The following is a 68196-nucleotide window of genomic DNA, read 5'->3' as shown; positions in this document are numbered from 1 at the left end:
TAGGTTGTCCCCATGGGGTGTACACGGGTGGCCCATCAGGAGGCTGGTTCCTCTTCAAGGATATTAGACACTGAATCATGTCTCCCTAAATGCACCCAGTGAAGTCCTAACCACCAGCACCTGGAGGTGGGTCTTTCCAGGGAATCAAGTTAGCATGAGGTCCTTAGGGTGGGCTCTAATCCTTTATGACTGGTGACCTCTGAAAATGGGGAATTAGGCGACAGATACTTGTTTAGGGCGGGCGCCATGTAGACCTGGAGACAGCCGTGTACACGCCTAGGAGAGAAGCCTGGAACACAGGCCTTCCTCAGGGCTCTCAGAGCAACCGCTCCCTGCTGACACCTTGATCTCAATTTCAAGGCTTCCCTGTGAGAGTAAATGTGTTTTGCTGAGACCGGGTCTGTGGCTCTTTGTTATGGCAGCCCTGGGTCTCTAAGACAGATGCCTGCCCATGGCTGTGAGGGGCTGTGGTCTCAGGGGAGGTGGGCAAGGCTGTGAGAGTCAAGCGCTGTGGGGCTGGCCAGGGCATGGAGACCCCTGGCACGGTGACTGAGGACCGGGGGCCCGAGCAGGGCTCAGGAGACCCTGGTCAGCGGGGCCCAGACGGTCAGCAAGGCTCCCTTCAGCTCCTTCTGAGGGACACATCCTGTGGGTACGGCACACAGGCCCGGCCCCTGCCCTGGATGCCTGGGCCTGTGGGAGAGTTTCAACCTCAGGGCCCCTGCAGGTCCTGTGACTTCCTGAGGGCAGGGCGGCTACAGAAGCCTCTCTGGATGTGGAGTGGGGTGCAGTCTGTTTCTGGGCCCTGGTTGGCTCCTCCCAAAGCTTCCTCAAACTATCATCCCAAGTCTGGACTTTCCCCAGTCCCTCCCTTCGCTCCAGCTGATGGTGGGGGGGTATGCCCCAAGCTGGGCTCAGAGATCCTGACCCAGATCACGGAGGAGGGGTCCTACCCCTGGACCCTGAGTGTAAGGGACATGTCCTCCCTGCCCCGACCCCTCAGACCTCTGGCTCCCTGTCTTCCCCTCCTTCTGACTGCCCCTTCCACACTGTTTCTGCTTCTATTTCTGTCTCAGTTCCTGTCTCAAACACCCCCAGCCGACCCTGTCCCCTCCCCCAGCAGGGCTCCACCCTCTCCACCCCTCCCTGGCTGGCTCTTAAGTGGCTGGGGCTCAGCAGGCAGCCAGGCATTGCTCAGCTGGAGCTCTGGCTGCAGGATCTCAGGTGAGGGGCTCTGGGGAGCCTGGTGTGGGGGTGGGGAGACCTGCAGGCAGAGGACCCTCCAGGGTGGTGGGTGAGCCCACGTCACTGAAGCACTTTTCCTCCCACTTTTCCTGCACCAGGTCCTAGCGGGAGCACCCTAATCCACCATGGGCTTCCATAAGGTGAGTGAGGACCAGAGATGAGGGGAGAGTGGGCCTGTGGTCTCAGTTGCCGCCTGTCCCGGCTCCCACCGGCTCAGCCCCAGCCCTGCTGACTGCTCTGCGCACAGCAGCCTCTGTCCCACCCTCCCTGGGCGCTGGGGTGGCCGCAGGGGAAAGTGAAAGTGTGAGTCGCTCAGTGGGGTCCGATTCTTTGCAAACCTGGGAACTGTAGCCCACCAGGCTCCCCTGTCCATGGGCTTCTCCAGGCAGAGACACTGGAGCGGGTTGCCATTTCCTTCCCAATGGGGAAGCAGAGGGTCAAAACATGGGACCAGTGCCATCAAAGTGCCCAGTCTCACAATGACCCTGGTCGAACACTCTGCTGTCACCATCCTGAAATTCTACATAATTGTTGACAAACACGCTCCAGTTTCTTGGTGCTCTGAGCCCTTTCCTTAGGTAGCAGGTCCTGGCTGTGGGGCTGGGGCTCCTGCTGGGAGGTCGGTTGTGGGGGGCAGCTCAGTGTGGCGGCCTGTGTTGGGACCGAGGAAGGAGCAATGGACCTTGGAGTGAGTGTAGGAATGAGAGTCGTCATGCTCGTGGGGGAGCCGATGTGGAGCGTCTGCAGAATCCCAGGAATCAGCCACCCTCGGGCTCCTTCTAATGCTTATTCCTATTTATTGAATTTCTTCTGTCTCTGAGGGATCTTGGTTGCAGCCTGTGGGGTCTAGTTGGCTGGCCAGGATTTTCAGAGAAAAGCTGAAAGCATTTCTCTCAGGGCCTGGATCAACAGCTGAAGCCACGCTGAGCTCAGAATCTATTCTTATTTTTTGGGGTGCCCTCCACCCTCTGTCCCACTCAACTACCTAGTTCTGAGGGTGACCAGATGCTCAGGGGCTCTGGGCCATGGCACACCGGTGTCTGGGCGTAGTTATCGCAGGGTGAGCCAGGCTGAGCAGCCTGGCCCAGTGAGAGGAGGATGCGGGCAGCAGAGTGTCCCCACGGCCCCGCGAGGTGTTTCCTTGCACAGTTGTCTGTGATGCTGGGCTGACAGGATGGGTCCCCCGGACACAGGGTGTGCAAACGGAAGCCCTGCACGTGCTGTGAGCCCCACTGACCTTGCAGGGCCAGGAGGGCAGCAGGGACAGCGCCAGATTCCCGCCCTTAGGTGGAGTCTCCCGAGGGGTTGGTGGGGTGCCTCCCACCTTCGAGATGGAGTCAAGTGCCTGGAGGGAAAGGGGCTGGGGTCAGGGGCTCTGCAGGGTCAGAGGTCGGGAAGACTGGCCACTGTCACCGTCATTGCCTCAGACAGGAGAAGACAGCGCCAGTTCCTTCCTGGTCAGCTTTCAGCAGGACTACGGAGGGCTAGGCGTATGGGAACCAGGTGGACTGCCTATTCCAGGGCAAGGGTCCTCCTTCGGGGAGCGGGGGGGTGGGGGGGTGGGGGGGAGCTGTAAAACAGGTCTCGGTGGTTACAAGACCAGAACCTTTGCTTCACGATTATCTCCACAGGAAGTCCCACATGACCAGGCTTCTCTGAGGAGCATGCTGGTAAGAAGTTCATCCCCATGAATAGCTGGGGCTCGGGAGGCCTGGGTTCTGCTGGGTGACGCCGAGAACCATCTGGCCCACTTGGGACCCAGCAGGGAGAAGAACCGAGCTTCTTTTACTCAAGTCCATCTCTGTTCACAGCACAGATGCGTGGATCATTTCTGTGATAAGATCGGAAATGAACCAGAAGAAGCACAGGTGGGTCAGTGTGCCCCACCCCCGACCCTCCCCAGTGTGAGGGAGGTGGTGTGGGTTCACAGTCACGGTGATGATGAGGGTCACAGCTCAGCGCCCAGTCCACACCTGTGTGGCAGGTGAGTGTACAGGGAGGAGATACAGAGGCCCAGGGAAGCTAGAGCGGCGTCAAGACCACAGGGCAACGAGGGCAGGGCAGGGATGCCAGAGCATGGTCCCCAGCCTGAGGGTTAGTTATTGGAGTGACTGAGCAGAGATGAGAACTAGCTGGGGCTTGGGATTCAGGGTGAAAGTGAGAGAGGGTGGGGGTGTTTGAAACAGAGTGTTTTTTTCCCACCAGATGGAGGCAGCCCTAGCAGAGACGGAGGTGAGTTTGGACCTTGCCCCCTGCTAAGGGTAGTCCTCAGAGTTGGATCAGCCAGGGTATGGGGTCTGGGGCCAAGGCTCCGTTCAGACTCACCTGGATGCACGGGAGGCCACAGTGGGGACCACTGACCTCAGCAGCGAGACAGGAATACAGAGTGCACACTTCCTCACCCCAGGAGGAACTCAGCAAGGATGTCTGTGAACTCATAGAAGATCACATTCAAGAGAACCTTCCCGTGAGTTGGAGCCACTCTCTCAGCACCTTCCCTCCCCTCCCCACTGGTTTCTCTTGTCCGGGGCTGCTACGTGTGCATAGAGCTCCCTGGGGTGGGGGATGAAGGGGGTCCCTGAAATCTCAGGTGGTGCAGCATTGCGAGCATCAGCCTCCCCACTCAGCGCACAGTGGCCAGAGCCCTGGACTCAGCTTCCTGCCTGATGAGCCCCGTTGGCCTTATGCTGGGTTCAGAGGCCGACCACCTGCAGGCAGTTACAACCAAGCACCAGGGTTCGCTCTTCGAGGGGAACCGAGGGACCAGGCCCAGTCTCTGGGAGACGTCTTGTGTCTATGAAGCTGTTGGGCTGAAGACAGGCAGTTTGGGTTGGACTGAGCTGGGCTTCTGAGTCCCAGCGTCTCCCAAGGTCTGGGAGGCCTCGGTCAGGTCACGACCTGGGTCTGCCTCACCCGGGGCAGGTCCCTGAAAGGCCCCTATCCCTGCAGGAATCCCTGCAGGAGTCCAGTCCCTTGCTTCATGAAGCGCAGCAAGAAGTACGCCGCAGAATCCAGACACCCTCAGTCTCTGCCTGTCTGGAGGACCAGAAACCGGAAGAGAGCATCTGGGCCAGAGCCCTGCGGCGGTTCCGAGGTTTTCTGCGGAGTCTCTGGCAGCGGTGTTGCGATGTACTGACCTGGCTGCAGGAGAAGGCGGCAGCCTGCCTAGAGGCTGTCTGCAGTGCGGTGAAGGCTGTCTGGGGAGTGCTGACGGATTTCTGCTCCTCTGTGGGGCAGCTCTTCAGAAACCTCATCCAGGTCTAGGAGCCCCAGGTCGTTCTTGAGGAACTGCTCCTCATCTAGAAGGCCCTGCACAACCCCCTTCCCAGAAACCATCTTCTGAAGCGACCTTTACCCTCCTGCTCAGCCTTGACCCATCCTTTAACTGCCTTCACCTCCTGTCCTGCAGGGAAGACACCACAGCATCAGGCCAGGTTTCCCTTCTCCAGGTCTGACCTGTCAGTCAGGGACGAGATGCTCTGTTGACCCAGGGATGTGGGAGAGGCTTGAAAGCCCAGAGGCCCCAAGGACCAAGGTGCCTTCCGTGGCTCAGCATGCCTCGGTGTCTCTGCCTGTCTCTCGGGACCCTGTCAGATGGGGCGCTGAGCTGATTCTCAGCGAGGGGGACCCCTGAGGGCCGGCTGTGCGTCTCGCAGGAGGAGGCAGTGGTGGACCTTGACCCTGACGTCAGCATCTTAGTGCCCTGATCATCCTAGGGCACCCAGCTTGCTATCAGCTCAGGCCCCAGCAGGGCAGGAGACCTGGAGGAAGGCTCTCCCTGTCTCCTGGGCCTGAGCCTTCCTGTGTGAGGAGGACAGCAGCCTGTCTGGGAGTTCCTTGTGGCAGAGTCCCATTCCGGCCACACCCTTCCTCCTTCCCTTCCAGGGGGTCCCTCTGACAGGCCTGACACTGGAAGGCCTACCTCTGGCCTGAGTTCCCTGCTGCCAGGAGCCGCCCACTGCCAGGCCCTGAGCAGCCTTGGCTTCCTGGCCCTGTCCCTGCCTCACCTCCCCATCGGTATTCAAGTCTCTCACACTTGCCCCTGTGTTCTCCAGTGACCCTGTGCTAAACGTCCACTTGACTATTTCCCTTTTTTCTTTTTACATAATGATCTTACATCTGATATATTACTTTTCATGATGGTGAGCTTACTCCATTGATATAAGTAGTAAGGTATTTTTTGTTTAACATTAAATCTCTTCCCCATTTCAACATCCATCTGAGTTTGGTTTTTATTGTTGTTGTTGTTGGTTTTAGATTAAATCTTTTCTCCATTTCAATGTAAGTTACATGAAATACATTTTCTGAACATTTCCCTCCCAAAGAAATGTTTCCGTTTTTGACCAATGATATTTGACATGTGCATGTACAGTATAAACTCGGGAGGTAACAGAACAAAATCCCATAAAAATAGGGAGGGAAGAGTCCTCCATGGTGCAGGAGAGAGTAATGTGAATGGAACAGGTCTAATTTCCAGGGATTCTAGGCACAGGTTTCTTTCTTCCCATGGAGAGTTCTGAAACAAGGAAATATTACTTATGTAAATATCAGTCATCTCACTTCTTTGACCTTTTAACTAGCATATGCAAATTATAGACAGCAGTTTTCAGCGGGTTATTTGCTGTAAAGAAGATGTTTTGTACTCCATTTAGCATAGGATATCCATTTGAAACCGTTAGGTGGTATTTCATGGGATCCGAGGAACTCTGGTCCTTTATGTCTCAGGTCAGAAGGAATTCAGTGAGAGACGAAAGGAGCCTGGCAGCCTACAGTCCACGGGGTGGCACAGAGTGGGACACACCTGAGTACCTAAGGCCCTCACTGACCTATAGCCCCGGGCTCACCCGCAGGACGCTGCTCAGCATCTCCTCGCCTGCGCAATAGTCCCAATCTGCTGGCCAAGCACCTCTCTCTCCTGCCGAGGTTTCTGCACATGCTGCTCCTTCTGCCTGGGATGCCCTCCTTTTTCTTCGGGGCAGCCCTGGCCCTCTATTTCACACCACGTGCCCTCAAGGCCCCACCACGTTCCCTGGCACATGGGTGGGGCTCAGGAAATGATCGCGCCTTGCTGTGCTGTGCTCTGTCGCTCTGTCGTGTTCGCCTCTGCAGCCCTGTGGACTGTGGCCCACCAGGCCCCTCTGTCCATGGGATTTCCCAGGCAAGGATACCTGAGTGGGGTGGCATTTCCTCCTCCAAGGGATCTTCCAAGCCCAGGCACTGAACCCAGGTCGCTCGCATCTCCCTCATTAGCAGTCAGATCCCTTACCATTAGCGCCCCCTACACTGTGGGTTCACCTAGTTCCTCAGTGTCTAAACTGCCCTGTCCTCTCTCCTGGAAACGTCCTTCCCAGGAGTCTTGCAGGAGTCTTAAACCTAGACCTGTGACGTGTGGGGGCTCCCGTAGCCCTGACTTACTCCCAACACCTTAATGACTGAACCTCCCAGCCCCAGGCGCAGAGCTTTCCCTTCCAGCTGTGCCCAAGAAACACCTCTACTTTCCAAATACAGTTGCCCTTAAGGATCTCAGAAGTCCCACTGTGTCCCCAAATTCCTATGCTGAAGTCCTCTGAATGCCACGTCATCTGGAGGTGGTCTTTACAAGGAATCAAGGTAAATGAGGTCCTTGGGTGGGCCCTAATCCATTATGAGTGGTGACCTTATGAAAATGGGGATTAGGAGACACATACACGTCTGGAGAGGATGCTGTGTGGATGTGGAGATGGCTGCCTACAAGCCTAGGAGAGACCTGGAACACAGGCTTCCCTCGGGGCTCTCAGAGGAACCATAGCTCCTGACACCTTGACCTCAACTTCTGGGCTCCACTGTGAGAGAATAAGTGTGTGTTGTTGATACACGGGCCTGCGGTTCTTTGTTTTGGTGGCCCTGGGCCTGGGAGACATACGAGAAGGCCATGGAGGTGCTGGGCTGAGAGAGGCTGTTGCCTCAGCAAGGAGGCTGGGCACAAGTCGCTCTGATTATGTGAACCACAAGCCCCGTGGGGCAGGCCAGGGCAGGGAGACAGCTGCCAGTTCGCTTTGGATCGAGGGGCTCCCAGAGGGCTCAGTGCCCAGACAGCCTTCATTCCCTCCTGAAGGCCCCTGTCTGTGTGTCAGGCAGCCCAGGCCCCTCCTGTCAGCAACTGTGCCAAGCTGTTTGCGTATTTAGGGACGGGCCCCACCGTCCACCCCAGGGACGCTGAACCCCAGCTGGCCGCTCCATGCCCTCTGGGATGTTTGTCACCCTGTCCTGCTTCTGTGAAATCCAAGCAACCCACATTGCTGCAGACCCCAAATCAACCCTGAAACCACCCCTGATCACCGTGCCCCAAGTCCTGGGTGACATCCCTGGTCACACATAGATGATGCTCCACAGGCCCCCGTGCACCTTCTCTCCGGTCAGCACACTGGAGCCAGAACTGCCCACTTTCAGGGGGACATTCTCCTGCACTCCAAACACCTCTCCGCTCCTCCACACCTGAGCCTCTGCTGGCCTCTCAGGAACTGCTTGGCTCCCATCAGCTCATGCTGGCGGGAGGACAGTGGACTGGTCCCCTCTCAGTCTGGGCTCACTGCTTCCTCAACGTGCCTGGGTGATGAGTGGGAGGAACCTGAGCCACCTCACTGACCGCCCCCCACCCCAGACTCATCACAGAATTCAGGATCTGAAAAACAGTGCCTCTGCAAGTCTGCTTCTGGAATATTCCACACACAATGACCCAGGAAGGGAGTTCCCTGCTGGTCCAGTGGGTAGAATCTGGTGCTCTCACTGTCATGGCCTGAAATAAATTTCGAGTCCCAGAACTAAGATCCCTCAAGTGGCTTGATCTTGCCAAAAAATAAAACAGAGAGATAGCATGACCGTGGAATCTGAAAATGCAGATTCCATGGCCTCCGCTGCATCTACACTCGCGGTCTGGGGACAGGAATCTGCATTGGAACAAGCTGGGTGGGGTGGGGGTGGGGCGTGGGCCTCCTGGGCCAGGGAGCTGGGCCAGCAGCTGCATCTCTTTGTCTTGTGGCTTCTCTGTGTCTCTGGCAAGTTCTCCAACCTCTTCCTGTGTTTCCAGAGCCCAGCTGCTGCCCAGGGTGAGAGAGGTTCACCCCCATGGCTGGAGTCACATACCCACCCTTTCTTAACGTGTCACCAGCCTCAGCGGGCCCACAGTGCTGCAAGAGCTGGCCCAGGGGCATGGAGCCCAGCGTGGTCACGACCAGAAGGAGGATGACAGCCAGGTGTCTTCAACCAGCCAGGGACCTGGAAATTCAAAGGCACCAGAAGCCATCTTGGCCTCTGTCAGGACCATTTCTAAGTATGAGGAGGAGGAAACTTGTCTTCGAAAAGCTTGTCAGCCCCAAAGCAGGACAATAAAATAACAGGAGAGAAAAGCCTTCATTTCCTTGGAGCAGTGATGGAGCCAGGCTGAAGTTTGGTGGCAGGAACTTGACAGACCAGAATCACTGTTTTACAGAAGTGGCTGGAATCCTGCATTGAAGGGGGACAGGGTGGCTGAGAATGAGCTGGGCGAGCAACCAGAAGTTGGTTGGAGGGACCCAGAGAGGGATGTCCCATGCGACATTTGAGGCTCCTTTCACTGCGACACTTCATGAAGTCTGCTTCACAAAAATGCCACATCACATTGAATTATATTATTTAAAGAACAGTACAGCTCCAGGAGTTGGTGATGGACAGGAAACCCTGGCATGCTGCAGCCCATGGGGTCGCAAAGAGTCGAAAATGACTGAGTGACTGAAATGAACCAAACAGTCCCAAGAAACAATGTAAAAGCTTCTGTGTTTCAAAGTAAACCATCAGAAAAATGAAAAGACAACCACAGAATGGGAACAAAAATTTTATCCAGAACGTAAAACTCTTCTGACAACTTATAATAAAAAGACAAATAACCCAGTTTTAAAAAGTGCTGAGGATCAGTGTATACATTTCTCCAAGAAATGTGTAAACGTGGTCCACAAACACATGAAGGGATGCTCAACATCATTCGTCTCTGGGGAACTTCAAATAAAAATCAGAGTGAGATACCCCTTCATGCCCACTAGGATGCCCAGAATCAAAAAGTTGTGATAATAAGTGCTGATGAGGATCAGAGAAATTAGAACTGTGGTATACTGGTGCTGGCAATGTGAAGTGGTTTAATGACCTTAGAAAATAGTCCAGTGGTACCTCAAAATGTTAAAAGCAGACTTAGGGGTGGTCTGGTAGTGGGCCCTGGAGGATGATGGCTTAGGGGTGGAGACTGGCTGCTTGAGGTTGTTGGGTAGTTAGAATAGGAAAGAGAAGCCCAGAATGGCGGTGGCTAAAAGACAAGGAAGGGAGAAGCCAGGGAAAACAGAGCAAAGGAAGGTCGGAGGAGCGGAGTGAGGACCTCAGGTGGAGCAAACAGCACTCCTGGCTGCGCCGCTTACACAGGGTGTTTAGAGGTCCTCATCGGTGAACCCAACTTACCTGCAGGCACGTTTAGTATTTCAGTTTGAATTAATCAGCTGCTAGCATTTTCAATGTGAATTAGTTACCAGCGTTCCACAAGAACAGGTTTCCTGTTTTTGGTTTTTTTTTTTTTTACTTTATTTTACTTTACAATACTGTATTGGTTTTGCCATACATTGGCATGAATCCACCACGGGTGTACATGCGTTCCCAAACATGAACCCCCCTCCCACCTCCCTAGGTTTCCCTGGATGCCGGGGCCCCGGTGAGAGTCTCCACCCCAGGGCCCTTGCAGGTCCTGTGACTTCCTGAGGGCAGGGCGGCTGCAGAAGCTTCTCTGGATGTGGAGTGGGGTGCAGTCTGTTCCAGGGCCCTGGTCGCCTTCCCCTGTATCTTAACCCCCAGCCGGTTGACATCCTTTTCTGGAGCTCCTCAAGCTTCCTCAAGGTCCTGTCCCAAGTCTGGACTTTCCCCCATCCTTCCCTGCCCCCAAGTTGATGGGAGGGGGTGGGGGGTGAGGCCCTAGCTGGGCTCAGAGACCCCATCCCAGCTCAGGGAGGAGGGGCCTGACCAGGGACCCTGAGTGTCAGGGACACGGCCTCCCCACCCGGGCCACTCAGATCTCTGTCACCCCGTCTTGCCTTCCTTCTGTCTTGGCCCTGCTCTAGCTCTGTTTCGGTCACACACACACACACACACACACAAGCCCCCGCCCCAGCCCGCTTCCTCTGCTCTGCGGTGGCTCCACCCCCCCCCCCACCCCTGCCTCCTCTGCCCTTAAGTCACTGACTCTCAGGGGACGGTGAGTCTGGACTGCTCAGCAGTGGCCTGCTAGCTGGGGCTCTGCCGCACGGTCTCAGGTGAGGGGTTCCGGGGCACCTGGGGAGAGGGAAGAGGGGAGGCCTGCAGGCAGAAGGCGCTCCAGGGTGGTGGGCGAGCCTGCTTCTCCAGAACACTTTTCCTCACACCCTTCCTCCCACCGCGTTACAGAGGCAGAACCAGAGCCGTGGAGCAGCATGGCTTCCGCTAGGGTGAGTGACAGCAAGAGATGGGGGAAGGCTGGGCCCTGGAGATTCCTATCTCCCCTGTCCCGTCTCCCATCAGCCCATCCTCCACCCCTGCTGACTGGCCACTTGCACGTGCCTCTGTCCCACCCTCCCTGGGCTGAAGTGGGGGACCCTCCGGGGAGATTGGCCTTGAAGGCCTGTGACCCCTGCAGTCGACAGGGTCCCCTCTCACCTGGATCCGGGGCGGCGGCAGGGAGTGCTCTGCTCTCTCTACCCGGACATTCGGAACAGTTCCTGACACAGACCCTATACCTGCCCTTTGCTCTGAGCCCTCTCCTTTATTTCTTTTGGAAAGTTCTCATCGGATTTCAACTATTTATTTTCGCTCCATTTCTAAAAGGGTTTGTGCACAAAGATTTCTCTCTCTCTTTCTGTCTCGTTCTCTCTCGCTCTCTTTATTTTAAGTTTTAATTTTGTGTGGGAATAGAGACGAGTAACAACGTTGTGATAGTTTCAGGTGAGGAGCGAAGGGACTCAGCCATGCATATACCCATATCCATTCTCCCCCAGAGTCCCCTGCCCTAGAGCCCGGTCCTTACACAGCAGGTCCTGGCTCTGGGGCGGCATTCCTGCTGGAGGACAGGTATGGCAGCAGCTCTGTGGAGGTCCTAGTGGGCCGGTCTGGGCTGCAGAGGACTCAGGAGCCAGAGTCATGGGACATGGAGTCATTTTAGGAACTAGAGTCCACATTCTGGTGAGAGAGCTGCAAATGGAGGGTCTCCAGGGTCAGAGGAATCAGTCATCTCTCGGGACCCTTTCTACAGCCTGGAAACCCGGGGGTAGAGGCCTGTGGTGTTTTTCTGGAAACCAAAAGCATCTCTCTCAGCGCCTGGATCAGCAGCTGAAGCACCGCTGAGCTCAGAGCCTATTCTTTCCTGTGGGAAGCCCTCTGCCCTCTGTACCACTCCCCAGTCTCAATTCTGAGCTTGATCAGATGCTCAGGGGCTCTGGGCCATGGACACTGATGTCTGCGAGTGGTCATCGCGGGGTGAGTCAGGCTGGGCACTCAGGCCCAGCGAGAGGATGATGTGGGCAGCAGAGTGTTCCCACGGCCCCGTGAGGTGTTTCCTTGCCCAGTCGTGTGTGATGCTGGGCTGACAGGATGAGTCCCCCAGGACACAGGGTGTGCAGACGGGAGCCCTGCACCGGCTGTGAGCTGCACTGACCACCCAGAGCCAGGAGGGCCGCGGGGACAGCGCTAGATTCCCGCCATTATGTGGAGTCTCCCGAGGGGTGGGGCGCCTCCCACCTCCTAGATGGAGTCAAGTGTCTGGAGGGAAATGGGCTGGGGGCTGGGGATCTGCAGGGTCGGAGGTCGGGAAGACTGGCCGCAGAGCCACTGTCACCGTCAGCTCTTCAGAGAGGAGAGAACAGCGTCAGTTCCTCCCTGGTCAGCTCTCAAAGGGACCACGGAGGGCTAGGCATCTGGGAACCAGGTGGACCCACCTAGTACAGGGCAAGGGTCCCCCTGGGTGAGTGTGTGAGCGTGTAAGAGGTCGGCAGTGGCTGATGAGGTCTCATCAGCCTAGGTATTACTGTCATCTCCACAGGACTTCGATGATTCCATGAATTTCCTCAAAACCAAAATGGTAAGAAGTTCATCCCCATGTACGGGGGAGGGAATGGGGAAGCTGGGTGAAACGGAGGATGTTCTGGCCCAGCTGGGACCCAGGAGTGAAAGGACCAGGCCTCTTTGTCCCAACTCTGTCTCTCTTTACAGTTTCAACTTGTGGAATTGTTTTGTGAAAACCTTCCAAAGAAATCTAAAGAAGAGGTGGGTCAGTGCACTCCCCTGTGTCCAGTTTAAGTGGAGTAGGGTGGCTTTGTTGCAGGAAGGAAGCCCTTTTGCAGTGCCTGAGAGTGGGCTCTTATCTAACACGCGGAAATAATCCTCCGAGGAGACATACATGCTGACAAAGCGAGAGAGTGTATTGAGAAAGGGCGCCCGGGCGGAGAGCAGGAGGGTAAGGGCAGCCAGGAGAACTGCTCTGCCTGCTGGCTCACAGTCTTGGGCTTCATGGTGGTGCGATTCGTTTCTGGGTCGTCTTTGGCCAGTCGTTCTGAATCGGGGTCCTTCCTGGTGGTGCACACCTTGCTCAGCCAAGGTGGATGCCAGCGAGAAGGATGCTGGGAGGTGGTCAGACACGTCCCGTCTCCTTTTGACCTTTCCCCAACTTTTCCAGTCACTAGTGGCTTGTTAGTTCCCTGTTCCTCACTAGGACCTCCTGTCCTAAGATTATTCGTGCAGATGGTTATGGTGGTGCCTGGCCAGGGTGGGCAGTCTCAGTCAGTGTGCTTCCCCTAACAATTTCATGATGACGGTGATGATGAAGGTGACAGCCCAGGGCCCAGTCCTTACACTGCACAAAATTCACCTGCATATCCATTGACTGCACAGGTGGGGATACGGAGGCCCAGGGCTGCTGGGGGAGGTGTGCAAAGTCACAGGGCAGTATGGCAGCACAGCAGTGTCAGATGCCTGGTCCGCAGCCACCAGGGGAAGAGGGGACTCAAAGTGAGAGAGGGTAGGGGAATTTTAAACTGAGTGATATTTTCCCAATAGGTCTGCTCTGATCTTATCGAAATGGAGGTGAGTTTGGGTCTTGCCCTTCCCCTGAAGTTGAGTCCCCAGGGTTGGGATCAGCCAGGGTACTGGGTCTGGACGTCTGTCTTCCTTCTGATTCTCCTGGACCCATGGGAGGCCCAGCGGGGCCCACAGAGCTCAGCTGCGAGCCACGTGGGCAGTCTCCACATTTTCTTTCCTCAGAGCATATGCAGTGCAGATATGGCTGATGCGGTGGATGCTCAAGTTAACAACTCCGTGAGTCTGAGCTGACATCTCAGCCCCTCTTGATTCCCTTCCCCACTGGTCTGTCTTGTCACTGGTCCTGCCACAAGTGCACAGACTTCCCCGGAGCGCGGGTGGGGGGCCCTGAGAGCTCCGGAGGGGCAGACTTGGGACATCAGCCTCCTCACTCAGTGCATGGTGAGCAGAGCCCTGCCTTCAGCCCCCTGCCTGCAAGCCCCGCGGGCCTCGTGCTGGGTTCAGAGGTCAGTCCATCTTCAGGTACAATAAAGCACCAGGGCTTATTTCTCAAGGGGAACCAAGGGGCCAGGCTCAGGTTTTGGGAAAAGTCCTCTTGTCTGTGGAGCTGCTGGCAGGAAGGCAGGCAGTTTTCATTCATGGGCTTCTGGGTCCCAGAGTCTCCTAATGCTAGGAGGGAGGCCTCTGCTCAGTCAGGACATTGCCCCAGACATGTACCTGAACAGCCTCCCATCCCTGCAGGAATCCTGTCCCTTGCTTCGTGAAACACAGCAAGAGTTGCGTCGCAGAGTCTGTGAGCCCTCTGGCTCCTACAGTCTCCCAGGCCCAAACCAGCCCTTTTACCCCTCCACTTCAAGGAATTGGTACGACTGGATACTTGAGCTATTTGAAGAGTTCCTGCAGCGACTGCTGCAGAAGTTTCGGAAAGCCCTGGACTGGCTTAAGCAGATAGCGGCTGCCTGCCTACAGGGCTTGCGCAGAGCGGCTGAGGCCATCTGGAGAGTGTTGAAGGGTTTTTGCTCCTCTCTGGAGCAGCTCTTCAAGAGCCTCATCCAGGTCTAGAAGCCCCAAAGGGTCCCCAGGGAGCTTGGCCTCATCTAGAAGCCTCGATTTTCCCTTCTCACAGGGCATCTTCTGATTCATCCTGTACAATTCTGCTAACCTTTGACCCATCCTCACAGCCTGCCTCACCCCCTCCCCTTCAGGGAGGGCACCACCCAGCCCATCTAAGTCTCTCTGCCTGGATTTTCCTGCACCATGTCTGACCTGCCTGTCACTGTAGTGCTGATGTCCTAATAAAAGTCAGTTGACCCAAATGGAGTGTCTGTGTGGTTGGGAGGGTGGGGGTCCGATGGCTACAGGCAGAGGTAGTGGGTCAGATGGACCCAGGTGGGGGTCCTGGTGCTGGGTGAACAAGCACAAGCCACTGGACTCTCTAATCTGTAACTGGGAATGAAGGAGGAATCAGACAGAACAGGCTCCATCTTGCAAGCAGGACTCCATCTTGGGCCAGATGTGGACTTTGAGCTATGTGCCCAGTATCTATGGAAACGACATACCAACTGGAAAACCAGACCCCCCAGATGCAAGAGCCCCAGGGCTCGTACCTAGACTCTCCATTGCCTAAAAGAATACCCTAATTATCTGTGTAACCAAATAGAATCATAAGTTCTATTATGCTTGTTGGGATATGACCACAGGCCTGTTGATAACTGTCCACTGTTAACTACTTAGGCTTAAGGCATATGATCACGGGTTAACTTTGATTGTATCTTTCTTTTCCTTTGTTCAGACTAGTTTCAGAGAATTTGGGGAGGTTGGTTTGAGCACGTACATTTAGGGTATATAAGGTATTCACAAAATCTGGTCGGAGTCCTCGGCTAAGAGGAGACTCTATCTTGGGCCCGCTGGTGTAACAAACTGCACTTCACTATCTGCATTGTCCTCCTGAGTGAGTTTGTTTCCTGGAACCCATGGCTGCAACAGGAACTCTGGTCGTGGACTGACTGACGGAGAGGACTGGACCATCACACTCCCAGGGCACAGGGAGCTCGGGGGAGGGGCTTTGACCCCTCTCGTCTTCTCCTGACCCCTCTCTCCTGGCCTTCAGTACCCAGTCTTTCTTCCAAGACCAGAGCCCCAGGAGCCAGGGGAGGGGGAGGGAGGGCGCCCAAACCTGGGCCAGGAGGGAAAGCAGGGTAGGAGGGCGGGAGTGGGCCTCTGGGCCTGTGGCGTCCCTCACCTGGGCCTCAAGGCAGAGACTGGGGGGCCCAGGAGCAAGGCCTGAGGGCCAGCCTGGCTCACCACCTCTGAGGACGCATCCCCCTCCCCTAGGTCCCTACCCCACTTCCCCAGCCCTGACATCCTGCCTCAGGGAGGTACACACAGAGCAGTTTTCAGGGGTTCTCTGTAGCCCAGTCTTCCTCCCAACCCTGAAGGGCTGCACCCCCAGGCTCAGAGCCCTCCCTCCCAGCTGTGCCCAGGAATCACCTCTACTTTCCCCAGATTCAGGGCTGGTTCTCCTTCAGCTGCTTGAGCTCTGGTTGATGAGTTCACTTCCTTTCCACAAGCATTTGCTAAGGAGCAGTTATGTGTCCGGTTGATGGAGGGGCAGTAATTAAAATATGGTATTTTTGTGGTTGAAAAGCCACAGGCTAATGGTATTGTGCTCTGGAGCTGGAGTGGGCTGCTTATCTCTCCTGTATTGTTACCAGAAGTCATGTGATTTAAAATCTGTACACCAGAGGAAGAGGCCAACCAAGTGGGCCTGATGGGCAGGAAGAAGGTGGAGCAAACCTAGAAAGCAGCTTTTAAGAGGATTATGGGTGGTTGTGCTGTGTTTAGTCACTCAGTCATGTCTGACTCTTTGAGACCCCATGGACTGGAGCCCACCAGGCCCCTCTGTCCATGGGGATTCTCCAGGCAAGAATAAGGCAAGGATAATGGAGTGGGTTGCCACGTTCTCCTCCAGGGGGTCAGACCCAGGTCTCCTGCATTGCAGGTGGCTTCTTTACCGACTGCACCACCAGGGAAGCCCAGGGACGCCCAGGTGGAGTGGGCAGCCTATCCCTTCTCCAGGGGGTCTTCCCAACCCAGGAATCCAACCCGGGTCTCCTGCACTGCAGGCAGGTTCTTTACCAGCTGAGCTACCAGGGAAGCCCCTATGCGTGGTTAGGTCAACCCAACTTACCTGCAGGCAGGTTTAGTTTTTCAGTTTGAATCAATCACCCACTAACTGCTAGCATTTTGTTTGAATTAGTTACCAACCTTCCACAAGAACAGGTTTCCCATATTAATCTAACACCTGGGATTTTAAGTTTTATTCAGTTTTAATTAAACAGCCAAATACGCTGGAGTTCAGTACAAAGTGTACTGAACACGGGGGTTAGTGGTGGACTCCAGAGGAGAAATCACTCCAGGGTGAGACTGGTTGGCCTTGCCCACAGTTGGCTCTAACAGCTGTCTTCTCCCCCGACAATGCACACACACACACACACACACCCTGACAGACATACACACACTCACAGTGAGCCTTTTCCGGGGGGAGGAACTCTCCCTGGATCTGCTCCCACCCAGCCTGCTCCTGAAGCGGTGGGGGAAGCAGAGGGCATCACCACAGACCCAGTGGAGAGGGTAACAGGTGGCACTGAAAAAAAACCATAAAGAGGGGCCATGTTCAGAAGGCTGTTTTACTTTGGGTATTTTAAAATACATTCCTGAGGTCTGGACGAGATGCTCCTGTGCAAGGGAAGAATTACCACGCGGGGTCAGTGGATCCAGAGGGAGGTGACTGGGGGTGGGTGGGAGCAGGGCGCATGCACGGCATCCTGGGAGAAGCCCAGGGAGATGCGCCACGATCCGCCCCGCCGAAGCGGGAGCAGCTAGTATAGAGTCTCTCGGGCGTGGGTTCTCAGGTGGCGCAGCAGGTGGGAGTTGCGGCTGAAGCTGCGGCCACACTGTGCGCACGAGTACGGCCGGGCCCCGGTGTGCACCAGCATGTGCCGCAGCAGGTTGCAGCTGCGGCTGAAGACCTTGCCACACTCCGGACACTCCTGCGGGGGCTCAGCCGGCCCAGATGCGGCCTCGTCCCCCGCCCCGGCGTGGGTGGCCAGATGCCGCTGCAGGTGGGCGTTGCGCCGGAAGCTCCGGCCACATTGCTTGCAGCTGTAGGGCCGCTCGCCCGTGTGGCTGCGGCGGTGGCGGGCCAGGTTGGAGCTGTTCCGGAAGCGGTGACCGCAGGTGTCACAGACGTGGGGTTTCTCCCCGGTGTGGATGCGCTGGTGGCGCGCCAGGTGGGCGCTCTGGCTGAAACCCTCGCCGCACTCGCTGCAGCGGCAGGGCTTCTCGCCTGTGTGGCTGCGCTGGTGGCGGGCGAGGTCCTGGGTCTGGCTGAAGCTCTTGCCACACTGGGTACAGTGGTGGGGCCTCGGGCCACCGTGGGTCAGGAGGTGGCGGGCGAGCCCGGCCCGCCGCATGAAGCGCTTTCCGCAGTGCGGGCATCCGTAGGGCTTCTCGCCCGTGTGCACCCGCTGGTGACAGACCAGCTGGGAGCTCTGACTGAAGCTGCGGCCGCACACCTGGCAGGAGAAGGGCCGCTCGCCCGTGTGCACGCGCCAGTGGGCCCCCAGGTGCTCGCTGCGCCGGAACGCCTTGCCACACTCGCCGCACACATAGGGCCGGCGCTCGGGCCCGGGGTGCAGGCTGCTCGAGCACTCGGAGCACTGGTGGCCCTTGTCCTTGGCGTGGATCCGCAGGTGGCGCTTGAGGCTGGAGCGGCGCTGGAAGGTCTGGCCGCAGTGGGAGCACAGGACTACGGTCAGCTCAGGGGGTGCCGGGGGCTTGGTCTCCGGGGCGCCGCCAGGGGGCTTCTGGTCCTGGGCGTGCGCCAGCAGGTGCTGCGTGAGGCGCGCCCGGCGCTGGAAGCCCTGGCCACATTCGGCGCACAGGAAGGCGGGCTCGGAGGAGTGCGTCTGCAGGTGTTTGTTCAGGTGCGAGCTCTGGCGGAACCGGTGGCCGCACAGGTGGCAGGTGTGCGGCCGCTCGTCTGTGTGCGTGCGCATGTGCAGCTTGAGGATAGAGCTGCGGCCGAAGCCCTTCCCGCAGCACAGGCACAAGAAGGACCGCGCGCCTGGGTGCGAGCGCAGCTGGTGCGCCTCCAGGCGGGCCAACTGCGGGAAGCTGACGCCGCAGTCTGTGCAGATGAACTTGAGTTCCGAGTCCGACTTGGGGGCGCCCTCGGCTGCTTTGACCTTGAGAACTTCACTCCTGCCGGGAGGGGACATTTCTCCTCCGGGGCTGGTCTCAGGGCCTGATCCTAGCGACTGGGCGTGGGGCTCTTCTGCCACCCTGGGGCTCTCTGCCTGAGAGTTTGCTGAGGCAGCCAAGGGCCAGGACACCCCTTTCGGCTCTTCTGCCTTAAAAGCCTCTTCTAGGGTTCTGCCTCCAGTTCCTAAAAAAGAAGCAGAAAACAGGACAGGTCGGGTTTTTTTCAGAGGGCCTTCTGGGAATCGCTAGAACCTCAGTGGAAAGAAACCCAGAATTCTGCAAAGTTTGTAGGTGGGCAGAGGGTGGGGTAAAACCCAAATAACATAAGGTTTACCTCCCTGACCCAGGCCCCCTGTATTGGGACTGCATTCGTTGCCAGTAGACCACCAGAGAAGTCCCTTATTTTATTTAATTTTAGCTGTTGTAATTAAAATTATTGAAGTATATTTGATTTACAATGTTGTGTTACTTTCTGTTGTACAGCAAACTCATGCAATTATATATATATAATTTTCTCTTATGTTTTATTACAGGAGATTGAGTAGGACATTGTTGTTTTTCCATTCTATTAATACATGTAATAATTTGTATCTGCTAATCCCGAACTTCCAATCTACTCTGCCCTCCCCCTTGGCAACCACGAGTGTTCTGTGTATTTCATAGATCAGTTGATATGTGTCATATTTTAGACTCCACATATAAGTAATACCATATAGTATTTGCCATGACCACCTTTTTTTTTTTCTTGGCCCTGTCAAATAGCTTGGAGAATCTTAGTTCCTTGACCAGGAATTGTAGCAGGGCCCATGGCAGTGAAAGCCTGGAGTCCAAACCACTGGACCACCAGGGAATTCCCGACCACTTATTTTAAAAGCTCAGAGTTGGGGGTGGAGGTTGATGATTAGATGCAAAGAGCTTTAAAATTATATCTATATAGATACGGACATAACAATATAGATCTATATAAATATATATCACCTCATCAAAATAGCTCATTTTTAGCCAAAGAGGCCAAAAAGTCAGGGGCCACCTTGGACATACAAAAAAGCCTTCAGTGGTCATTAACCCGGGAAAAAGCTGTCTCACCCAGAGGATGCACAGGCCAAGCCTTCTTTGCTGGGACGTCTTCAAAGGTCAGGGACTCCTGTAACAAAGGGATGGCAGAGATTGTCAGTGAGTGAGGAACGGGGCTCGGGGACCTAAGAAAGAGGAAGAGCTCTCCAGGTTTAAATTAAGACAGGGGTTTGCTGAAAGCACAGGGTCGGAGAACGCTGCAGAGCAGGAGATAGGCCTGGAGTGAGGGCACCCGCCCAGCTCACCAGCACCGCTGCCAGCTCCTGATCTCCCGAGCTCTCCTCCGGCCACAGCCCGGGGCCCTGGAGGGCTGACGGCGCTGGGGGAGAGACAGCTGTGAGGAGGCGGCCCTACCGCCGTGCGGCCTCGGGGTTGTGCAGCCATGGCCAGGGCCCTGGGGCTCTCCGCCATTCCCACCAGCTCGGGAGGCCGCCCCCTTTCCCTCCCTGCCCCCACACACCTGGCCCCCCAGCTCCCCTCAAACCCCAGGCCTCCATCTCCCTAGGGCCCCGGCACCTCACCGCTCTCTTGCGGGGCCTGCAAAGTCCTCTTGGGACCTGGGCTCAGTGGCTGCCTTGAACTCAGGGGACATCTCCAGTCCCCGATCTCAGCAGGCTTGGAGGACCCCGACTGGGATGGCGGGAGCGCCTGCGATGGCTCCAGGGCTGGAGGCCCTTCTGAGGGCGCTTCCTTCTTGGGACTGTGGCTGGAGACTTGGAAAGAGCCCCCCTGTTCCTCCAAGGTGACGTCTGGACGGAGACAATTCTTGCCAGCATTAAAACTGAAATCCTGTTCAGAACACACCCATGTCAGGGGACAGACAGGACAGTAATCCACGTCCTACTAGCTCCAAAGGACAGTGGCACGGTGGAAAGGTGAAGCTCAGACAGGGAGGGAGGGAGTTAGGAGGACAAGAAGGAACTGGCAGAGGAAGACAAGTGGGACCTTAGTGCCCCAACCAGGGATCGAACCCCCTGCTGTGGAAGCACGGAGTCTTAACCACTGGACCACCAGCAAAGTCTCAGCTCAGTGATTTCTTAACAGGGTGATAAAGTCCCTGCCTTTTCCCCCTGCTGTCCAGCCCACCGGGCGGCCCCTCTTACCAGCGGCCCCACGTTGCTAGACTCCCTCTGGACACCCTCTAGCAGCAGTACCACCTCTTCGCCATCCCTGAGCTGCTGGCCCTGCAGCCGGGCCAGGAGGTGTGGGGGCAGCACACTCAGGAACTGCTCGAGCACCAGCAGCTCCAGGATCTGTTTCTTGGTGTGCAGAGCCGGTCGCAGCCAGTGGTTACAAAGCTCCCGGAGCCGGCTCAGGGACGCCCTTGGCCCCATGTCCTCCTGGTACTGGAAGCACCTGAAGAGCTGGTGAGCCACCTCGGGCCGGGGCCTGGCCTCTGGCCGCCCGGGGTCCTCCTGGCTGGCAGCCTCCTCCTCTTCCTCCAGCTTGACTGCTCCGAGCTGCTCCGGCTCCCCTGCAGCTTGGCCGGGTTCTGCAAGCATCCTTCACTTTGGGGACGCCTCACCGCGGCTGCTCTCGTGTTCAAGTCTCTCCCTCCTGGCTCCCACACCCGGGGTGTTAAGGGGTGCCTGCAGGTGTGGTCTCCAGAGGAATCTCTTCTCGAACGGGTCACAGGTAGCGGCTCAGCCTGACCAAACAAGGCAGAGAAATCGAATTGCTCAGTATTATCCATTCCTTCCTGCAGCACTTAGAACTTCACCTCGGTTTGCCCCAGGGACCAAAGTTGGCAGCCCCGAAAGAGGACAGTCTGGCTGTCCCTGCCTGTTGATACGGTACCACGGGGAGTACCTGGCACCACTGAAGGGGGAATCCTTGCCAAAAATGTTCCGTCACAATCCAATCCAGCCTTTAGACCCAACTTCCAGTTAAAGGGCATTGGAGGGAATAAGAACAAGTTGGTGGAGAGGCTAAGAGTGATAGTGTTTAAAGGTACAAACTTGTAACGAGTAATAAATAAGCCATAGCAATCTGATGCACAGTATAGCAAATACAGATAAGAATATTGTACTGTAATACATTATGTAATATGATACATATTGCTACATCACAATCATATTATAATATATAAATGAAATGCTGTATACCTTAAAGTTACTCAGTGTTACATGTCACATTTATAAAACAGGGACTTCCCTGGTCTAGGAACTAAGATCCCACAGGCCGCATAGCAACTAAGTCCGGGCTCCACAGCTAGATAGAAGCTCACATTCAGCAACTACCGAGCCCATGTGCCGCAACTAAGACCCAACAGCCAAAAATAAATAAAAATATTTTAAAAACGATTATAAAACAAACAAGCCAAATGATCCATTGAGTAAACAACCAAACAGATCCGAAAGACCGGACATTCCCAGAAACCTGGCCCAAGTTCTTCCAAGTCTGTTATGAAAATATAAGTGCCTGTAGGCACATTGCTGTAGAGGAGGCTAACAGCTGACGTAAGGAAACGTGGGAACCTTGACTGGATCCTGACCTTTAAGAAGGGGTGGTGGTGCTAAAAGTTATTCTGGGGAAATAGCTTTGGGGAAATAGTTGGGGAAATCTGAATCTGGTGGAGCCCTGGCCGATAAGGGAAATGACTAGCAACTTCGGAGATGGGATTCCAGCCTTGCGCTATGTTGGAAGTGTCTTCATTCTTAGAAAATGTTAAGGATTTGGAAGTGAAGAGGCGTGAGGTTTCATCCACACTTCTGGATCAACAAGGCAAAAGTGGCAAAATTATAGCAGTTGTCGAATCCGGGAGGTGGGTGTATGGATGTTGAGTGCATTGCTCTTTCAACTTCTCTGGAAGTTTGAGAATTTTAAAGATAAAAGGGTGGGTGGTGGGTGTAGTTCATGCATGGGATCACTCCTTAACCAGACGTCCTGATTCTCACTTTCTGGTGCTGGAGGTGGCTTTCAGGGGTCAAAGCCAAGATCACCCAGCTGACCAGGGCAGGGATGAGCTCCCACCTAGTGTCCCAGTCTCCTTCCCTGGGTTCCATCCCAGGAGACAAGCCAGGATGAGCCAGGGAGATGGGGTCGGTGGGTGGGTTTCCACATGAGACTAAGCTGACTGCCTCCAAAGGTTTGTGATACATGTGTCCCCGAGGCAGGCCAAAGCAGAGAGGCATCCAGTGGGTGCAGCCTGGGGAGCTGGGTAATGAGTGGGAGACACAGACATTTACCTTTATTTCCTAGTTTGTTTTTTTTTAATCCTGGATTCTTCCTTTGTCCACTGGGAGGTATCCATCACAACATCCCTGTGAGTCTAGCTAACAGTAAAAAAAAAAAGTGCTTCTAACTTGGCATCAGGGGACACTGGTTCTGTAAGACTGCTCATTCCTTTGGGGCTAGCGGAGACCTACCTAGAGGGAGTTGACCCAAGTTCAGCCCCACTCCTAGAGGACTCAGTTCAGTCCTTCAGCACAACCCAGCCAGGAGGCTTACACTTCCGAACAAGCTTGTAGAGCTTTGAGGCACTTTTATTTTATTTTTTGGCTCAGCTTCGTGGCTTGCGGGAACCTAGTTTCCTGACCAGGGATTGAACCTGCACCCTTGGCAGTGAAAACGTGGAATCCTAAGTCACTGAACCACCCTGGAACTCCTTAGTCACTTTTATATTTCAGTCTAGGCAGGGATTACTTTATGGTTATGGAAACCCAAGTTCCAACATCTCTCTGCCCTCCCTGTGCTCCAGCCTCAGGGCTGCGAAGGAGCCTTTTCCAGACCTGTTTCCCCACCCACACGCAAAGATCCAAGGCAGGGAGTTGGGCAGAAGCCCTCCTGCATCACTTCCCACCAGGTAAAGGCAGCAGAGCGGTGCCCACACCTGCAGACAGTACACTCTGGGCGCACGTCTAAGTGCTGGCTGTTCTCATTGAGTAAAAACACAAACAACGGCCAACAGCTTATCCTATCATGACCATGTTACAGCTCAGGACACCTAGATACAGAGGTACAGACATTCTTCCAAGAAGGCAACCCAGCCTTGGTGATGGAGTCAGGGAGAGGTTGGCCTGGCCAAGAGCTTTGATAGTTTAAGCCCTCTTCATTCGGGGTTGAGGGATCTCTGAACCTCCTTTTCAGGTGGGGTGAGTGGGGGTTGAATGAGGTTAAAGAACACAGGACACTGAGCCTAGCACTTCCCAGCTCGGAGGAGAGGGTCGTGATGCTACAACACAGACCCGGGCCTGTGTCCTGGCTACCTGACCAGCCCCCAAGACCCAGCTCCCTCCACCCCCTCCAGCATCTTCCCAGCTCCCCTTCCTCTCCCTCATCTTACTATAATTTCTCCATTTGACAGGTGCAAAGAGGATGGTGCAGAGAGGATGGGTGACTTGCTCAAGGTCACACCAGAGGAAGTAAAGATTTGCTTTAAGGAGAGAACACTGATCTTACGGTGCAAAAGCTCAGAAACAGAAAAGGACCCAATTACCCTCCCGCCGTGTGTGATCTGCCCAGTCTAAACCAGAATATTACAGCACAAATCTGAAAAACTAAGGGCATTCAAATTTCCAACCCTCAGGCCTAAACTCATGGGATGCCACAAGCTTCAGGTGAGGTCTCACCAAAAGGTTTGAAAGAGGTGGAATTCCAGGGACGTTGGCCAGGAGAGTCTCTCCCGCCCCCAAGTCTGCAGGACAAAAGCTCTGTGAATATGCGCATCTGTGGGGGGTGAGCTGGGTTGCAGGAGGCAGGGTGTGGCGCTCTTCAGCCATCCTCCGGTATTTGACCAGCTTAACTTGGAGCCTAGAGTGGCGGAGAGGCTTAAGGTAGACCAGCCCGGGTGGCCACAAGACCCACCTAGACAACGGGGGCGCCCAGAGCCGGGGTCCTTGGCCAGAAACTCCCCCTTGCTCCCTGGATCGCTCGTCTTTGTTGGCTGTGTGCCTCTCTAGTCCTGAGCTGAGTTGAGGAGCCCGGTCAGTCCACCTGGGGGAACGTGGAGCCTGCCTTCTGCTCCCCAGAGGGCATAGCAAGCCCACGTCACAGGAAGTCCTGTGACCCTCCCAAATGCCCCCACTGACACAGGCCTCCCGGTCTTCCCAGCCCTGGACTCCCCAGCACTGGGCTTCACAGCACAAACCAACCACGTCCGCCCAAGACTCTTCTGGCACTCTAATGCCTTACCCCACCACCCCTCCAGAGGCCTGGAGCCCCCTTTCTCTCTCCAAGCTACAAGGAACCCCTTAAGTTTATCCTTGGTACCCTGCACCCCAGGCCTCCCTGCAACTCACCTCTCGTGGGGGTGTTCTCTGAGGGCCCACAGGGCCAGAGTCAGCTTCGGCCAACCTGGGGAAAGACTCCGAGAAAATGGAACAGGAAGTTCCCTGCCCCAATCCCATCCAGGTGGTGAGGGGGGGCTTCCTTGAGTTAACCCTTAACCTCCCAGTTTGGGAGCGGGGTGGGGAGAGGGCGGGGCCAGGGAAATAGACAAAGCAGCCGGTTAGGATTCCAACCTTGGCTTGCATTTGAGAGTGTAACTACCCCTCCAAGTAAGAGCTGAGACCCACCTAGTCAGGACTGGCTCTGTGCCCCTTGAGGGTCTGTCAACCTGTATGTTTGGTGGGGGACAAGAGCTGCCATTTAAAAATGCTTGCTGGGGTTTCCGTGGCAGTCCAGTGGTTAAGACCATGTGCTTCCTCCCAGACTCAGGTGGGGCAGGTTCAAGCCTTAGTCTGGGAGGTTCCCCTTATCTCCACGTATGGCCAGAAAAAAAAGCCTACTGTGTGTGTGGTTCTTTGGTCGGCATTTCATTCATGCAGCAAATCTTTGCCAAGGGCCTGCTGCTGGTGTTGAGGATACTGAGCTAAACGTGAGGGGCAGTTCCAGACTTCAGGGGGTTTACGTGCCAGGGCACAGAAGCAAGCCACAGGTACTAAGAAGAAAACAGAGCAGGACCATGTGTTGGGGAAGAGAGGTCACCGGTCGACACTGCCACCTAAAATCCTCCCAAGAATCTTTAGGGGTGGGTTCTGTCCCCTCTTTATCAGTGACTAAGCGGGGCTCCCAGCAGCAGATGTGGCCTCACCAACAGCCTTGAGTCCAACTCCAAAGTCAAGCCTTTCCCTTTGGTCTAAAGGGCCTTTTGGGGTCGTGTCCTTGGCCCCAGCGGGATGGGCGCTTCCCTCTGGGGAGTCCGCGGTGTCCGGCTGGGCGTTCAGGGCGCCTGCCGTTCTCAGTGGTCGACCCTGCGCTCGCTCTGGTTCCCCGGGTCGGGTCTAGTCTCCTGCCCTTGACAGCACCTGGACATTGTTCCTTTAACTGTAGTGTGAATCTCACAGGACAGCGGGCGGTATCCCTTCTCTGCTCCTTGCCGAGCGCCTGGCACTTGTGAGGATGGACGGAATGCCCGAGGAACGGCTGGGCAGAGCCCCCCACCCCGTCCAGCGACGTTTACTGGCACCGTGTACCTGGCGCCCCGAGAGGCTAACTCCCTGCACCTCACTGGCGGGCGGGGGTGTCGCGCCCCCGCCCGGGGCGGGGCCGGGAACCTCAAACGGGGCGGGACTATGAAACCTTACCCCGGACATGGAAAGGAGGCCACGCCCCTGGGCGTGGCCGGGGCGGCGGGGCGGAGGTGTGTCCTGCACCCCTCCAACTCCGCCGGGCCTCCACGCCCCAACCCCGGCACCGCCGCCCCGGCCCTGCCTCCAGGATCCACCCGCGAGCCGAGCGCTGCGGCCCTCACTGACTAGGCCAGGTCCGAGCCCTGCGACCGGGAGCAGCGGGCCCCGTCCGGACGCGATGGGGCAGAGCTGCAGGAAGGACGTCGCTTCCTCGGGTAACGATCCGACGTGGTGGTCTCGGTGCCTCGGGCCTGGGTGAGAACCTCGGGGAACTGGCCGGGAGCGCAGCGGCCAGGCTCGGTGATCGCTGCTGACAGTGACTTCCAGGCGTCCGACTCAGGTGCACACCTTCCCTGGAAATCTGTCAGAAAAGCAGAAATGAAGTTGACCCAACCCCCAGAAACAGCGTCCTGGCAGCAAGGCAAGTGAGGCAAGATCAACACTAGCTTTTGGCCTCCTCCACCACTAACTCGCCACCCAGGGATGGGCCCTGACTAACATCCGTGTTGCTGGCCCACCTCGCGCGCGCATCATTCATTCGGGAAATATTTGCTTCCCTGAGTGCGTCCAGGCATGGTCCTTGACCCCAGGGACCCAGTGCTGAATACAGACACGAGTGCTGCCCCCTTGAGGCTTACAATCTGGGCAGGACCAGATCACTGAGGCGAGGATTCCTTCTGACTTTTATAAGCTCAAACTGGAGAAGGCAATGGCACCCCACTCCAATACTCTTGCCTGGAACTACCCATGGACGGAGGAGCCTGGAAAGCTGCGGTCCATGGGGTCGCTGAGGGTCAGACACGACTAAGCAACTTCACTTTCACGCATTGGAGAAGGAAATGGCAGCCCACTCCAGTATTCTTGCCTGGAGAATCCCAGGGACTGGGGAGCCTGGTGGGCTACCGTCTATGGGGTCACACAGAATCGGACATGACTGAAGTGACTTAGCAGCAGCAGCAGCAGCTCAAATTACTTTGCAGAAAAAAATAGGGGAGCGGGGTTCTTAGGGGAATTCTCTGGCGATCCAGTGGTTAAGACTCCGAGCTTTCACTTCGGGGCGGAAATTCAGTCCCCAGCGGGGGAACTAAGACGCCGCAAGCCAAAAAAGAGGCTTAATACACATTTGAAGTGAAGTGAAGTAAAGTGGCTAAGTCGTGTCTGACTCTTTGTGACCCCATGGGCTGTAGCCTACCAGGCTCCTCTGTCCAGGGGATTTTCCAGGCAATAGTCCTGGAGTGGATTGCCATTCCCTTCTCCAGAGGATCTTTCCAACCCAGGGATCGAACCCGGGTCTCCCGCATTGTAGACAGACACTTTACCATCTGAGCCACCTTAAGTTCCTTCAAATTTGTCCTCATCTTTGAAAATACACTCTTCTGTCCCAGAGTGTTAGCCGCTAAGAGAGGAAAATTCTGTGAAGTTTACTTTACTCCATTTAGTAAACGATAAACGCATCCCGAAAGGATTTTTAATATACATCCACCTGTTTAGTGTATATATCAATATCTTCTAGAATTATCTTGAAAGTGAACACAAACTATTCTAGTTGTTACCTTAGATTTTGAGGGAAAGTAATTGGTGTCTAAAAACAAACAAAAAACAAGCCCCAACTTGCCATTTATTTATCAAATATGAAAAAAAATATGTCTAGTATTATCCAGGTCAGTGAAAGTCCTTGAAAATACTGACTGATGCAGTCTTCATCTTTTCTGTTATCTCTTCAGAGATTGCGAAAGAAAAACAAATTTCTTGTATTTTCAGTTTTCATAGGATTCCTCCATTCAGAATAATTCAGGGCAAAAGGAGAAAATCCTTCTCCAGCTCTGGGAAGAGCTACTGTTAGAAACACTGTGATCCCTTGATTAGGCTCTGGCTTATCCAGGGGCTTGAGCTTCTCTTGTGGCTCAGCTGGTAACGAATCCACCTGCAATGCCAGAGGCCTGGGTTTGATCCCTAGGTTGGGAAGATTCCCTGGAGAAGGGAAAGGCTACCCACTGCAGTATTCTGGCTTGGAGAATTCCATGGCCTGTATGGGGTCGCAAAGAGTAGGAAACGGCTGAGTGACACGCACTATCCAGTGGCTTAAGTACGTTTCTAAACTGCATTAGTAACATCTTAGCATTTTCCTCTGGGCAGCTGCCATCTTGAGGGAGTAATTAGGAGTGTTCATGGCACAGGCAGACCCCTCACTGAGGACCAGCCCTGGGACAAAGGCACTGGGCGTTCTGATGAGAGCAGGAGTGAGCACTGCCTGTTCAGCTCTGTCTTGAGTGTCTGTAAATGAAAGCTGTTCCCCTGGCTTTTCAGCTTGTGTCTTTGGCAGGAGCCAGCCATTGCCTCTGTGAGCTCCAGCTGCAGTCAGCTCTGCTGGTTGCTGCTGTGTGACTTGGGCAGGTCATTTAATTGCATCCCTTCACTGTGCTGCTTAAAGCTCTTCCGTGGCTTTCTGTGGCACTCAGAACTAAGTCCAGACAGCTCGGCCTGGGGCTCAGCCCAAAGCCTCTTCCTGCCACGGATCTCATCTTCTGTCCTCTTTTCCTTTGCCTTTCAGTTTCTGAACACGCCAAACTGATCCCACCTCACTACCCTGGCCTCATTATTCTTATGTATGTAAGAAATTTTGAGATACATTCTTTTATTTATTCTGGCTGCACTGGGTCTTGCTCCTGGCATTCGGACTTCTTTTGTTGGGGCACACCAGCTCTTGAGAGGGGAGGGTGCGGGGAGGAGAGCAGTCCTCAGCAGGGGAGGCTCAGTTGCCCTGGGGCGCGTAGAATCTTAGTTTCCTCACTAGGGATTAAACTCCATGTCTGCTGCACTGGAAGGTGGATCCTTAACCACTGGACCACCAGGGAGGTCCTCCTCTTCATTCTTTTTTTTTCTTTTTAATGAGTTGGCTTAATTCCAGGTGGTACAGAAATCAGGACAGAATGAAGACTTAAGAACCACACTTTGGCAGAAATCTGGGCTAGGTTTACTATGATCTCACAGTTAAAGCAGAGAAAACTGAGAGCTAAAGAGAAGGTGAACCACTGTATGATTTATTTATTTTTAACAGAAATTTTTTCTTAAAGGTACAATAGGTTCCAAGACAACACTTTGTTCTAGCTTATGTGTGCATTAGTCGCCCAGTCGTGTCCCACTCTGTCCATGGAGTTTTTCAGGCAAGAATACTGGAGTGGGTAGCCATTCCCTTCTCCAGGGAATCTTCCTGACCCAGGGATCAAACCTTAGCCTCCTGTATTGCAGGCAGAACCAGGGACGCCCCTTCATTCTAGCTATAGGTGGTGACAGATGTTATGGCAGGGAGTCCGGATGTTTAAAAATGCATGGGATTAAGGATCGTCATTGCCTCAAACACTCCTTTTTCCCAGATTTCTAAATTCCACCTGTGACCAGAGGCCCCTTAGCTTTTAGCTCCTCAAGTTTCTTCTGCTCTTTCTGTATCAGTTTGAATGCTTTATTTCCCTCATCTATCTCCTTGGCTTGCCTTTGTGGTTGGACATGGTACCTGCCACCCCTTCCCCCATTTTATTTTAATTAATTTATTTATTTTCACCACAACATGCAGCTTGTGGGATCTTAGTTCCCTGACCAGGGATCGAACCTGTGCCCCCTGCATTGGAAGCATGGAGCCTTAACCATCTCATAAGTCCCCAAGTTCCTTAGGTCTGATAGCCTGAACATTGCTTACATCTGTGTTCTCTACCGCCACTGCCACTACCAAGTCCAGGTCACCATCCTCTCTTGCCTGGATCATAGCAATGGCCTAACTGGCTTCTTTTCATTCACTTCCTTTCTCGTCTCCCCGACCCCACCCTACCCCATACACTGCACAGCATGTGGGATCTTAGTTCCCCAGCCGAACCCTTGGCCTCTGCCCTGGAAGTGCAGTCTTAACCACTGAACCACCAGGGAAATCTCCCTCCTTTTTTCTTTTAAAGTGAACTTTTAGGTGAACTGCACAAATATGTGTGCAAACTCAAAATGAAGAACGTGTTGAAATTCCCCCAGCTGAAAACAGCCCTTGAGCCAGCATCCCAAGCAAATCAGAATTCACTGGTACTTTACTCTGGTGCCTCCTTGTGGTCACTTCCATTCTCCTATAATCTCGATCTTGACTTCCAGTCACAGCAGATTAGTTTGGTCTGTTCTGGAACTCCGTGCCAATGAAGTCACACAAGAGGAACTCTCCTCTGACCTTACTCCACAGTGGGGGACTCATCCACATGTTTCTGATTCCCTGAAGATGTGCCCCCGTGGTGTTGTTTATTCATTCTGTCGCTACTGAGGGGGGAGGGGGTTCAGTTTGAGGCCATACTTAATAGCTCTTGTAGGTCTCTGGGAACCATACAGGTGTGTGACTGTGGGGTGTGTGCCCAGGAGGAAATCGCTGTGTGATAGGGTATGTGGATAGTCAGGTTCAGAAGGTTCTGTCCCACCTGTGCAGGGAGCTGGTACCATGTCCTTTCCCGATGTGTGCAGACTCATCTTGTGCCTTTCTCCGCCCAGTCCTAGGACCAGCCATTTCTCCATGGAGCCCCGATTCCTATCATTACTGATTTTTTTCACATTATAAAGCATTCACAAAAATAGGATTTTTAAAAGGAGAAGTAAAACTAATGGAAGTTATACATTTCTTTCACACCCAGTCAAGTGAAAAAAATAAAATAAAAGAGATATTTGCGAAAGACCACATGACATGTAGAGGAGGGAGTCTGCGAGCTGAGGGCAGGGGGCAGAGACTGCATGCAGCAGGATGAAGGGCTGGAAACATTAGCTGAAAAGGACATCAAGGGCGGGTGTCTGAGTGCCATTGTCATCTGCTCCCATGAGTGGCCTCTAGGAGGGTTCTCTGATGCGTAGCCAGTCACAACGCCTCGTAAGTGCCCCCATCCCTGCTTCAGTGTCTTTCACTTTTGTGAGTGAATGCGGGCTGAAACTCTACCCAAGACTGGGGGACACTTTAGGGTATCCGACAGCAGGAGGTAGCCACAGCAACAGCGAAGGGTATTTGCGGATAATGACAGTGACCTGGTTTCCTAAAAATGCAGCAACTTCTAAGGAGAAAGTAAGTTAATGTACTCTAGTATCTACCCCCAAAGAGCCAGGTGGAGTGACTATTGAGCTCAGTCTCAGTAGACAGTCCCCTTCCTATCTGTAGTGTAAGCTGTCTTTAGCGCCTAGGTAGAGACAATGTTCTGGAAGGTGGGATGAGGGTGTTTGGGAAACATCCAGTCAACTCTACATTTCTGGGGGCTTTTCTGGCCCTGGTGTTCATGGGTTGCCTGGCTGAAGCTGCCAGACTTGACAATCGTGGTAAGAAATGCTTGGAGCTGCTGCCTAGGGAGGAGCCTCCTTGTCCTCCTGGAGCTTGCCCAGGGCAGGAAAGCGCCATATGTGTCAACTGTGATGGGCAGACTTCTAAGTCAGCATCACAGCTGAGATCCAGGAGCCAGGTTTGGGGTTGGCAGTCTCTCTACCTGCCCTGTTTGCAAGATCAGAGGTTAGGGGCTTCCCTGGTGTTCCCGTGGTTAAGAATCCACCTTGCAGTCCCCTGCAGGGGACACAGGTTCAATCCCTGGTCCAGGAAGATCCACAAGCCTCAGGGTTAAGCCCCAGTCCCACAACTACTTAGCCTGCACTTTGAAGCCCGAGTGCTGCACCCATATGTAGCCCCCACTGAAGCCCACAAGCCCTAGAGCCCATGTTCCATAAGAAGAGAAGCCACCACAAAGGGAAACCCACACACCACAACTAGGGAGTCACCCCCACTCTCCACAACTAGAGAAAGCCCCTGCACAGTAAGAAGACCCAGCACAGCCAATACCAAGGTGTTTTTTAAAAACCAGATGTTAGTCTGTTCACTCCTTGGAAAGAAGCAAAGGTTCCATCATAAGAGCTGCTGGGTAGTTTCAGTTGCTGCAAGGCTGGGGCATCAAGGAGTGGGTGGTGAGTAAATTGTGATGTAGCCACACAACAGAATGTGCCACAGTTACAAAACAGCAAGGCACTGCTTGAGAACGGCAGAACTCTTGGCACATAACCGTCTGTCCAAATCTGCACCAAGACTTGACTGAACTCTAGCACGGCTTCCAGCAGCATAAGGCTATGATGACTGCAGCCCCCCTTTAAAATGCCTGCCCGAGATAGCTCCACGCTGTAGAATTTACTATGTGTTCTAGCCAACACCTGATGATGGGCCCCTCACCTCACTTTCTTAGAGCATTTACTAAAGGCTTATAATGTGAACATATGTCTCTTTCAACCCTGAAGCATCCTGATTCACAGCCCTGAGAGTCATACTTTTGAAATGTACTCATCAGAAAGAACAGGGCCTCTGTCTCCCTTCCTGTGGGAGGATGGACTCCCGACTCCCACATCTGCCAGCTGGCAGGCACCCCCCTCCCCCAACTGCATCTTCACTGACCGGCTTTTTGTAATTTTTCACTTTTCTGACTCTACTGACCTCTCTGCCACACCCCAGTTCTCCCTTTGAAACGCCCAGTCACCTCTGCACATAGGATGGAGCTCAGCTCTTTGCCTTGCTGTCTGTAGATACCGCATAAAACCTGTTTTCACCACTTACTAATGTCTGGTTGTGTTTATCTTTGACAGGCTGCATGCTTTGCTTTCTCTATTTCTATGTTTTTCATACTGAACATCTGTAAGATATGTGTCACCTACGTAGAGGGAGCAAGTTAGCAGCATACACTCTCATTTTTGGAACAAAACTCCCATCGGACGTGGAGGGGCGGAGATCCGTGGCCCGGGAGGCTGAACTGAGCGCTGGGCGGGAATTCGCGCTCACGAGTCCACGGAGCCGGCGCTCTCGAGCAGACGGTCCTCGCGCGGCCAGTCCCATTCTCCCCACGGGGAACTTGAGGGCTCCCGGGCGTCCGCCCCTCGGTCCTTATCGCCCCAGTTGCCCACGTGCCCCTGGTCCACAGGCGGGCTCCACGAGAGACCCAGGAAAACCGGAAGTTGAAATGGGCAGCGGGACGGGAAACGCGGGCACACCAGCCAAGGTCAGGTAGCAACTGGATCACCCTCCAGCCCCTACGGGGCTGCCCTCGGGGGCGCGAACTGGATTGCGCTCTGCGGGCGGGACGGTAGAGTCGTTGCCTGGGCGACGCGCTCCCCGCGTCGGTATTCTGCTGGCAGCGCAGCTGGGTTGCGCCGACTTGTGCGCATTCTGGGCCTCGCTTGGCTCCGAATGCGTCCTCCAGCTGCCACCTCGCAGCCCCGGGCATGGAGTCGCGGGTTCCCTGTACACCTCCGGGGGTCAGCGGACCGCCGGCCGCGTGAACGCTCACGACCTGATCTCCAACTGCCCTGAAAGTTCTTAGTTATTTTTCTTCTTAAAAACTTTTTTTTTTTTAATTTGTGGCTCCACCTACCTAACACTTATCAGTTCAATTCAGTCGCTCAGTCGTGTCCGACTGTTTGCGGCCCCATGGACTGCAGCACGCCCGACTTCCCTGTCCTTCACCAACTCCCGGAGCTTGCTCAGACTCGTGTCCATCGAGTCGGTGATGCCATCCAACCATCTCATCCTCTGACGTCCCCTTCTCTTCCTGCCTTCAGTCTTCCCCAGCATCAGGGTCTTTTCCAATGAGTCAGCTCTTCGCATCTGGTGGCCAAAGTATTGCAGTTTCAGCTTCAACATTAGTCCTTCCAATGAATATTCAGAACTGATTTTCTTTAGGATGGACTGGTTTGATCTCCTTGCAGTTCAAGGGACTCTCAAGAGTCTTCTCCAAGTTCAAAAGTATCAATTCTTTGGCGCTCAAAGTTCTTTATAGTTCAGCTCTCACATCCATACATGACTACTGGAAAAACCATAGCTTTGACTAGATAGACCTTTGTTGGCAAAGTAATGTCTCTGCTTTCTAATATGCGGTCTAGGTTGGTTATAGCTTTTCTTCCAAGGAGCAAGTTGGTTACAGCTTTTCTTTCAAGGAGCAAGCGTCTTCTTTTTCAGTGGTTAACATTTGATCTGATATTACTTGATTATTCCTGTTTTTCTTGGCTTCTCTCACATTCCTTTATTTGCCTTATCCTCTTTCTTTCCTAAGGCTAAATAAATCTCTGCAGTACCCTGTCTCCAGCCTGGTTTAACCATCTTAATTAGTACATGTTTGTTTTTCTTACGTCAAATGATTTTTTTCCTCTAGTTTTTATTATCCTGGCTGTTTCTGTAAGGTCCTCTTTAAGACCTGAATCAGCTCACAGGCCAGTCTGGGGGTAATTCACAGAGTTATTGGGTTGACCAAAAATCCATTTTGCCCAACCCAATATTTACTAAAGATAGCATTTTCTTACTCAAGCTCACTGAAGTCACAGGATACCAGAGTTGGCATTTGTTGAGCATTTCCCGTCCCTGAAGTTCCAAAAAGCCCCTTCATCCGTGACAATTATTTTGTAAACAGGCTCCTGAGGTAAGTACACCCCTAACCTGGTGGCCTGTGAAACAAGACAGCAGATGTTTTCTGTTGGAATTGTATACAGTTCTTAAACTGCTTTTTGGTTTTAGTCATCAACATCCAAACCTCAGGATATTTCACATAAAAATTGAATTCTTTTTTGACTTCTCTTGAAAAATCCTCAAGTTTTTGGCTATATCGAACCCCCAAACACCCCTTTTAAACAAAATGTGATTTCTTGAGACCTTCGAAGTCCCTCTCACTCCAGTCTTATACCCCAAGCACTGATCGTTTATTGTGAAGTGAAAGTTGCTCAGTCGTGTCCTACTCTTTGTGACCCCATGGACTATACAGTCCATGGAGTTCTCCAGGCCAGAATACTGGAGTGGGTAGCCTTTCCCTTCTCCAGGGGATCTTCAGTACTACCTGGTTACTGAAGGCATTTGTTTTTGACCGCTTTATTTATTGACTCACTGTGCCCTGGCGCCTTTCTGAAGTCTTTCAGGAAGTGCAGTTCTCACACGGCAAATATTGATAATCCTTCCTCCTAGACCTGCTCAGGCCTAGAGCAAGCCTTGGAATGGTTTCCTCTCATTTCCAAGGAGTTAATGTCTGTCATATAGTAGGTACTCAATAAATATTTTCTGAACAGTTAAATAAATGCTGAGACTTCATTTGGTCTAGTTTAGGTGATCCCATAGTGGCATCCAAACCTCTGGGCTTTCTCAGTATCCCTGAAGTAGCCCCTTTCGTCTGATAGAGAAACGTTTGCCCAGAAATCAAGACACACACACTCTCTCTGCCCTTGGTATACTCCTGGGTCTGCCATGTGTGAGATGGTCCACCTCAGGGTGAATTCCTTTACTCTGGACACCGACTTGATGAAGAAACACTCCCAGACTTCACAGGTCATCTTTTCCAGGGCCCCTTGTGCCTTTTCTCTCAGTTTATAACCCTCTCTGGCTTGAAAACAGTATTGACTCTTGATACAACTTTGTTCACCTCTCTTTACCTTGAGGATTAAAACACCTGAAAATACTGACCAGAATCAAACTCCAGGGGTAATTTTTCTTTCATGATTTTTCATTTTTTCATTTTTCAATTTTTCATTTCTGAGGGCATAGTAGAATCCCTCAGAATTCTAGGACTCCAAAAACAAGTTGAACTCCACAAGCAGAATTGCAAACCCAATTTCCTGCAAACCCAAAAAATGCTGCAAGGGCCAAGTGGGGAACCAAAGGTGGTAAACTGAGAGCAGATCCCTAATGGGAGAAATATGGGTCCAGGGTTGCTCTGGTTGTTCTCCTTTCTCAAGACAGTCAATCTTATGGGGACTCTCCTAAGTTTTAAGTTTTGGTATCTAAGTATTGTTTGTTTTTTTTTTTTTTTAATTAAACCCTTGTTGAGCGCACACAGCAAGCACACCAAGGGGATGGTACAGGGGCCAGTGGTGTCTGTTTTCCTGGGTGACGTGGATGCATCTCGGAGGACTCTGATGGGCAGAAGGCAGGGGGCCTGGAAACGTTTCCAGGAGGAATCTTCCTGGTATCTGACTACAGGGCTGACGTTCACCCCTTTCCTGACACCCAGTCTCCTGTGCCCTGTTAAGGAGGAATGGGTGCCTTGCCCCAGGAAGTGAAGCATAGTCTCTGCTCTCCCACTTTGGGAAACTTAGTTCTCAGGATCCGAGGGAAAGATGGAGGCGGAGAGGCGGACTATGAAGCCACCAGTGTTGTCTGAGGGTTTGGGACCCCATGCTGGGTCAGGCCCCTATGTCACTTCTATCCCTAGCCTTGAGAGGGAGCTGGGAGTGGGGGGGGGGGGGGGGGGGAAGATGTCTGGAAAAAAAAAATGAGATTAATCCCACATCTTTCCAAGGTGTGAGGCATGTGGGGTGGGGGTGGGGGGGGTAGAGCATTGTTCCCAGGTCTCTCTGCTTCCTAGGATTGCTCTTAGGCAGCGAGACCTCCATGCCAGCCTTAAGGTCCTCTGAGATGCATCCTCGTCACCCAGGAAAACAGACACCACTGGCCCCTGTACCATCCCCTTGGTGTGCTTGCTGTGTGCGCTCAACAAGGGTTTAATTAAAAAAAAAAACAACAATACTTAGATACCAAAACTTAAAACTTAGGAGAGTCCCCATAAGATTGACTGTCTTGAGAAAGGGGAACAACCAGAGCAACCCTGGACCCATATTTCTCCCATTAGGGATCTGCTCTCAGTTTACCACCTTTGGTTCCCCACTTGGCCCTTGCAGCATTTTTTGGGTTTGCAGGAAATTGGGTTTGCAATTCTGCTTGTGGAGTTCAACTTGTTTTCGGAGTCCTAGAATTCTGAGGGATTTTACTATGCCCTCAGAGGACCTGCTGACCACTGTGGGAGCCTTAAATGAAATCCAAGGATGTCTCCATGGAGACACCGATAAGACCTTCAAAAACTGTGTACTGAAAAGGAGCACCGTGTCCCTCCACTGGGCAGTGTCCGTCCTGTAAGGACAGCTGCACATTTGAAACGTTTTCAAATATCAAAATCCTTCGACAAAATCTATGTTCCCTCTTTGGCGCCCCTGCTTGGCTGGTTTCACGAGTACAGGCCGGATAAAGCGGCTGTGAGCCAGCAAGGAGGATCTGGGGAGTCGTCTCCTGGCCGGCCGAGAGCAGGTGCAGCCGGCCTCGGGACCCCAGACCCGGAACCCTCCAGGCTGGGAACCCTGTAGGGCTGCAGCTGCGTGGGGAACGGGATCTGGGAGGGACTTCCTGTCGTTCCTAATCCCAGTCTCCACCAGGCTCCTTGCGCCGGGTGCAGGCTGCGGAGACTCCCTTCCCCGGGGGCGGGGCTCCGCCGTCCGTAGCGCCCCCTCCGCCTTCACGTCGGTGAGAGCGGGGCTGGGAGGGCGCCTGGATCCCGAGAGCCGCGCGGGTGGCCGGCTGGCAGGAGGGGCCGGGGTCAAAGGTGGAAGGCTACGGGCTGGCGGGGAGAGGAGGAGGCCTGGACCGGGTTCGGAGAGAGGAAGGACACCATTCGTGCGGGACCGTGAGCAGGATGGACGCCCGGCCCGGGCGGGTGGTTGCAGCCGCAGGGAGGGCTGCTGAGAGCGGGCGGCTCAATTTCGGGATCCCAGGTGGGACCGAGTCAGGTCGAGGGCAGGGGTGTGTGTGTGTGTATGTGTGTGTGTGTGTGTGTGTCTGTGTGTGTGTGTGTCTGTGTGTGTGTGTCTGTGTGTGTCTGTGTGTGTGTGTGTGTGTGTGTGTGTGTGTGTCAGCTTTCCCTAACCCAGCTGCTCTGAGATTCGGAGTTGTTGCTTCAGCGATAAAGGGGATCACAGAAAACAGCATTCAGTCAGAGCGAGGAAGCAAAAACAGCTTAGAGAGGCCGTTGGAGGGCGTCCGGGAGGCTTTATGTCCGACTGGGGCCAAGGATGGGTCTGGTCCCGCGTGGGGATCTCGGGGCTTTCAGGGGATGTGCAGGAGACGCTGGCTGATTTCCTTCTGCTCCTCCAGGCTCCTGGCCAGAAGCTGGAGGGGGCTTGGCCAACACGAGCACAAAACGACTCAACGGTGCTTTCTGGCTCTGAGATTTAAAAAAATGTCTGCAGACGACAGAGGCATCCGGGTTACCCAGAACAAGGAGAGAGCCCGAGAGGTATGAAAGGGGTGTTGGGAAGGGAAGGCACGCACTGGAAGGATTGGAGTGGGAGGGGATTTTTCAGGGCAGGGCATTTGAAAGAGTTAGACTCTCTGAGGGAGCAAGGCTGGTAGATGGGTTCGGGGGTGTTGAAGAGAAGGTATGATGGAAAATACCTTCCACCAGGGAATTGACTTCTATGGGACTGTTTTCCTTTGCCTGGTGAATTCATAGTCAGCAGACCAAAAGCTACATAAGATGGTAAGGGGGTTGCATGGGGAGTCCTACAGGTGGGGTTTGCTCTGGGCAAATGGGCACATGGCAAGCCTCACCCCTCTGCCTGGGTCCCCAGCTCCTCTCACTCTGGGCCTGAGCACTTAGTCCTTCCTGTGTGTGTGTAATTAACCTGAGGGAGGACCAGGGTCACCAGCCATGGGAGTACCTGAGTCAGCTGCAGCTGAGTGTGCGAGCTTGCGCAGACCCCTGGCCTCTGGGAACCAGGCGTCGTCTGTAAAATGCAGATCATGTGCCTGCCGTGCCCACCTGTCTCGCCAGGTGGTGGGGAGGCTGGGAGAAGATAATAGGCAGGGGAGTCGTCTGTGTGCAGCTTGTCAGCCCCTAGGAGCTCATTACTGCAGCTTATAAACCAGCACCACCCATAGCAACTAGATCCTGGGTCAGAGAAACCTGGAACTCCTCAACTAGGATTCCAGTGGCTGCAAGTGCAAAGACAAATCAAGTGTGTGTTTTCTGTGTTCATATCGTAGAAGCACAAAGAATTTTTACCGCTGCTCAGTTTCCCCTCCATCATGCCTTTGTAACACCCAATGGGCCTCACAGGTCCGTAGCATTCTCTGCTACGGATTGGATTCTGTCAGCTCCCACAGGAGAGTGATAATAATAATTACCAGCACCGCTCTTTGTTCATCCAGAACTTTCTGGAGAGGGTAGCTCTCGCGTGTCTCCAGTGCGGAGGTAGAGCAGCTAGGTCTCAGAGGCCACCAGGCCCATGTGGCTCTCAGGCACTTTGACTCCTGGCTTAAGGTGTTTCTCGTCCAGACCCTAACCTGTACCCAGGTGGGTGGGAGGTGGAGGGATAGACTTGAGTTCCCAGCAGGAGACTGGCTGGTGCCCAGTGTTGTGGGTGAGATGAGGCCTCACAGGACCTCCCAGTACAAGGGAAGTGACTTTCTCCAATGCTGTGCTCTGCTTTGGGCTGAAAGGCTAGTGACCAGAGATTACGGATTTCAGCCCCGGCAGCCTGACTCCAAAGCCTGCCCCTCAGCCTCCCAGAGGGCTGGGCCCTGAGGCTGCTGTGAAGGGGGCAGGGAGGGCCCTGGAAGTCCCACCGTGGGAGGCAGTGCTCAAGGGGATGAGCCTGGGAGTTTTCTTTCCATCAGACCTAGGTGGATGCAGGAACTCAACACATTTAGAGGTACTCTTGGACTTTTTCCAAATCAGAAACTCCAGCTTCTTTGACCAATTGAGTAAGGCCTGAAATGGCCCAAGGCCACAGGCCTTCCTGTCACTTTCAAGAAGTGGTGGCCCTGGAGGTGCCTTATGGGTCAGCTCCACTTGAGTTCCAGTCTTGGTCAAGTCACTCCCAGCTCTGTGACCTTGGGCTGTTGTCTGATCTCAGAGCCTGGGTATGTTAGGTTCCTGTGTTTGCTGTAACAAAGGACCACAAAGTGGGTGGCTTAAAACAACCAGAATTTATTTTCTCACACATTTGAAGGCCAGAACCCCAAAATCAAGGTGTTGGCAGGGCCCTCTCCCAAGGCTCTAGGGGAAGATCCTTCCTGCTTGTCAGCTTTTAGTGCCTCCAGGTATCCCTGGGCTTCTGACAGCATCGTTCCAATCTCTACTAACAACTTCACATGGCTTTGCCTCTGTTTCTATGCCCTCTATTTTGTTGTTTTGTTTTGACTTGTGGGGTCCTAGTTCCACGATCAGAGATGAAACCCTGGCCCTTGGCAGTGAAAGCTTGGAGTCCTAACCACTGGACCACTGGGAAATCCTTGGGTCCTCTCCTCATATACAGACACCAGTCACTGGATTTAGGGCCCAACTGATTCCAGGATGATTTCATTTCAAGATCCTTAACTCATTATATCTGTGCTGAGTTGCTTCAGTTGTGTCCGACTCTGCGACTCTATGGACCATAGACTCCATTACATCTGAAAGACCTTTAATCCAAATAAGGTTCCAAGTAGACATGAATTTTGGGGGAACACTATTCACCTGACCCAACTACACTCTTTCCTCATGTATTCAGTTCAGTTCAGTCACTCAGTTGTGTCCGACTCTTTGACCCCATGAACCGCAGCACACCAGGCCTCCCTGTCCATCACCAACTCCTGGAGTCCACCCAAACCCATGTCCATTGAGTCAGTGATGCCATCCAGCCATCTCATCCTCTGTCATCCCCTTCTCCTGCCCTCAATCTTCCTAGCATCAGGGTCTTTTCCAATGAGTCAGCTCTTCGCATGAGGTGGCCAAAGTGTTGGAGTTTCAGCTTCAACATTAGTCCTTCCAATGAACACCCAGGACTGATCTCCTTTAGTATGGACTGGTTGGATCTCCTTGCAATCCAAGGGACTCTCAAGAGTCTTCTCCAACACCATAGTTCAAAAGCATCAATTCTTCTGTGCTCAGCTTTCTTTATAGTCCAACTCTCACATCCATACATGATCACTGGAAAAACCACAGCCTTGGCTAGATGGACCTTTGTTGGAAAGTAATGTTTCTGCTTTTTAATATGCTGTCTAGGTTGGTCATAACTTTCCTTCCACAGAGTAAGCGTCTTAATTTCATGGCTGCAGTCACCATCTGCAGTGATTTTGGAGCCCCCCCAAAATAAAGTCTGACACTGTTTCTGCTCCCTCCCCATCTATTTCCCATGAAGTGATGGGATCAGATGCCATGATCTTAGTTTTCTGAATATTGAGCTTTAAGCCAACTTTTTCACTTTCATCAGGCGGCTCTTTAGTTCTTCACTTTCTGCCATAAGGGTGGTGTCATCTGCATATCTGAGGTTATTGATATTTCTCCCAGCAATCTTGATTCCAGCCTGTGCTTCCTCCGTCCAGTGTTTCTCATGACGTACTCTGCATATAAGTTAAATAAGCAGGGTGACAGTATACAGCCTTGATATACTCCTTTTCCTATTTGGAACCAGTCTGTTGTTCCATGTCCAGTTCTAACTGTTGCTTCCTGACCTGCATACACATTTTTCAGGAGGCAGGTCAGGTGGTCTGGTATTCCCATCTCTTTCAGAATTTTCCACAGTTTATTGTGATCCACACAGTCAAAGGCTTTGGCATAGTCAATAAAGCACAACTAGATGTTTTTCTAGAACACTCTTGCTTTTTTTTTTAGAGAATAACAATCCACACTGGTATGGGAGGTGTGAGGCTCACGTTGGGAAGAGGTGTCTGCCCCGTGGGCACCTGCAGGGCCATGCCCAGCTTCCCTTCCTTCCCCCACGGTCCTGCTTGCTGGTGGGCGTGAACCAGGGTGTGCGGGTCTCAGGGACAGAGAGGGGAGCAGGGCAGCCTTGCCCTTGGGTGTACGCTCCACCACCCGCGGGCTCTGCCTCTGTATCTCCCATCCTCTGTCCTAGTGCTGATGCTGCTGTCATTCCTAGACTCCAGGTCATGGGCATTCTTGTCAAGAAATGCTCTCTGAGTCAGAGGGGCCAGTGCCTCTAGGAGAGGCCCGGGAGTCACCCCGCATCAAGGTGGAGCCAGAGGAGCCACACCCTGAAGGGGTGTCGCCGGAGACCAGAGCTCAAGGAGCACAGGGCTGGGTGCCCCTAAGCCAGGGCGCTAAGGAGAAAGTGTGTTTCCTGCCTAGAGGAGGTGAGAAAGGGAATGGGGAGAGGGGCCCTTTCCCTGCTCCCAGCCCAGGTAGGGAGACCCAGGTGTCTGCCCCACCTTCCCCGCAGAAGCTGCCCGACTCACCCTCAGAGCCCACTGACCCTCCTCTCGGGTCAGGTTGGGGGTGGAGTTGGAGGCAGCGGGAGGTCCCTGGTGGGCCTGGCATTCGTTCACTCCCGGGAGCAGGAGGGCCAAGCAGGATGAGGTGGCCACCTGAGGACCTCTCTCCCCTCTCAGCCCCCCCAGCCCCCCAGATCCCTGTGCTCTCCCGCGAGGGGAGGACCAGAGACCGGCAGATGGCCACGGCGCTCCTCACTGCCTGGTCCCAGGTGAGTGTCCATGTCCAGGGCTGGAGGAGGAGCCAAAAGACGTGAAGGGACAGCGTCTGTGATGGAGCTGTGCTCCGGATCCGAGTGCTGGACCTGAGGGTGGGGGCCAGAGATCCTGAGCTTTGGAAGTGGTGCCGAAAGGGAGTCTTGCTTTTGTCCTGTGCTGTCCACAGTCGCATGGTTCTTGCCCCCAAAGTCTTCCTTAGGCAGCTGCCCTGCTTCACCAGCAGACCCAGGGCGGGCCTCACCGCAGTCAGCAGGATGGGGATCCATGTCTGTCCTCGTCCTGGCACCACTGAGCGCCTCCACCACGTCCCAATGAGTCCCGGAGAGGGGGCCTTCTGTGTTGTTTCAGATGCCGGTGACCTTTGAGGACATGGCTCTGTACCTCTCCAGGGAGGAATGGGGACGGCTGGACCACACCCAGCAGAGCTTCTACAGGGAGGTCCTGCAGAAAAGGAGTGGGCTGTCCTTGGGTAAGGGCTGGGAAGTCAGAGCGGGGCCCGTCCACTGCCACCTCCTCCCCCATTTCCATGGCTTGAATTCCCTCTTGCAGTTCATCCAGACCTCACTGTCCTATAGAACCTTCCTAGTGGTGGAAGTGTCCTTTCTGTGCTGATGTGGTAGCCTCAAGCCAGATGTAGCTAGTGAGTCCTTGAAATGCAGCTGGAGCCACTGAGCTCTTTTATCTCATTTTAATCAGCTCAGATGTGAGCTGAAGCAGCCACACATGGCCAGCGGCTGCCATGCTGGACAATGCCCACCTAGAGACTGTGCTCCAGTTCTTCCCTAGCTCCTTCCAGTAGCTCCCCTTCCTCTCCCCTCCAAGCCCAGCTTCAGAGGTGTCTGAGCAGAAAGCTTTGCTCTGGGCCAGGCTGCAGGCCCAGGGGATGGGGAACGGTGCCAGCTGGTCCCTCCAGGCCTTTGACTCTGAGCTGTCACATTCCTCTCCCAGGGCAATGTCCTCTTCTCAGAGGGGCCTTGGTTCCCTCGGTTTTTCTCATGGTGAGTAATTAAGTCCCAGGGCTTTGACTCCTCAAATTCAGGCTCTAGTTTTCATGACAGAATTTTATGAGGGTTTATGGGAAAATCAGAGCGTTCATTCATTCATTTGGTCTGTCTGCATGTCTGTTACACACCTGCTAGTCTCGGTGGAGCCACAGACTGGGTGGTTCCACCTTCTGACTTTGGTGGTAGGCCTCAGGATCACAGCAGTGGCTCTGCTCATGCCTGTAATTATCTCAGGTTTGCTCACCACCCAGTGTTGGGACTCTCTGGGGCCTCGGCCAGCAGGTCCATGCAAGTCCTGGGAGATCAGAGGGAACCAACCTCCAGTCACAGCCCCATGGTGGGCTTCATGAATGCCCTAAACCACCCATTGGTCCACGCGTTCCTTTGCTCCCATGGGGCTTGGATCAGGTCATGAAGCCCAGGGCCCCCTCTGCTGTCTTCCTGGCTTGACCAGAATTCCCAGGCCCTCAAACCTGGGGGACTTGGCAAATGGGACGTGGTCCCTGACGTATGGGTGGTCTGTGTCCCCAGCCCTCTCAGCCCAGCCCTCCTGCTGGCCTCTCTCTGCCCACTGCCCCTGTCCCAGGAGCCCTCTTTGTGGTCCTGGGAAGGTGCAGGTGCAGGAGAGGAAGATGCGTCTGGATTCTGACTGAGGGGGCCACTGCTGGGGGCTGTGTGACACAGGGGTGGCCAGCCCTGAGAAGAGTGTCCAGACGATGCTCGAAAACTGTGCCCTGAGAGGGTGTGGCCATCTGGTTTTGCCCTGTGTTTGCAGAGCTGCACCCCCTCTTTTGCTCCATCACTTCTCTGGAGGGTGAGTGCTGGTATCTCCCACTGTGCAGCCCGAAGGGCCCTGACTGAGCGCAGCATCTCTTTCCAAGCAGGGTTTCCCTTCAACAGACCTTTCTGGGCCTCTCAAGTGCAGGGCAAGGGCGAGGCCCCGGGCTCCAGCAGGCAGTTGGGACGTGAGGAGGAGAAAAGAGGTGCGTGCAGAGGGGACAGGTGGGCGGGGTAGTGGGGTCTTGGCTGTCACTCACTGATGCCCCAGGTCAGTGCGGGCTGTTTCCTGTGGGGTGCAGACACACAGCCCCTCCTGGGGCGGGGCCACCGACCTCCCCTCCTGTGTGGAGGTGGCTCTTGCTTCCAGGGTGCCCCGCAGGTGCTTGCCCTCATCTCCATCTCCAGAACTCCCCTGGGGCCCTCATGAAAGCCTCTCTCTTGCTGGAAACCCTGTTTATCCAGGAGTGGTAGAGGCAGACAAGGAGGAGCTGGCTGCATCCCTGGGAGCCCTTGGCGATGCAAAGGCCTTCAAAAGTCCTTCCTGCAGAGTGGGAAGAGCCCAGGGGGAGGCCCCGCGGTGCAGGCAGCGAGCATCCAGCGGTCAGAACTCAGGGCCAGCCAAGGACGATGTGCAGCCCTGTCCCGTGGAGGAGGCACAGCCGGAATCAGCCCCGCCTGATACCGACCTCCCGAAAACCCAGGAGGGCCACTTCCCAGAGCAGCCCAGAGAAGGGGAGACGGCCGCCCCCGAGAGCAGCGAGGAGGGCCTGGCGCTGGACAGCGAGGCGGGCAAGAAGACCTACAAGTGCGAGCAGTGCGGCAAGGCCTTCAGCTGGCACTCACACCTGGTGACGCACCGGCGCACGCACACGGGCGAGAAGCCCTACGCTTGCACGGACTGCGGCAAGCGCTTCGGCCGCAGCTCGCACCTGATCCAGCACCAGATCATCCACACGGGCGAGAAGCCCTACACCTGCCCGTCCTGCTGGAAGAGCTTCAGCCACCACTCGACGCTGATCCAGCACCAGCGCATCCACACGGGCGAGAAGCCCTACGTGTGCGACCGCTGCGCCAAGCGCTTCACCCGCCGCTCGGACCTGGTCACCCACCAGGGCACCCACACGGGCGCCAAGCCGCACAAGTGCCCCATCTGTGGCAAGTGCTTCACGCAGAGCTCGGCCCTGGTCACCCACCAGCGCACCCACACCGGGGTCAAGCCCTACCCATGCCCAGAGTGCGGTAAGTGCTTCAGCCAGCGATCCAACCTCATTGCGCACAACCGCACGCACACCGGCGAGAAGCCCTACCACTGCCTCGACTGCGGCAAGAGCTTCAGCCACAGCTCGCACCTCACCGCCCACCAGCGCACCCACCGCGGCGTCCGGCCCTACTCCTGCCCACTGTGCGGCAAGAGCTTTAGCCGGCGTTCCAACCTGCATCGGCACGAGAAGATCCACACGGCGGGGCCCAAGGCCCTGGCCATGCTGATGCTGGGGGCGGCCGGGGCTCTGGCAGCACCCCCACCTCCCCCTACCTAGGAGGCTGGGAGGGAGGGGCCGGGGCATCTGCTGTGGGGGTGTGACCTGGGAGACCCAGGAAGGGAGGCAGGGAGGTGCTGGCATGGGGGTGGCAACACGGGAGGAGCTCAGATGAGGACCAGGCATGCTCGCCGCAAATTAAAGGCCTTGGAATTCAAGCGACAGCCTATAGCTTCTTTTCATGGGGCCCTGGAAGCTGATGCTGGACTCGTGGGGAAAGTGGAGCCTTCCGGGGCAACTATGCATTCTCACTCAGTCCTCTGAGAAGGCACCTTCCTCCCCAAGCTTTACCTGGCTTGGGACCCATTCCAGAATCTAGAGGTTTCCAACCTGAAGCCAACTGGCCACTTCTGTTGCTCTTGTCATTAGGTGTTCCCGCTGAGCCCTGGGCCCTGCCATGGCTTTTTTCCTAGGGAGTCGGGAGCAGGGCAGAGTCAGCATGGCAATTCATGCTCAGTGTCTTCTGCCTACCGTGTCTCCTGTCTCAGGCACTGGGGCCTGCATTTTGTGGCTGCACATTTTCACCTGCATCCCTCGGGTCCCAGCTTCAATCCAGTGAGGATTTCTCACTTACGAGGGATCCCCTACCTCTCCTGGTCCTTTCTGAGGCGGATGCCATCTCCCTCTCCTACTTCTCACCTCCTTGGCCTTTTTGCACAGTTCAGTCTCTCACTTGTGTCTGACTCTTTGCGACCCCATGGACTGCAGCACGCCCGGCTTCCCTGTCCTTCACCAACTCCCGGAGTTTACTCAAACTCGTGTCCATCAAGTCAGTGATGCCATCCAACCATCTCATTCTCTGTTGTCCCCTTCTCCTCCCGCCTTCAATCTTTCCCAGTATCAGGATCTTTTCAGATGAGTTGGTTCTTCACATCAGGTGGCCAAAGTATTGGAGTTTAAGCTTCAGCATCTGTCCTTCCAATGAATACTCAGGACTGATTTCCTTTAGGATGGACTGGTTGGATCTCCTTGCATGCAGTCCAAGGGACTCTCAAGAGTCTTCTCCAACACCACAGTTCAAAAGCATCAATTCTTCGGCGCTCAGCTTTCATTATAGTACATGTCCTTTGTAATTTGCCCTGCCTAAGCCTGCCTGCTTGTTTTACCCTTGGCCTTGATAAAATGAAAACTTCGAGTTCCTAATCATTGGACCACCAGGGAATTCTCCGGCCCAAGTCCTTGCTAAAGGCATAATGCCGTACCTGGGCCGGGCCGGGGACGTCGGCTGATTCAGCACTGCGATAGCCTGAGAAACTCCTCCCAAACTCGTGTGACCTCGCGGAGTCGGCAGTCTGGGGGTCGCCTCATATCCCGGAGGACGAGTTTCGTAAGGTCCCGCCCCTCCCACGTTGGCCTTTGCCAATCAAGTGTCGAGGCGGGGCTAGGGGGTGGGCTCCAGCAAAAGTGACCAGTCAAGACAGATGTTTGTTTTCTAGGCATTCCCTCCCCCTCACGCCCCCTAGCCGCACGGTTGCCTGGCAACTGGTCGACGCTTTGGGCTTTGGAACTTTTCCTTTTCCGCTCAGCCAGGCCTACCACCGAGACGCCAAACCTCCTGCCGTCCTAGAGAGGGGGCGGACAGAAGGCGAGGGCTCGGGCCACAGCCGCTTCCGGCTTAGCTTCTTGAGAAGAGCTGAGACTTGTTGCTGCCCAGAGACCACATGAGGCCCTGGTAATGGCTGGCCTATGCACGGTAGCCGGCGAGTCGTGGCACCGGCACAGGAGTTCAGCGAGAGCCCAGACGCTTCCTGCCAGCGCTCTTAACACCTGCTGAGCCTTGAAGCAGGGCCTAACTGGGCTGCCTGGAAAAGTCGGGTGTGGAAACGGCCTGAAGAAGACCTTGATTCTTTTGCTGGGAGCCGGGGAAAGTGAGGCAGTCCATGCTGGAGGGGACATGGTGATGAGTGGCGCGCAGGGATGGATGGTAAAGGGCGAGGAAACGTTAAATAGGGGCTTTGCTGCATTCACTCCTTCATTTTTCAAATACGAAATGAAAACGTGCCTTCCAGGTCCTTTGCTAAATATCGAAGAATAAGCGATGAAAAAAACCAGACAAGACAAGATCCGTGCCCTCAAGGGGTTCCGCTCTAGTAAGGGAGACTAACAAGCAGTGTAAACGTATGAATGACATATACATTACTTTCAAGTAGTGATAGATACCAGAAAAAAAGGAACCGGGTGAAGTACGGGAGGATGGTAGGTACTGGTTGTTGGAGACGGCCCCTCACAGGAGGGAACGTTTGGGGTTTGGGGGTAGGACCTTACAAGCTAGGGGAACAGAATGAATAAAAGCCCTACCCTGAGGAAGATTGGTGTTCCAGGAGTTGAAATGACACCAGTGGTGGAAGGGAGGGGTGGGGGTTGGTTAGAAAGGTGAGACTTGAGAGAGGCTGTGGCCTGCGATTTCACCCTGGTGTGTTGTGTGAAGGGTGAAGAATGGGCGTTCATGAAGATGGTCCGACCGGGGCGTCCACTTTCTCATGCTCCCAGGCCATCCAGAGATGTGTGATCAGGCAGGCTTCCTGCCTGGGTTGCAGAGGCAGGACTCTGTGGCTTGCGCCTGTCACCTCCTGGAACTAATGCCAGTTTTTCTGTTCTCAACTAACAAAGCTCCAAGTGAGCCCTAATGATTAAGATCCAACAGGCCACTGACCAGAACAAGCTGGGCTCAAATCTTCCAGGGAAAGTGGATAAGATGCCTGGGAGGTCCTAACTCCTGCTGTCTCTCATGCATGAGTCCTCTTTCCTGTGGCGTGACTGTTTGACAGGCTCCTGGTGATGAATAATTCCCTGAGAATACCCATTCTTTATTGAGTGTTTCCTTGTGTTAAAAGTTAGTATTGGGCTAAGTGGTCTATGTGTATTCTCTCATTTATTTAATCTTTATAACAACCCTATGAGGTAATGAATCAGGATTCAGTTCAACTGCAAATAATAGAGACCCAAAATAAAGATGATCTTAAACAAGATAGAAGTGAATTTCTTAAGACAATACCTGTAGGTGGGCTGGAGATAGCTTATGGCAGAACTGGCACAGCAGCCCTAATCCACAAAGTCAGTAGATATCTAGACTCCTCCAAGCCTGCTGCCCCACCACCATTAAAGTCTCACTTCACTGACCCCAGACAAGCAGTGGGACTTAATCATATGTGCCAATTTAAAAAATTTTAACCAAATGGGAATATTATGTACAACTTCATGTTAATCTGAAATTGTTGATAAAAGGGATGATTTCCTAGAAAAATCATATCAAGGTTTAGTCAAGATCACATAGAAATTCAGAATATCCAGTATCCCATAGAGAAATTATAAAAATAAAAAATATGTATTTTTACTTTTTTTTTTAAAGACTGAAAGAAAATCTGATTTTAGCTTGAGTTTAGATTTGACAGGAAAGGCACTAGGACCATTGCTAATTTTCCAGTAGGCTGGGTGAGAAGAGAGACTCAGGTCAAAGGATTTGAACATTATTTGCTTGAGATGGGGAAAGACTTTAGGTGGGGAAATTAGCTACCCCTGCATAAAGTGCACACTGTGTGTGCATGCGTGTAGTCAGTCGTGTCCAACCCTTTGCGACCCCATGGACTGTAGCCTGCCAGGCTCCTCTGTGCATGCAATCTCTCAGGCAAGAATAAACTCTTAGCAGGCAGTAATGCTAGTTAGGGTTTACATTCTGGTTAAAATAGAGATCCAAAATAAGAGTGGCTTAATCTCAGTATCTGTTTCTCTCTTACACCATCATCTGGGCATAAATCCACCCACAATAATCAGGAATCCAGGCACTTCCACCTTCTTGCTTTGACACCCCTAGGGTTAGTGTCATCTGCATGGTCCATGACCCCATGTCCAAATTTCTGCTAGCAGTTGGGGAAAAGAGAATAGAAAAACAGAACCCCTTTCTAGTAAGATACATACAGCACATCTGCTTATGTATCATTGTCTTCAGCATAAATACATGAAATACCATATTTCAATGCAGTAGACTGGAAATACATATTCTTTATTCTTAAGGCCACATGCCCACTGAAAACTATTGAAAGGGAAAACATACCGAGGAACCACTAGGTCTTTCTTCTTCAAATGAGAATAGATGCTCCATAATACAAGCACGGAAATATATATCAGAGACAAACAAAAAGTATTATCATTACCCAAGCCAATGATGCCCGCTGTCCTGAATTTTTTCAATATTTATTTCTTTTTATTCATTCATTTATTATTTTTAGCTGCACCAGGATCTTAGTTGTGTCGTGTGGGATCTAGTTCCCTGACCAGGGATCTCGAGCATCCGCTCACTGCATTGGAAGTCCGGAGTTTTAGCCATTGGACCAGAGGGAAGTCCCTGTCCTGATTTTTAACACTTTGGGAGTTCTGGACAATGCTATAAGACAAGAAAAATAATAATTATATATTCTAGAAATGAATATAACTTTTCTGGAAAGAAAAATTTTACTCTTTACAATATATATTTATATTTTCTAGCTAGAAAAATAAACTAAAACTATCAGAAGGAAAAGAAAATGCAATAAGATGGTCAACTTCAATATAATTATATACGAGTAATTTACCAACTACCAGCAATGCCCAATAGAGTATTTGGTAGGTGTGCCGGTTAATTTATTGTCTCTCAGACCCCCTCCTCCAATAAACCCTTTAGGTCCTGCTTTGTGATAATGGAGCCAGATTTTTAGACGGTTCTCCTTCGCCAGCCAATTAGATGTTAGTCTTTGTCAGTAGAGGGCGTTGAAAGAACACTAAGGCCACAATGGAAAAAAATCTCCTGTGCCGTTCTCCACTGGGGCCAGTAGCGGGCGGCGGGGGACCCAATAACATCTACGTCATCAGTCTCAATAGAACAGACTGGGCTCATCCCGTCCAGTAAATTGTTCGAACAAATACAGAAAGGTGTATGCAGTAAAGATCTACAAATACAGAAAAATGGAAACAACCTAAGTGTCCACGAGTAAGAGACTTTAACTGGAATATGGAACCTTCCTGCTTTGGAATACTGTGCAGCTTGCAAGATGGATTTTATTTATAAATGCTGATTTGGAAACATACCTTTGATAGACTTTTGAGCCAAAGAAACATTACTTAAATAGAACGATTCCAGATGTATATTAGAAATATTCATAGAACACTGAAATATTAATAGTGCTTATTTCTGAATGACCTTACTAGATATCCTTTCAGTTATTTTTATCTTCAATTATTCAACAAATATTGTGCCGGGCACAGTATTCTAGGTGATGGAAGTAAAGAAGTGAAAAGTCTGATCTCATGAAAATTATAGTCGAGTAATGGATTTAAATATTATACAGATATATCAGGTAGTGATAAAAGTTAGGAAGAAAAATAAGGCAGGGCAGAGGCATAGCAGCGCGGGGAGGTAGGGGGCAGGAGCTGTTTACATAGGGTTAGGAAAAACCACTTTGATGGAGTGCCATGTGAGCTGAATGAGGAAGCTAGCTTTGTGGATATGGATACCTTGACAAGTTTATTTTCTTGCCTACACTAAGGATGCAATTCTTGCATAATCAAACAACAACCAGACAAGAAAGGATTTTCCACTTCAGAAAAAGATTTTGGAGCCTCAGATCTCCAAGACCAGTAAGAGGGTGGGAGCACGGACAGATGTAAAAAGCTTTTCCGATGAGGCACCCCTGCTTCAGATTGTCCCCAGCCCAGAGAGCCCCGCTGTCCTTCAGTCAAATCTATCGGTGGCAGAGGGCGGGGGTCCTTCTGGGTGAGCGTCGCCGACGGCCGCGTCCGGCTGAGAGACCCTGGCCGACTCTCAGGGACAAAGATTCGCCGCCGGAGGTTCCCCCGCCCCTCACTGAACTGCTTCCACAGCAAGCATCCACTAAGAGCAGATGAAGGCTTCGGCGGGACCCTATAAGCTATAAAGGCGTCTCCCAGCGCCGAGCTCTAGCTCCTGGACCACCGTCCCCTCAGTCTTCGACCCACTCTGGAGCGGGAAATGCCGAGGACGGATGGAAGAGTCCGCGCCTGGGCCTCCCTTCCGGCGGAGCTGGCGTCCCACTCGTAGCTGGGATAAGCCATGTATCTGCCTACCAGGCCAGTCTTGGCTTCCCCTTTACGCCCTTCACAGACCAGAGGAGCACAAAATACCTGAAAAACCAAGAGGGATGAAGACAGCGCGAGTCTCCTCAGACTGGGGGAATGGGTGTGGCTGCGCATGGGTCACTGCCTTCTGATTGGCCACCCTTGGGAATTCTGCCCATTCATTGGTCATCCGTTAGAAAGAAGGCAGGTATAGTGGGAGAACGGCCTCCTGGGGAGTGTAGTGCTTAGTGCGTGCCTCGACGCGTGCGCTATGTCTCTTCCCGGCGGGCCCCGCGCGAACTTCCGGCGCCCGGAGCAGGCGGCGGAAACTGGGATCGCGGGCGGCTGTGGGCGGCGTGTGTCTAGAGAGGGGCGGGACCGGCGACGCGGCCCGCCGGGCTCCTCAGGTTTAGTACCGGTCTCTGGGCGGCCCGGCCCGGCCCGGCCCCCGGAGGCATAGGCCGAAGGGGCCGCGCACCGCTTGGAGGTGCGGAGGGGAAAGCCTGGGGCGTCGCTTCAGCTGCCCGCCCCTCCCCCTCTCATCTCCGGGCAGGCAAGGCTCCTGGGACCCTGGCGGGGCTCCTGCCGGGTCCGCACTCCCGACTGCCGAGTCCTGCTGAGCGACTCTGGTGAGTCCCTGGCTCTGTCCGAGCGGAGCCTCCTCCTCTGTCACTGGCGGATGAGCGTGGAGAGCGTACCTTTCAGGGGTTTTGTAAGGAGTAGGAGAGTAAAGTAAAAGGACATGCTTCGCGTGTAGTAGAAAAGAATTGGAAACGATCTGAGAGCCTCGCTCAGCTGGGGTGGGTACTCATTAAGAAACAAGTATATCCGTACTGCAGGATCTCCTAGAGTGGCTGCTGAAGAAGCATTATTAGGTAGAAAGGCAGATTACTAAACCGTGTTGCAGTAAGAACTCATTTATGTAAAAACACGCACAAAGCACACCCCTCCCTCCCCCTCTTCCCATTTCTGTGGATACATTTCCAGTAATTGCTCCGGGAAAGATTTGGGAGGTCAGCTATCAGACTGTTAATGGGGGACCAGCTGCAATGTGAAGGAAGAATTTCTCTTTGATGTATTACTGTATTGCTTAAATCCCCCCTTTTATTACAATGGTTCATAATCACTTTTTTTCTTGAAACAAAAAGCAATTAAAGGGCTTCCCTGGTGGCTCAGTGGCGAAGAGTCCGACTGCCGGTGCAGGAGACATGCCCCAATCCAGGAAAACCCCACAGGCCACGGAGCAATTAAGCCTGTGCGCCACAACTCCTGAGCCCACGTGCCACAACCAGTGTCGCCCCTGTGCCCTAGAGCCTGTGCTGGGCAACAAGAGAAGCTAGTTCAATAAGCCTGCGCAGGGCAACTAGAAAGTAGACCCATCAGTCTCCACGACTAGAGAAAAGCCAGTGCAGCCAAAAGTAAAATAAATAATTAAAATTACTTTTAAAAAAAGCAATTGCAGAAACCCAAAATACACACGTTTCAGGACTGTCGTGTAGAGTTGCAATAAGGTATACGCAGGTGTCATGTTCATGTGTATCTGTGGATACTAGATGGCTCCAGGTGGTGTCTGCCTTTTGGAATTAAGTTTTCAGATTGAGAAAGATGATACAGCACATATATTGTATAACAATAACACTACCAGGAGAATCTGGGACAACACTCAGTAAACAAAACATTAGTTTAAAAAAAAAAATTTTTTTTTTGGAAGCACCACAAAGTTTGCAGAATCTTAGTTCCTGAACCAGCGATTGAACTCAAGTCCCTGGCAGTGAAAGCATCAAGTCCTAACACTGAACCACCACAGAATTCCCAGTTAAAAGAATTTTTTTTTTTAATAGAAGAATAATATACAGAAAATACATCAGAAGTTCAGCTTGGGAGAAAGAAATGGCAACCCACTCCAATATTCTTGCCTGGAAAGGTCCATGGACAGAGGAGCCTGGCGGGCTGTAGTCCATGGGGTTACATGACTGAGCACGTGTGCATGAGAGTGGTGGGAGATGGTTGGTAGCAATAAACTGGTGGAACTAAAAAAAAAGTCCAGCTTGATGAATTTTTATGAACTGAACAAATACATTAATATTTCTGCCATACAACATATGAACATTTACATTACCTGAGATAAAAGGAAATTATAAATATGCTCATCTCACGTCAATAGACCAGGTGGTGAAAACCTGGGAGTTTGGGATTTGGGAACTGAGGATAAGGGGCCATGCACTTGTATTGGTAGGAGAGAGAGAGAGAAGCATGAGCTAAGCATCAGAGGAGTGCCTAGAAAAGGCTTCAGGGTCAGGAGGAATTGGAGCTAGAGCCCCTGGATGTCCCCCCAGGCCGGTGCTTGCTCATATACCACCCCACCTCTACTCTTTTGCTCTTTCCCCAGGAGTGCCTGTCCAGATGCCAGCCCCGCTGCCACTGGGGAGCCCTCTGGGAGACTGAAGACCCAGGCTGAGGCTGACTGGCCCTGAGACCTAGGCCAGGGCAATGGCAGCCCCCCCAGAGCCTCAGGACCAAGCCCCTGAGGAGGGAGAAGGGCTTCTGATCGTGAAGGTAGAAGATTCCTCCTGGGAGCAGGACCCTGCCCAGCCAGAGGACCGCGGGGACCCAGAGGTGTGCCGCCGGCGCTTTCGGCAGTTCTGCTACGGGGATGCGGGCGGGCCCCACGAGGCCTTCAGCCAGCTCTGGGAGCTCTGCTGCCGCTGGCTGCGGCCCGAGCTGCGCACCAAGGAGCAGATCCTGGAGCTGCTGGTGCTGGAGCAGTTCCTGAGCGTGCTGCCTGTGGGCGTCCAGGACTGGGTGTGCCAGCGGTGCCCAGGCAGTGGCGAGGAGGCCGTCGCCTTGGTGGAGGACCTGCAGAAGCAGCCAGTGAAAGCTTGGTCACAGGTGAGGGGCCCCTCCCCCACCTTGGGGGCACCTGGATGGCATGTGAACTGAGGAGAGCTGGCTGTCTCCCTAGAGATGAGTCCTCCATAGGTCAGAGGTGGGGGTTGGGGAGGACACGGAGAGCCGAGGGAGCGTCCACGGGAGCTTGTCATAATGTGTGGCCTTTCTGAAAGACACCATCCAAGTGAAACTGGTTTCTTTTTGGTGACTTTGGAGGGCAGCAGCAGGACCAGAGAGGGCATGTTCCGAGAAAGCAGCTTTTAGCTCCACAGGATCTGCAAACGTTTATTTGTGTTCTTGGCAGGCATCTGGGGAGATGCTGATGTGTTGCTGGGGAGTGGGGTCCTGCCCTTGACAGGAAGGTCTCCCACCATGGCCCCTTGCTAATTGGCTTTCTGATTCTGGCCTTTGGAAGCTGGTCCTTGCCTCGTGCTTGGTTGCAGAGATAACACTGCCCAGTCTGTCTTCTGGTCTCCCCGGGGGCCCCGTGCTGACCACCTTGCCCACCCCCAGCCTCCTGAGGAATGTGTCCTGTGTCTCCTTCCCAGGGATTAAACTCTGTCTCCCCGGTCTGGTCTCGATGCTGATGAGCATGTTGTGGTTCCTGCACAGGATGTGCCCTCAGAGCGGGCGGAACCTGAGGCTGCAGTCCAGGGGTCCCAGGCCCAGGGGCCTCCCTGGAGGGCGGGGACACGAAGCCAGCCACCTGTACCCTGGGAGCTGCACAGCCGTGGTGGTGAGTAAGCTTGAAGGTAGCAGAGTGGCTGGTCAGGGGCCTGAGTCCTTCCCAGGTGTTCCCCTAAGGGGAGCAGGTAGGGTGTTTCTCTTCCAGGAAGGCAAGGTGTGTGTATGTGTGTGTGGTGTGTGTGTGTGCAAGGCATGTGGTGTGTGTGCATGCAAGGCATGTGTGTGTGTCTCTGTGTGGGTATGTGGTGTGTGCATGCCGTGTGTGTGTGTGTGTGTGTAGTGTGTGTCTGTGTGGTGTGTGTGGTGTGTGCATAGCGTGTATGTGTTGTGGGTGTCGTGGGTGTGTGGCATGTGTGTGTAAGGCGTATGTGTGGTGTGTGTGTATCTGTATGGTGTGTGTGTGGTGTGTGCATGGCATGTGTCTGTGTGTGGCGTATGTGTGGTGTGTGCATGGCATGTGTATGTGGCATGGGTGTCTGTGTGTGTGTGTGGTGTGTGTAAGGTGTGTATGTGGTATATATGTGTGTGTATATGGTGTGTGTGTGGTGTGTGCATGGCATGTGTCTGTGTGTGTGTGCAAGGCATGTGGTGGGTGGGTGGGTGGGTATGAGTGAGAGTGAGAGAGTGTGTGTGTGTGTGTGTGTGTGTGTGTGTGTGTGTGAGAGAAAGACAGCATGTGAGAGCCCTTGCTGGCAGCCTGGGCCGGGCTCTCTGAGGCTCCCATCTTCCCCACAGCCCAGCTTCCAGCTGTTAAACAGGGGAGCACCAGAGAGATGACAGATACCTGCTTTGCCTCTGGGGTGAGTTACCCGTCCCTTTGTCCCCTCTTTGTCCCCTGATGAGTCCCTGAAATGGGTCTCTCCTCACCAAGGCCTCCTCCATCCATCCTTTTCCTGCCAGGACCCATCCTGTTCCCATCCCAGCACCCTGCCTATCTCCACCCATACCTGCGTGGGGAGTCCTGAGCAAGGCAACTCTGAGCTGGGCTTCTTCACCTCATTCTAGGGACCTGTGACATTTGGAGACATTCCCTTTTATTTCTCCCGGGAAGAATGGGGGTCCCTGGACCCTGCCCAGAGGGATCTCTTCTGGGACATAAAAAGGGAGAACTCTCGGAATGTTGCCCTGGGTAAGCACTGGGCACAGCCGGGGCTCTGGGGGGGATCCCAGGCATAGACTGGTTAGGCCTGTAGTTAGTAAGTGGAAGGTGCGGTAGATGGGTTAGGTCTGTAGTTAGTAAATACCTCTGTTGAGGAACCCTGGCAAACCCCTTGGAGGCTCCAAACGGTTTCTCTGCCGTCATTCTCATGTCCCCGTTGCATGGAGGCTGGTCTGCTGGAGCGCAGGGCTGTCAGAGTGAGTGCCCAGGCGCTAGCCCGAAGCCCCGTTCCGCTCCCCTCCTCTGTGGCCCCGGAACCGCGTGGCACTTAGGAGGCTGCCTACGACCCCTTGCAGGTTTGGGCCACAGGAGCCACAGTGAGAGAACCCAGCTGGAGGAGGTGGTGACGGCGCTCCCAGACCAGGCTGCTGGCGATGAGACCACATCCAGGAGCCCGGAGGAGGCCGAGGCCTGGGAGGGCGGGGCCCGGCCGGGGGCGCCCCGGGGGCGGGGGGCGGGGGCGCGGCGCGGCCGGCCGCCCACGCGCCGGCGCCAGCTCCGAGACCTGGTGGCCGAGAAGCCGCACAGCTGCAGCCAGTGTGGCAAGCGCTTCCGCTGGGGCTCCGACCTGGCGCGCCACCAGCGCACGCACACGGGCGAGAAGCCGCACAAGTGCCAGGAGTGCGACAAGAGTTTCCGCAGCTCCTCGGACCTGGTACGCCACCAGGGCGTGCACACGGGCCAGAAGCCCTTCTCCTGCACCCAGTGCGGCAAGAGCTTTAGCCGCAGCGCCTACCTGGCTGACCACCAGCGCATCCACACGGGCGAGAAGCCCTTCGGCTGCAGCGACTGCGGCAAGAGCTTTTCACTGCGCTCCTACCTGCTGGACCACCGGCGCGTGCACACAGGAGAGCGGCCTTTCGGCTGCGGCGAGTGCGACAAGAGCTTCAAGCAGCGCGCCCACCTCATCGCCCACCAGAGCCTGCACGCCAAGATGGCCCAGCCTGTGGGCTGAGGGCGGGAGCGGCACTCACCCACCCGAATCCACCATCCCAGTGCGGCTTCCTACTCACAGAAACCGGTGGCCCTGCCCTCCTGGGACCCTGGCTGACGCCTCGTGACATGGAGTCCCCCGTGACCTCACTGCCAGACTTCTGATGCTCCAAGGTTTTTCTTGTCATTTACTGGAGCCCCAGCACGTTGCAGGCAGGTGGCCTGAGCACAGGGGAGAGGCTGGCACACAGGGAAGTCAGGACTCTGGCAGGGCCTGAAGTCCCCATCCCAGAGCCCTCCTCAGCCCTGCTTGGCCCTGTGGCTCTTTGCTCCCAGCCTCTGGGCTGGGTCCATGGGCCAGGCCTTCTGTCCTGCCATCCTGTGACTTCCTGTGGGAGGGAGGCTAAGCCTCAGGGTGCTGCTGGGGTTGGGGGTCAGGGGAGGGGTCAGCCCACGCCTGTGAAGATGTGGATCCTGGGCTCAGCTACAGAGGCTTCCTGGCCTCCACCTCTTTCCATCTCCAGGCACTGGCCGCTCTGGCCTGTCCCAGCAGCCCAGAAGCTGCCCGCCTCTGCTCTCAGCCAGCCTGCCCCCGGCTGAGTTTCCGAGAGTCACCCTCCACCAGCTGGGGCAGGCGATGTGGGCTCCAGGGACAGAGGCCAACTGTGCAGACTAAGAATAGAGCCGGCCGAGGCCAGCTGCCCCCCACTCCCCTGGAGTCTCGGGGTTTACGGTACTTCATGCTCGTGCTCTGTTGGCACATCGTCGCCGACTCCTGAGGCCTTGCAGTCCCTGCAGAAGGGCATTCACAGGGACTGACCACAGGCCCTCGCAAGGAGCTGGCCCAGCTGACCTTAGAAGGGCAGCAGAAAGGTGAGATTAAACATGAAAACTTTCTCCAAGCTTCTCTTGTTCTTTTGGTGGCTGCTGGGAGTCGGGGGTGGAGGGGCCTGGAATTCATTCTGGGCCTCCTGACCTGGTGGTCCTGGTATGCTGGACCGTCATCAGGTGGGGCCACCGTCTCAGCTTCCGGGTGGCCTGGGCCCCAGGGGCTGCCGTGAGCCTCAGGGGCATCCCCATGTCAGCCAGTGCCTGCCCCGGTCTAAGGACAGCTCAGGGTGGGACAGCCGGCACACCCCTCCCTACCTTGCAGGAGAGTGGGCGGCTAACTGGGAGCTGGGGTTTTCACCGGGGCCCGTCCTCTGTCCCTCGAAATGAGGCAGCTCGGAGCTGTGACTGGCCAGGGCGGGGGCTGGTGCTCTTGGCTGGACCCTGTGCTGGACCCTAGGGAGGGAGTACTGCTGAGATGAAATGGACACCAAGCAGACTTTCACGTCTGACCCTCCCCTGCCTGGCCCGGGCCTGGGCCCCTGCGGAGCTGGTGGGTGTGTGCTGAGATCACCTTCTACCCTGCCAAGTCCTTTCCAGTTCAGCAGGTGGTGGCCTTGGGGCCACCTGCGAGATGGGGTGAGCTGAGACAAGATGTCTCAGTTGTCCCCCGGTCTGTGCGCCAGCCTCTCTGGCCCCCATGTCACCCAGGCTTCATCCTGAGGTCGCTGGATAGACTCCATTTCCCCAATGAAGCTGTGGGGCTCTCCCTGGAGAGCAGCGTCCAGCCAGGGGTTCCTGCCTCTGGGGTGGTGCCCTTCGCTGTTCCCCATGCCCACAGGCTGGCAGTTGCTGTGTGGGCAGGCTCCTATATGTGCCCTGAATGAGTGAGTAGGGGTGGTGGGCGGTGGCGGCAGGGCATGAATTTTTTTGGTGCTGGTGGCAGCTCAGAAGGGAGATACTGGAGTGTAACGAGATCAGATAGCAGGTGGGCCAGAAGCTAAGAATAGACTGGGCACAGGCTCCTGGGGCAGGTGGGGGTGTGTTAGTGCCAGGCAGGAAGTAGCCCATTGGAGCCAGGGAACAGAGCAGGCCCTGGTGGTGTGCAGGACCGAGGGTTCCAGGGCAGGGGGCAGAGTCCAGCTCCGCCCATAAACAGAGCTGATGGGATAAGACTCAGAGAAAGGCCAGGCCCTGGGACCCAGAGCATTGGCACTGAAGCTGTTCGAAGGGAGCCCCCACGCCGCCCCCATGGCTTTCCTGGTGGCTGGGACCCTGCAGGTGGCCTCGCAGGTGGCCGATGCTCGGGAGAGCCTGGGAAGAAAGGTAGGCGCTGTCTGGCCTAGCCCATTGCTGGCTCCCAGTTGAGCCCCACCCTGGCCCAACTCTGGCCTTGCCTCCCCAGGGTAAGTACAGTGTGAAGGGTCCAAGGGTGGCCCTGGCCCTCTGCAGCCCTGAGGTGTCAGCCTCTACGGTCGCTCTCCTGGAGGGTGTGTTCCAGACCCTGGGCTTTGAGAGCTGCCGGAGGCAGAAGGCCTCTGTCCAGGTGAGCCCTCACCTGCCCCCCACCCCCACGTCTGCCCTCAGCCCCGCCTGGGGCCTCCCTGCACTCAGGGTGGCACTCGCTCCTGCCCCAGGGCTTCTGTGGGGAGCTGACGAGGTTCCGGGAGCGGCTGGATGCCCACGGGGGTCCGGTGGGCTGTGCTTTCGTGGCCTTGGTGCCCGCCCCCCCGCAGCTGAGGCAGTCACAGCAGCTGCTCCTGGAGCTGAGCCGCTGCAAGGCCCTGTGGGGCCGCCCCAAGGTCTTCCTGCTGCTCTCCAGTGCTCCCGGGGGTGAGTGGGCCGGCCGGGGCCCCCAGGTCGGGGGCCGGACAGAGTGGGGGTGGGCAGGAGGGCCGAGACCCTCTGTCCAGGCCCATGTGCTGCTGCTTCTCCACCCAGCTGTCCCCGAGCCTGGGGCCTTCCTCACCAGCCTGGGCGAGCTCTACGGCCACCATCCTCACTGGTCACTGCTGCAGCTGCTAACAGAGGTGAAGGCCCAGGAGGGGTGTCCCGGGAGGGGGACGACGGCGCCAATGTGTTCTCTAGGGGGCCAGAAAACCACCCAGAGGGAGGGCCGCCAGGTACTGGGGAGGCTGTGACCCTGGTCAAGGCCTGATCTCATCCCCACCTGAATCCATTACCCCCCCCTCATGTCGCAGTAAGGCTTGTTGCCTACACATGAGCGTCAGCCTCTAAGCCTTGCCTCCCATCCCCTCCCATGCCTGTCCTCAACCCACTGAGGGGACCCCAGGTTTTCCAGCATCTGCTCAGCTCTGTGCCTTTGCCCAGGCTGCTCCCTCTGCTTGGAGTCCCACCCCCCTCACCCCGTCATCCCAGCCTGGCACAGACCCTCCAGGCGTTGACTGTGCCCCTCATCACCCAAGGGTGGATGCTTGAATTCCCATCCACTCCTGTTCACACTCACCCGGCCATGACGGTCCCATCAGACCTGTGGGGCCCTGGGGATCATGGTCTTGAGGTCCGAAGTTCTCACTGGGCAGCAGGTGGTCATTGGCTGACCCCAGAGGTAGGGTGGGCCCCAGCTCTGCTCCACAGTTCTCCCTAGGTGGTGCCCACCCCACGGGCCTTCCTGGATGGGCCCTGACCCACTCTGAGAGCACCGTGCCTCTGTGCTGGGCTGGGAGCAGCGTGGCTAATGGCTGGGCCACTGTCTCCCTGCGGCCATCCACGTCCTGGAATTCTGTGACCCTGAGCTTGACTAGGACCTCCCTCGGGCCTTCCCTTTCTTTCCTGTCTCCTCCTCCCTCCATTCTGGCAGGGGATCCCAAAGAGCCTGGCCAAGCTGTGCCCTGGAGCCAGGGGCCCCCCATAACTGCACCTCACAGAGTGGCTGCCTGAAGAGTCCTCCGCCCCTAGGTCTTCTCCAGGACAGCTGAAGAGTCCTCAGGGGCTGCCTACTGCCTGGTGCTTTGGAGCTCCTTGCGGGGGGCACTGTGCCTAGGGAAAGTGGAGCCCTGGGGGCCCGAGGTGAGGGGGCAGGGCGGGGGTCCAACCACACGGCAGCAGTTCTGAATGGGATGGAGGCGCGGTGAGACCTGGGCGGGGGTGAGGAGCTTGGGAGGTCCTCCGACTGCATTGAACCCACTTAGCCCTGTCTGTAGCCAGAGCCCGGCCCCAGTGCTCAGTATGACCTGTCCAGGGCCAGGGCCGCCCTCCTCCTGGCTGTGACCCAGGACCGGCCAGGGGCCCAGCACGATGTGGAGGCACTGGGGGGCTTGTGCCAGGCCCTGGGCTTCGAGACCACCCTGAGGACAGACCCTACAGCCCAGGTGAGGGGAAGCCCAGAACCTCTGGAGGTGCTCCGAAGGAAGGGTACCCTGCACCTGGACCCTGGGGACTCTCTCCTGGGCCTCTCCCCAATCGTGGGCCGGAAATGCACCCCCATCCTCCCTGTTGCATGCACGCATCTATGCGAACCCACTTCCCTGCCCCTGGAAGTCCAGTCTCCCGAGCCCCTGCCACCTCCCACGCTGGCCCCTGCTCAAGGCTCTAGCTGGACCCTCAGGTTTTTCCTGGGAGGCTCTCTGGTTGCTTCCCAGACAACTGTCGCCTCACTGCTCTCCCCTCACGGCCCTTAACTTTTTGGTGCAACTTCTCTGTGGCGATCGGAGAACCAACTGCAGGAAGCTGGATCCACATCACCTCCAATGAGGCTGTGCTGGGTTTTGCAGCAGGGGTGTTGGCTAGAAAAAGGTCTTGCTCTCCCTGGGCCTGAGGCTGGCAGGAGGTGAGAGATAGTGTGGATTGAGGGCTACAGAAACCACCCAGGAGGGGGACACCAGGTACTAGGGAGGCTGTGACACTGGCCCAGGCCCGATCTCATCCCCCCTCCCAGGCTTTCCAGGAGGAGATGGCCCAGTTCCGGAAGCGGCTGGACGCCCACAGGGGCCCCGTGAGCTGTGCCCTTGTGGCCCTCATGGCTCACGGGGGGCCTCAGGGGCAGCTCCTGGGGGCTGATGGGCAAGAGGGGCAGCTGGAGATGCTTGTGCAGGAGCTGAGCCACTGCAGGGCACTGCGAGGCCGCCCCAAGATCTTCCTGCTTCAGGCTTGCCGTGGGGGTGAGCAGGCCCTGGGCCCGCCCTGGAGGCCTACCTCCTGCTGCCCTTCCTCTCCTCATCCTGCGCTCAGCCTCCCAGGACTTGCTGTTCACCTCCTCCAGAAAGCCTGAGCACTCCCCTTCTCCTGCCCACCTCCCAGCCTCTCCTAGAGGTCATGTCCATGAACCTGAGCCTTCACCCTCAGCATGTGTCATTCAGTGCTCTGTTTCCAGCCTGGCAGGCTGGCCCAGAAGCTCTGGGGGTTGGGAGCTAGAACCCTGGAAGCACCCTGGGGTGTCTTCTGAGTGAAAGGACCTGACTGTCCCCTCCGTCCCCAGGGCACAGGGATGCGGGCGTGGAACCTGCAGCTTTCCCTTGGTTCAGACGCTGGCTGCGGGCACCACCAGCCACCCCCTACCAGGCCGATGTCCTTCACGTCTGTACTGATGTGCAAGGTGGGTCTGCCTACCAGAGGGCTTGGGTAGAGCTGGTGGGGAAGCTGCCAAGAGGGCATTTCTGGGCCTTTGAGCTGGGATCCTGCTGTCACCTCCCTCCTCTCTTTGCCAAGAGGATAGGAAGGGAAACCTTCCTAAAGGGTAAGGATCTTTGAAAATTGAGAGTTTTGAGCCCGAAACAGCCCCGGAGACAGGAAGGGAAAATAGCTCGTCTCAGGTAACACAGCTGGTAAGTGGCAGGGCTGAGATTTGAAACCGGATTTATGTTTCCTGCCCGGCACTCTTTCTACTGCCTTGTGTGCCCTTGAGCCAGACTTGAGGGGGCCCTCGGGGCAGGTGGAGTCCCAGGATGCTGGGTAAAAGGTGTTGGTCCCTCTTGTAGGCAGCTCCTCCAGGGGCCCCACTCCAGGGAGCCCTAACCAAGCAGATGTGCTGATGGTCTATGCAGCCGCTGAAGGTAAACTCATCATGAAACCCAGTTACACAGAGCCCAACCTCCTGGCCAGAGATCCAAAGTGGCATTAGGGACATCTGGGGCTTGGCTGTTGGGGTGCAGCCCCGTTGCAATTAAGCCATCTTCCTTCCATATTTATTATTTGTGACAATAGTAACATGGAGAGCACAAACTGAGGGCTGGCTCTGCTAAGCACTCGACTTGACTCCTCTCCTCTAGGTTGTAAGGTCCATGAGGGCAGGACGGTTCTGTCTGCCTCAGGGCCAGGCAAATAGTGTGTTCACAGTAAATGTTTCTTAGACATTGAATCCATGGTATATTCACGCCACGAACATTGAGCAACAACTTAATGCAGAAGCAAGAAGGTGCTGCTCCCTACCCCAAACCCTGGGGTCCTGTGTGCTTGCCCCCACTTCCACTAACAAAAGGCCCCTGGGGACTGGAAGGCAACTGGGAGGGGACCAGTTGTGACCTTCTGGCCCTGGTCCCCTGGCCTAGGCTGTGTGGCCTATCGGGATGAGAAGAGCTCAGACTTTATCCAGATGCTGGTGGAGGTCCTCAGAGCTGACCCCAAGGCAGACCTCCTGGAGCAGATGACTGAGGTGAGTTGGGGGGTAGGGGGGGTGGCCTGGGGAGAGGGGCTGGATTCAGCCTTCTTCTCAGCTCCCATGTTCTGCTCACCTCCTAGTCATCCTTTTGCTGAAGGAGGAATTCCTTTGCCCTCAGAAACATGAGATGGTTGAACACACAACCCCTGACACTAGACAGAGACACGGCCAGCAGTTATTAGCCACGTATGCTCACAGCTGGGGGACAAGGCCACCTTGGGCCATGCAGGCCACTTGGGGTTGCCCTGGGGAGCAGAGAGAACCAGCAGGGGCTGCAGACACAGGCCCAGTAGATGCAGGATGTGGGGGTACTTGTTGGAACAAATTCACAGGTTGGCAGGGAACTGAAGCCCTTCAGGGTGAGAGAGGGGGTGGAGGGGATCTGGTCTGGTTGGTGCGAGAACTAGCCGCGAGAGGGGCCTTCCCTGCTGGGTAGGGGGCACATCTAATAAGAGCAGGGGAAACTGAGGGGGCCTGTGAGCCCCAAAGATGTCAAGGCAGCACTTGAAACTTCTGGCCTCACAAGACACCGGGTGCCAGGCTAGGCGCGGGTGTGGGGAACCTGGCCGTCCTGGACACAGGCTGAGTGTGGTCCACACAGGTCAATCGGCAGGTGTGTGAGCTGGACGTGCTGGGTCCCGACTGTGATGAGCTCCGCAAGGCCTGTCTGGAGATCCGCAGCTCCCTCAGGCGCCGGCTCTGCCTGCAGGTCTGACCGCGCCCGCGGCCACCCAGGAGTGCTGACAGCGGGGAGCCGCACACCAGCACCACCAGTGACCCCGTCCACCCCCTCGGTTTCCTCTCCTAAAAACGGCGCGGTAACACAGGAGGCTCGGCTGGCATGGAATAAACGTGGGGATCGCTGGACACGTGAATAGCGCCCGCACGCAGGGAACTAGGACAATAAGAGAGATGATGTATGGAGCGCCGGGCACTCGGAGGCTGGGCCCACCGGGGGAAGAAGGGGCGCCTCCGGGACTAAGAAAGCCCCACATGGGCTAGGCGGCGCTGGATGTCCTGGGAAGGGGCAGCCCAGGGTCCACAGCACCCTCCCAGCACCCTCACCCCACCTGCACCGCACGCTGGGGCCGCGGACGGGGTTGGATGGCAGGTTTGGTAGTGCTGCGGTAGAGGAAGCAAAGGGGCTGCGGGAGCGGCGGGCAGCCCCGCCCCAGCGTGGGCCTGGGGCTCGTGGGAGAAGAGATCAGGAGCCCTCGGGACAGGAGGGGCTTGGGCAGCGTCACGCGGGCTCGAACTCTGAGTTGCACGGCCACCTCAGCGGGGCTCAGTCGCGCTGCCCAGCTGCGGGCTCGGAGCCCGGCTCACCAGGAGCCCCGGGGGCGGGGCGCCGGGCCAGTGTGCGCATGCGCACTTTGGGGTGGCACTGCGCAGGCGCTTGCAAAAGGTTTATGAGAAAAGCTGAGAGACCGTCCTTTGCAAGGCCGCGTGGCCTAATGGATAAGGCGTCTGATTCCGGATCAGAAGATTGAGGGTTCGAGTCCCTTCGTGGTCGTTGCAGCGTTTAATTTTCCTCTTTACATTTAAAATTTTCCGTGTCTCCCAACCTTAAGGAAGCCTAGGACCCTCGGGCTGTCAGCCACACTCCCTCCTGTCCCTCAGATGCATCGCTGCTACTAAGGGGCTCGGGACCCCAGGGTGAACCCTTGGGCACTGTGGGGAGACCTACGCTGATCAAGCCCGGGCGGACAGCTGACCCTGGAACCCCGGACATAAGTCCCAGGAGCTAGAACTGCGACAGATGAAGGTTTGGACTTTTGTGGGGTGGCCCACCCTCAAAGGGTCAGGGGCATTTAAAAATATACGATTATTGTGATAAAAAAGTTTTGGAAATAGATAGTAATGATGATGGTTGCACAATACGGTAAATGTAACTGATGCCACTAAAATGTACACTAAAAATGGTCAAAATGGCAAATTTAATGTTATGCATATATTTAAACACTAAATTTTTTTTAAAAAATTATAATAGATTATTTCTGTTTCTTGCAGTGAATATACCCTTAAATGATTCAGTTCAGTTCAGTTCAGTGGCTCAGTCGTGTCTGGCTCTTTGCGACCCCATGAATCGCAGCACGCCAGGCCTCCCTGTCCATCACCAACTCCCGGAGTTCACTCAGACTCATGTCCATCGAGTCAGTGATGCCATCCAGCCATCTCATCCTCTGTCGTCCCCTTCTCCTCCTGCCCCCAATCCCTCCCAGCATCAGAGTGTTTTCCAAACAGTCAACTCTTCGCATGAGGTGGCCAGAGTACTGGAGTTTCAACTTCAGCATCATTCCATACAAAGAACACCCAGGACTGATCTCCTTTGAATGGACTGGTTGGATCTCCTTGCAGTCCAAGGGACTCTTAAGAGTCGATTAGTGTGAATGTATATTTAAAATTTTAATGTAAAGAATATGCCCAGGACTGAGCCATCATTTTACCCAGAAAAAATGACTGTGCCTGCGGAACCAAGTTCTCACCAAGGAATTTCTGGCTAAGTGGAATGACCGAGGCGATGGGACCTTCTCTCCCCAGGGAAGACACTGGGGGAATGGCAGCTGAGCCTGTACCCCAATGGAGGGCGCAATTAATCTTGAGGCCATGGGGAGTGTCATTGTCTCCTTTATCAGTTTCGTGATGTTTCAGTGCTTTGCTAAGGACTCATAAATAAAAAGAAGAGAAGTTTCACTAAGATAAACATTTTAATTATTTCCCCCACTTTTACTGAGATGTAATTGACATACAGCACTGTATGAGTTTAAGGTGTACAACATAATGATTCAATTTACATACATCACAATCATTATCACAATCATGGTTTAGTGACCATCCATCATCCTTGTGATGAGAACTCGGGATTTACTCTCTTAACTCTAAAGATGAGCTCTTCTAACACAGCAGTGTTAATTATCTTTACTACGTTCTACACTGCATCTCTAGTACTTCCTTATACCTGGAAGTTTGTACCTTTTGACTACCTTCATCTAATTCCGCTCGCGCCTCCCCCGACCCCACTTCTGGTAACCACAATGACTAATATCTTCGAGAGGGGAAAGAATACCCATCTTCTGATAGGAGAGTAAAAGCCGGGCTCTCTGATATTACAGTTCCACACTCTACACACTGAGCTAGGTGGGCATATACAGAGCCATCACGGAGGGTCCTTAGGACAAAGACCTAAGACCACTGGGCTCTGCTAAAAACCGCCTAGATTTGGGACTAGATTTGAAAACACTCTTGGTCTAAGAAGCAACTTGCGGAGGAGAATGAAGGTCGTGACCGACGCTTTTCCCAAGCTCCCGGCTGTGCCCTCTCTCCGCTTCGCGCCCACATTTTGCCTAGCGAACTCCTTCTTGATGCCAGTTCTCCTAAAAGACGTAGTTCTCCTAAAGGACGTAGATTCTCCTAAAAGGGGGAAAGAGCTCGTCCGGAATTTGATGCCCAGACCTTCTGCATCCTAAGCGAGGATAGTATCCCAGTCATGACAGCGGAGCTAACTGCTACCTTAGGTCTTTGAGCAGTTTCCTTCGCGCATGCGCAGTCTCCCTGGGGGTCCTGGGATGCTCGCGGGCGGGCGGGATCTGAGCGGATGCGCGGGTCGCATATGGTTGTCAGGAGGACCAAAATCAGGCCAAGCTGGAGCCAGGACGCTGTACGGAACCGCGGGAAGGTGAGAGAGAGACTGGTCTAAGACTGTCGAAGAAGGTCTTTCGTCAGCCCCGGTGGCCTAATGGATAAGGCATTGGCCTCCTAAGCCAGGGATTGTGGGTTCGAGTCCCACCCGGGGTAGGAAAAGTTGTATTTTAAACCTTCTAGAGGAGGTGGGTGGGGAAAGTTAAATGAAGCCGGCTGTCTACTTACCCGAGTGGGAAATTAAGGCCCCCAAGGGGTTACTCAGCCTGCCGTCACCCTGAACGGGTCCAGCGAGTTTTAATTTTCCCATAAACACATGCACGTTTTCAGATGTCAGAGGAGTGCTTCCATTCTTTACGTTATTTTAACAACCGTCCATTCTACTTGATATAGAAATAATTATTCATTTTTCTAGATGTATTAATTGTATTGTGGTTACTTATATTTTTTAAAAGTCTTTATTTTTTATAAACACAGCCAGTTATTTAGAGATTAAATTATATGACAGCTAATGTGCTTTAAAATAGTGGGCTGGGTAGTGACTACAGTTAATAGTGTTGTACTGTATACATGAAATTTGCA

The 68196-nt window shown here is 54.5% G+C and overlaps 3 protein-coding genes and 2 non-coding genes across 9 annotated transcripts; 4 read left to right on the top strand and 1 right to left on the bottom strand.

The window, feature by feature from the left end:
• Positions 1–17180: 17180 nt before the first annotated feature.
• ZSCAN10 (zinc finger and SCAN domain containing 10) lies at positions 17181–20972 on the bottom strand. The gene is made up of 5 exons (XM_052636413.1): positions 20742–20972; positions 20160–20427; positions 19884–19948; positions 19651–19708; positions 17181–18748 (listed from the first exon to the last, which is right to left on the bottom strand). Exons 1-5 carry the CDS (start codon positions 20970–20972, stop codon positions 17181–17183), a joined length of 2190 nt encoding a protein of 729 aa, XP_052492373.1.
• A 16545-nt stretch (positions 20973–37517) lies between these two features.
• On the top strand, positions 37518–45936 carry ZNF205 (zinc finger protein 205). Of its 5 annotated transcripts, none has more exons than XM_052662099.1 (7): positions 37518–37757; positions 38137–38278; positions 41907–42120; positions 42376–42467; positions 42823–42943; positions 44363–44461; positions 44721–45936. In XM_052662099.1, the coding sequence occupies exons 2-7, from the start codon at positions 38222–38224 to the stop codon at positions 45794–45796; spliced, it is 1659 nt and encodes a 552-aa protein (XP_052518059.1). In that variant the 5' UTR covers positions 37518–37757; positions 38137–38221; the 3' UTR covers positions 45797–45936. The 5 variants fall into 5 exon arrangements, with proteins under 5 accessions (XP_052518059.1, XP_052518068.1, XP_052518076.1 ...); XM_052662108.1 differs by having other exon boundaries at positions 44360–44461; XM_052662116.1 differs by lacking the exon at positions 37518–37757 and adding an exon at positions 38447–38521 and having other exon boundaries at positions 38141–38278.
• A 6315-nt stretch (positions 45937–52251) lies between these two features.
• ZNF213 (zinc finger protein 213) lies at positions 52252–62869 on the top strand. Its single transcript, XM_052659519.1, has 7 exons — positions 52252–52491; positions 54252–54751; positions 55364–55487; positions 56174–56238; positions 56444–56567; positions 56894–58403; positions 62797–62869. The coding sequence occupies exons 2-6, from the start codon at positions 54353–54355 to the stop codon at positions 57550–57552; spliced, it is 1371 nt and encodes a 456-aa protein (XP_052515479.1). The 5' UTR covers positions 52252–52491; positions 54252–54352; the 3' UTR covers positions 57553–58403; positions 62797–62869.
• Positions 62870–65415: 2546 nt separating this feature from the next.
• Positions 65416–65488, top strand: TRNAR-CCG (transfer RNA arginine (anticodon CCG)). The gene has a single exon. It is a non-coding gene; the product is annotated as a tRNA-Arg (tRNA).
• Positions 65489–67697: 2209 nt separating this feature from the next.
• Positions 67698–67770, top strand: TRNAR-CCU (transfer RNA arginine (anticodon CCU)). Its single transcript has one exon. It is a non-coding gene; the product is annotated as a tRNA-Arg (tRNA).
• Positions 67771–68196: the final 426 nt, after the last annotated feature.

Source organism: Budorcas taxicolor, chromosome 2, assembly GCF_023091745.1.
Source record: "Budorcas taxicolor isolate Tak-1 chromosome 2, Takin1.1, whole genome shotgun sequence".
In the NCBI taxonomy this organism is placed as follows: domain Eukaryota; kingdom Metazoa; phylum Chordata; class Mammalia; order Artiodactyla; family Bovidae; genus Budorcas; species Budorcas taxicolor.
The sequence above is the reverse complement of the archived record's forward strand: the minus strand, read 5'-3'. Positions and strand labels throughout refer to the sequence as shown.

Excerpts from the sequence above, each read along its gene's own strand:
- ZSCAN10 (XM_052636413.1), bottom strand. The coding sequence starts at position 20,972 with ATGGGGCCAAGGGCGTCCCTGAGCCGGCTCCGGGAGCTTTGTAACCAC. Across the intron at positions 19,949-20,159 it reads GCAGGCCCCGCAAGAGAGCG|CCCTCCAGGGCCCCGGGCTG; the intron begins GTGAGGTGCCGG and ends CAGCGCCGTCAG. Across the intron at positions 19,709-19,883 it reads AGGAGCTGGCAGCGGTGCTG|GAGTCCCTGACCTTTGAAGA; the intron begins GTGAGCTGGGCG and ends CCTTTGTTACAG.
- ZNF205 (XM_052662108.1), top strand. The coding sequence starts at position 38,222 with ATGTCTGCAGACGACAGAGGCATCCGGGTTACCCAGAACAAGGAGAGA. Across the intron at positions 38,279-41,906 it reads ACAAGGAGAGAGCCCGAGAG|ACTCCAGGTCATGGGCATTC; the intron begins GTATGAAAGGGG and ends TGTCATTCCTAG. Across the intron at positions 44,462-44,720 it reads ACGTGAGGAGGAGAAAAGAG|GAGTGGTAGAGGCAGACAAG; the intron begins GTGCGTGCAGAG and ends CTGTTTATCCAG.
- ZNF213 (XM_052659519.1), top strand. The coding sequence starts at position 54,353 with ATGGCAGCCCCCCCAGAGCCTCAGGACCAAGCCCCTGAGGAGGGAGAA. Across the intron at positions 55,488-56,173 it reads GGAGCTGCACAGCCGTGGTG|CCCAGCTTCCAGCTGTTAAA; the intron begins GTGAGTAAGCTT and ends TCTTCCCCACAG. Across the intron at positions 56,568-56,893 it reads CTCTCGGAATGTTGCCCTGG|GTTTGGGCCACAGGAGCCAC; the intron begins GTAAGCACTGGG and ends GACCCCTTGCAG.